Here is a 72089-nt window from a genome sequence, read left to right as displayed (position 1 = left end):
AGTTGAGCTTAAACATAAGCAGATTTATTGTACTAAATGAACGAAATAGACAGAATAAAGGCTAATCGAGTTCAACGTAAAGCTTAATATTGGCAACCTATAATAATAATGATGCAAAGCAATAATTGAAGCACAGAGTTGAATTTTAGCCAATCATTGGTCTGACTTGGTGTACCTTCTCATCCTCACCGAACCAGGTGAAATATTTAATTATGGCTTAATTTAGTCTAGTTATGGCTGCACTCTGCAGGCTCACCAATATATTTTCATGTTTCCCAGTACATGGCATAGTGAACACAGTTCTGGTTCCTTTGTGTAAGGGGGATAAGTCCTTATGAGCTTTAAGCTCTCTTGCCACTAATCAACAACTAAACAATCATAACCTATGAATATCAAGTTTATTGTACTAAATGAACGAAATAGATAGAATAATATGAATTAAGATATTGTTAATATGGATAGATAAGATCACAGTATTGTTAATGAGACATTACCATCATCAGAAGTCAAATTTAAAGATATATTTTTAAATTAATAAATAAACACGTAAACAGGGAGGTCCTTACCATAAATTGCTTAGAATCCTGACATGAAGCACACATGTATAAACTAGGAATGGTATGATGAGTGATAAATTAAATGAACTCCTAAACAGGGAGGTCCTTTCTGTTAATTAAATAGACAATGAAAAGTTTTCCCCGGGCACTAATAAGACTTGGACACAGAATCGGTAAACTAGATCTTATATTATATCGTTCTAGCACCAGAAGATATAGTAACCAGGGATCAATGTATGCAAGGACTGGCGATTCTTTATTACAAGATGGCATGATTTAATTCGGAGGAATTATATGCAGATTGAAAATAATAAATCTGGTACATTAAATAATAATCAGAATATTAATGAGTGCTCCTACAGCCAAGAGTGAAGAGTGTCCTACATGAGTGCTCCTATAGCCAAGAGTTACCTTGCTCGTTACATTATAAGATGACTAAATGTAACTACTATATAAATAATAAATCAGAATATTAATGGTATAATAATAAATCTTGAATATAATCTTAAATTAAACTAGTATAATAAATAATTAAACATAATTAGGAAGGAAAATAAATCTCGACTTGTAATAATAGGAATTGATTTGTATTCGAAGACATATTTTACATTGTCAGAAGAGTAATATATTTGTTATTGTAGTTATGGCCGAGGATGATAATACCTGGTTGAATCTTCCCAAGTATTCCCGAGAATATACTGAAGGAGTCAAATTATTCGTGAAAAATGCAATGGCCAAATTTTCCAACGGAAACGAAATCAAGTGTCCTTGTCGTAAGTGTGAAAATCGATTCTGGCTGTACTCTAATAACGTGTATGATCACCTCATATCCTGGCCCAAGAACACGTGCCCGATCTGCAAATATGGCAGTTGAGTCTCAAAAGAAGGAAGCAGCTGTGGTTTCACATCCTGATATAGTGGTAATATTTTAATATTTTAGCTTGCTTTGTAATTGATGGTTCACATTTCATTCCCGAAAAGTTAAGGTACTGAAACTAATTTCCATTAGTGAAAGCAGCAACAAATCCTAGTATCAGATATCTAGAAGTAGTTTCTTGTTTGCCCCTAAATAAGTCAAGCTGACTTCCTTATATGAATTACCAAATATAAAAATGCATGTCTGGGAAAAGATTTCTGAAGCATCCTAATATTTTTGAACTGTTACAAATGATATTTAAAGACAGGGTAGATATATAACAGAAAAGAACACCACGAAAAGAACAGTAGAACACAAAAAATTAATTGTGATTTTCATCTTATCAAAAAATGAAAGTTAACAGGAGTGGTTATGAAGGATCAGTAGGTCTAAAAGCTCTGGAGATTAGACCTATAAAGTATCCCCAAATTTAAATTGCATAAACCTAAAAAGCAGATGCTCCTTTTCGTATGATTTTAATCTATTAAGTGAATATTAACCTAGAAAGCAGACCTATAAAAATGCATGTTTATTGTCTGAATATTTTTTGTAGGCCAATGATCAACCAGTGCTATCGTTAAAGGAGAAGCTAAAAAATATGAAAGAAGGTCCAGGCTCAATGGCTGCTTACTTGGAGATGAGGGAACTCGAAATTCAAAAAGAGATCCCACAGGCAGAGTCTGAAATGCCAGATTTGCAGTCACAGCCTGGTAAGCATATTTTATTGTGTATGGTACAATTAATTGTATATGTCCACTTCATCATTCTTGCTAATGTAATTAATAATTTTATTTGCTAGATACACCGGATGCTGAAATACCAAAAAAAAAGAGAGGGAAGACTAGAATGGATCATGTGCATAATAGTAATGATAAGAAAATTATCACCCTAAATGAATTGTCGCAACCTGTATCGGATAATAGCAAGTTGCTCTCTGAATTTAGCAACTTTTTAGGGACAACTGTTAGGCAGTTTGTGTCCCTTACTTGTGTTAGTTGGCACGAGGTTCCAGAGAAAGACCTATTGTGGGAGTATGTCAAGGTGAAACAAATTTCCTATTTTTGGTCTATTTGGTCCATTTGTTCTTTGTTATTCAATATAATCTTGTTTATGGACTTTGTTCTTTTCAGGAAAAGTATATCATTCCAGAAGAAGCTAAACCATGGGTTTTGAAAACGATGAATGATCAGTTTAGGAGCTACAAAAGTCGGATTAAGAGAGATTACTACTACCCTTATCCTACGGATGAGGAAAGATTGGAGAACAGGCCAAAGGAGGTCCCCCTTGCAGACTGGAAATTACTTTTGAAGTATTGGGCTGACGGAAAAACTAAGGTAATTATTTTAAATTTAATGGTCCACTGTGCTATGAAATATAGGTCCCCCTTCTATTATAGATGGTTTATTATGATGTTTCCCTTTAATATAGAGAACTGCAGCAAAGAACATAGTAGCACGCCAAAAGATAATAGAGACACACACAACTGGGCCGACAAGTTTTGCCCAAATTACCAACAAGCTGGTAATACATATTTCAAATTATTTTCTGTCAATATTGCATATTTATAGTTCTGATTTTTATAGTACCATGATTAATTAATTGACTTGTATTTTATATTAAACTCAGCGACTTAAGAAACTTGAAGAAGAAAAATTGCATGATGCTGATGTTGGTTGTGAAGGGAAATCAGTACATATCTCTGATGCAGATATATACTTGGAGACTCGAAAGAGAGATTCCAAACGCGAGTACAAATTACCTAAGAAGGTGCTTGAAAAGGTCACCGAAAAAATAGTAAGTATCTAGTTCCATAAAGTTTCCTGTACATTTTCCTATGCTAGTTATATTGTGGTATTTGGTATTTGTATTTAAATCAAATGGTATGTCCTTTCTCAGGATGATGTTAAAAAGGCCTTGGCAACTGAAGGTGAGGAGGCTGCTAATAAATTGGTTTATGGTGAAAAAGAACACAGCCCCTCCTACCTGATTGGGAGGCTGATTCAAAAAAAGGAACCAAAGTCTAAGGCATCAGCAGCTCCAGCTCAACCTCCAGATGAGTATGTGAACCAACTAACTGCTAAAATCAAGGCACAACTGCAGCAAGAGATGGAGGAGAAATTTGACAAGAAACTCCAAGACATGATGAAATTATTGGCTGAGAAGAATCCAAGCTTAAACATAAATGTCAACACTGAAGACCCTCAAAAATCGGATGAAATGCCAAATGGAGATGACAACATCGTCACTCCTTGACTGATCCCTATGGCTATTAGTTTTTAATCTATTTTGAATTGCGAATGTAGCTAGTAATCCCTATGCGTACTTAGCTTTAGTTTGTTGGTTGGTACTTTGTGTTGGTTGTGGATTAGTTTAGACTTTATTTTGGGTATTCTCCTAGTACATTAGGATGGCTTTGCTTTGAACAACATAAGTATGTTATTTTTGGATGGTTTTATGTATTGGGATGCTTGACAGGTTTTAAGGGAAATCATTATTTTCAGTACCCATATTTTGCATTTTTTCCATTTCAAGTGTTGGTAATGTGCCTGCAAATGTAGCCATTGACAATAAAGTGTTAAAGTGTATATGTTGGCAAAAGAATACAAGAGTGTAACCAATAATATATGTATTTCAGAAAAAGTGTAGGCATAGTGTTCAAGATGTAGCTAAAAAAATAGTGTTCCATGTATAACTCAGTGTAGCAATAGTAATAAATAGGTGTTGGCATAGGCTTACAACAACATTGTAACTAGTGTAACTATAAAGAAACTCGTGTTGGCATAGGTCTATAACAACAACAAAAACGGTGTAGCTGAAGACCTCATAGTGTTGGCATAGAGGGTCTTCACCAACACTTTATTGGGTGTAGCTATAAACTAGCAAAAGTGTTACCTCAGACCCCTATGGTAGCGGCGATTTTTGTAACACCGTCAAATTTGACAGAAGTGTAGCCATAGCCTATTTTTTGGCTTTTAGCAACAGTTTTTTGGCTTTTGAGCACATTTTTTCAGGTGTTGCTGAAAGCCATATATGGTGTAGTGCATCTATATCATTTAAAACTTGTCACAAATATAATAAAATGATACTATAACATCTAAAAACTTGTGAAACAAATATATATGATAACTTTTTACATCACGCCTTTATCAGAAATGATGTGGTACCGTTATTTTATTTAAGAAATCGATGTCTTTGTTTTTGTTTCGCATCACTTTTTTATACTCTGATATCTATTATATAGTTTAACATCGGGCATTTTCTTGTTATTAGCTGATATGTGTTCCTTCTTATGGCATGGGTCCATTAGTATCTTTTGAATGAAAATGTCTTATTTGACTAAATTTTATATATGTTATTAAGTGATGTGAATGTTAGTTTTTGTTTTCATGAAATCCCCTATTTCAGTTAAATGCCCAATATCCAAACAATACCAAAGCCATACTGCAGAACAACCAATTATCAATGTCTACACTACCATAACTGAACTAAAAAAAATTAGCTAGCAAAACAAAACTTCTGCAAAAGCAAAATGTATTACCATTTATCATTCACTATACCATAGATTGGCTATTGCAACCACTCAAAAAAAAAAATCTCAAAATCGTTGCCTTTGAAAAAAGAAAATCAATATATTGCAATGCCGAGAAAATCGTTACAATAGATTACCGTTTTCGTTAATAATTTTGAAATGAGTATAACTATTGCAATGTTATTATTTGGCGTTGCAATAGATCTTAATTTTTGGGCCAAAAAATTGGCGGGCCAATGAAAATAGCGGTGGCGGGATAATGAAAATTATTTTGCCGGTTTAATTGAAATATACACACAAAAGAGAACTATACACTAAAAAGAAAGTATACATCCAAACACTACTTCAGACCTCAGTATAACACTAACTCACAAACATATACTCTCATCGAAGAGAAGGCAAGATAGAGAAGGGAGAAGGCGATCCATCGAGAAGAAGGCGAAAGAGAATATAAAGAAGGCGAGAGAGAAGGTACACTACCCTATACTCTCATTTTTCTCAAATAACCTATACTCTGTTTGATTGAGTGCATGTGTATATGTATTTTATCGTGTTTAATTTGTATATTTGCTGTTAATTAAGTTTGTGTGTATCTTCTGGGTTATCTTCTTAATTTATGGGTTAAATAATGTGTGTATGTTAATTTAGGGGTTAATCTGTGTATGTTAATTTAGGGGTTTAATTAGGTTTTTGATTAATTTGGTGTTATTGTTTTTAAGTGGGTTCATATGTAAGAGTTGGGTTTATGTTCATATGCTTTGTTTAAGTTGAAATTGGTTTAATTACTTTTCAAATATTAGAATTTGTGTCCTGTTTAGGCTACTTTACTGCTGTTCACATGCTCTTGTAGTTCCTAAAACATATATTCACCCATATTTGAGTGCAAAATTTATACATGACAGTGAAATGTTAATTTACAGGGGTTTAGTTATTTTTATAGGAGTTTATTAAATTTTTGTTTGTTTCTCTTTGCACCTGTGTAGAAATTCAGTGATGAATTGGGCATTACTTCCAAAGTATAGTGAAGAATATATAAGAGGGGTGAAAGATTTTGTGTCGAATGGTTTTGCAAATTTTGGTGTAGGAACTGAACTTAGGTGCCCTTGTAAGAAATGTATTAATCGGTTCTGGCACTCACGCGATGTCGTTCAAGATCATCTTATATGTCAGGGGCCATATCCAGAGTTTGTCAACTGGATATATGAGATTTCAACTTCTAAGTTCAAGAAAATCAGTGATACTAGTGATGATATGGAGTGTGATCAGGGGGGGTTTGGTTTGGGGGATGATTTTGATGAGATGATCCGTACGTAATTCATATAAAAATGACATTGACACTAGTGGTAAAAATCAGATGAACAAAGATGCAATTAATTTTTATAGGCTAGTGGAGGAGGGCAAACAACCTTTGTATCCGGGGTCGAAAACTTTTACTCGTTAAGTTTTGTAGTTAAACTTTACATGTTGAAGTGCACTTGTGGATTTACCGAGTCAGCCTTTAGTGCAATACTTGAGCTGATAAAAGAGGCCGTCCCCAACTCAAATTTGCCTCCTTCTTTTAGTGCTGCGAAGGGGATGATTAAAGAATTAGGCCTTGATTATGAGAAGATACATGCATGTCCTAACGATTGCATGCTATATTGGGCTAAAAATAAAGATGAAAATATATGCAAAGTGTGTGGAGTTTCAAGATGGAAAGCTGTAGATAATGATAAAAATGATATATTAGAGAAGGATGATAGGAAACAATATAAAGTCCCTGCCAAAGTTGTGAGATACTTTCCGTTGAAACCTAGGTTACAAAGAATGTTCTTGTCTAAAGAATATTCTGAACTCATGACTTGGCACGCAACGGGCCGAATAAATGATGGAAAGTTAAGACATCCTGCCGATGCCAAGGGCTGGAAGTCAATGGATGCAAGTCATCCAAAATTTGCTCAAGAAAATCGAAATGTTAGGTTGGGGTTAGCGGCAGATGGGTTTAATCCTTACCGTACTATGAGTATATCTCACAGTACTTGGCCTGTGATGCTAGTTAATTATAATTTACCACCTTGGTTGATTATGAAACCTGAGAATATAATTCTTTCAACTCTGATCCCTGGTCCTACACAGCCTAGTAATGAAATAGATGTGTATTTGCAGCCACTTATAGCTGAGTTAAAAGAGTTGTGGGAAACTGGTATAGAAACATATGATGCCCACTTTAACAACACTTTTACCTTGCACGCGAGCCTGTTATGGACAATAAGTGATTTTCCGGGGTATGGGGTTTTATCAGGTTGGACCACAAAGGGATACCTTGGTTGTCCCGAATGTCACTATGAAACATCATCAACCTATTTGAAGCACAGCCGTAAAGTTTGTTACATGAGCCACAGAAAATTCCTACCTCCTGATCACAAGTTTAGATTTGACACCAAAAGATTTAACGGGGAAGTTGAAACAAATCTTTGTCCTGAACCTTTATCCGGAAATTTCATTGTTAGACTTCTGGGTAAATTTAGGAATAATTTTGGAAAGCTGAAGGGTAAGAAAAAAGATGCAGATTGTCCTTGGAAAAAAAAGTCGATATTCTTTGAGTTACTGTATTGGAGTGATCATTTAATTAGACATAATCTAGATGTGATGCATATAGAGAAAAACATCGTCGATAAAATCTTAGGAACTTTGTTAAACATTGGGGGCAGAACAAAGGACCATCTAAATGCTCGTCTAGATTTGCAGGAGATGGGGATTCGTAAGATTCTTCATCCTGTGAAATCTGCTGATAACAATCACTTTGAAATTAGGGCAGCTTGTTTTGACATGACCAAAAAAGAAAAAGAAGACTTCTGTTCAGTGCTGATGAATGCTAGACTGCCATATGGATGTGCGTCTAATATCAGCCGGTGTGTGCAATTGAATGAAAGAAAAATTTCTGGTTATAAAAGTCATGATGCACACTTTCTTCTTCAATACCTACTTCAATTTGCTGCCATCAAAACCTTAAAACCTGAGGTCGCGATACCTTTGATTCGACTTGGTTCCTTCTTTCGGGGCATATGTGGAAAAGTAATACAGTTAGATGACGTAGAGAAGTTGCAAAACGAAATCATCGAAATACTTTGCCAGCTTGAAACTATCTTTCCCCCGGCATTCTTTGATATTATGGCTCATCTGCCAATTCATTTATGTAAAGAAATTGAATTTGGAGGACCTGTGCACCTTAGATGGATGTTTGGGATTGAAAGGTATTTGAGTAAATTGAAGTCATATGTTCGTAATAGGAGCAAACCAGAAGGCTGCATAGCTGAAGGGTACATGGTTGAAGAATGCCTAACGTTTTGTTCTAGATTCTTAGCTGATGATAGCAAAAACAAATTGAACTCTATGAAGTCAAATGTTGGAAGTCATATTGGTTCAAGGCGAAACAAGGATGGAAAACCTATAAATTTGGCAGAAAAGATATGGATTAATGCTCATCGATACGTATTGTTCAACTGCGGCAACATGGAAATAGAGCAACTTATAGAGTAATGTCTTTCCCCTGGTTTTTACTCAAGTTTATATAGTAATTTATAATACTACCCTGTTTAAATATTTGAAATTTGACATAACTGCAGGGAACACCGTTCCTTATATGACAATCAAGTGAAGTCAAAGTTGTATAAAAGGGAAAGAGAACACACAAAGGAATTTTATAACTGGTTGAAGGATGAGGTTCAAAAAAAGGAGGAATGCTCACCTGAACTATTAGCTTTGTCAAAGGGGCCTCAACGAGCAGCAAGAAAATTTAGTGGTTATATAATTAATGGATTTAGATCCCATACAAAACAAAGAGACGGGAAGTGTACGACACAAAACAGTGGTGTTTATTTGACCGCGCAGACTACTAGTTTTGCTAGTACTAAAGACAAAAACCCCATTGTTGCAGATGTTAGTTACTATGGAGCCATTGAAGAAATTATCGAGGTTGATTATTGGGGAGCATTGTCAGTAGTTTTGTTTAGATGCATTTGGTACCAAAAGGATAAAGACTGTCATGGATTGACAAGGGTCAACTTTAACAGAATTTATCAAAAAGATGACCCATTTGTTTTAGCTACACAAGTACAACAAGTTTTCTACATTCAAGATTGTTCTGAGAAGAACTTGTATTTTGTTGTTAAAAAACTGCCAAGGGACTACAATGATATGGAAGACGAAAATGCCAAGGGGCATTTTTCTTGCATTTTAATTTTCTTTTTTTTTGTGCATTTTAAGTTCATATTTTCTCCATTTTATGTTCTATTTTTCCCAATTTATTTCATATTTTCTGTAATTTAGGTTAATTTGACAATTTTTTGAGTTTATATACTTTATAAACTTTTTTGCAAGGTTAATGATGAAGTGGCAGTACCACCTCCCCCCCAGCTACCTAGTACTCTTCAAGAATTGAAGCAGATAAAGAGGGCGTACAATAATGATGGAGTTGGAACCATGGAGGCATTTGTAAAGATGAGACAAAGCCTCAAGGAAAAGGAACAAGAAGCAGCTAGCAATGCAGAGGACAATGATGCTGGGGTAAATAAGGAACCAACAGATGGCAAGGTTCCAGCTGAAGGTATGTTTTTGATCCTTAAGTTGTGGTAGAAATTTCAATTATATATATATATATATATATATATATATATATATATATATATGACTAATCCTATATAAAAATGGTGTTTAATTACTTTGAAATATATATATCAAGGTGAAACTAAAGTTGCAAGGCGTAGAGGACCTACGAAAATGAGTTCTGTTTTTACGAGAAAATTGGAAGAAAGACCACATCTGATCCTAAATCATGAGTTGCAACCTGTGCATGAAGATAGTAAAATAAGATCAGAATTTGGCAGTTTTTTGGGGACAATAGGGAGACAATGTGTACCCCTAGATTATGTCATCTGGAGCCGAGTTCCCGAAACAGAGAAGAATGGTTGGTGGGAGTTTGTCAAGGTCAAAACCACACATACTACAAATTATCTTTAAATTACATGTTTAGATTTATGCAGATTATGAAAATAATGTTGGTACATAATCTGTTTTGTTATGTTTCATATGTAGACAAAGTATGTCATTCCGGAGGAGGGAAAAGATTGGGTTTTAAAGACCATTTGTGATGCGTGGAGGATGTACAAAAGCCGTTTTAAGGCCGAATATTATACCAAATATGACAATGATGAGGAGAGGTTGAAGAGAAGGCCGCAGTCAATTCCTCTTGAGAAATTCAAGATTTTGCTACAATATTGGGGTGATGAAAAAATTAAGTCTACTGCTGCAAAAAATGAACCGAAGAAGGGTTATTGATATGCACACTGCTGGCCGTACATCATTTGCACAAATCAGGAACGACATGGTATGCTCCTGGATCTTAATTAATTATATATCATTTTTTATCATTATTAAATATGTTTTGTACTTGTTAATTATTATTTGTTAATTTATGTCAGAAAAAGGTCCAGTCGACCCCTGATACACCCACAAAGGCAGACATTTACCCTAAAACACGCAAAGGTCATGAAAAGAAGGTCAGGAGTAATATTTTTTCTAGTATTGTTAATTAGGAATGTACGTATGATCAATATCTTGAATTTGTACATGTGTGTGTAAACACTTATTTATTGTTCATATTTTGATTATTTGTAGACTACTAAAAATGCCGAGGGAAATGATAATGAGGAGGAAGCAGATGCAGATGCAGAAGATAAGGCCGAAGAAGCAGCAAAGACAATTGTTGAAATAGATTTTGCAGCTCATGGACCAAACTGGCTTGTTGGGAGGAGCGGAAGAACAAGCAAAACACGGAATATCACAACACATGAAAGCAGAAAAGCTGAGGAATTAGCAACTCTGAGAAAGGAAATAGCTGCTGAAATGGAGGATAAGCTTAATAAAAAGTTGAAGACAATCCTCGAACATTTGGCTGAGAAAAACCCATCGCTGCATATAAATGTCGATGAACTATGTGCAAGTGGTCAGAGTGAGGAGTCAGAGGATGAGAGCGATGCAGCTGCTGATTCTTAATCAGCTACTATATTCCAGACTTGGCCTATTTTGATGTCAAAATATTTGATGTAATTAACCTACGTACTTAGACTATTTCTAGTAGTTCTAGACTTGTGATGGCCTTTTAATTTGATGTAGTACTGATATTGCACTTGGTTGGTTGTGGTTGTTTAGGACTTAGTTTGTAGTTATGGAGTTGTGGTAGTTGTGGTTGGTAACAGTCTCAGTACTGTTTTTGGGATTTATTGTGTTGTTGAACCTTTATTGGTGGATTGCTATATTTTGAAAATGGTCATGTCAATTTTTTTTTAACCAGACTGTTGCAATATATGTTTTTAATGTTGCATTAGAGAATAATTTTATAATTGAAAATCATTTAAATATCAATGCATTTGGTACAAAAGATGTTGCCATAGGTTGTATATGGCAATGCTTAATTATAAGAAAGTGTTGCAATCCTTTGTTGCAATAAAATCACAACCAACTGCAATGAGTAAGTACCATTGCTATATAGGACAATTTTGTTGCAATATGTTGTTGTTGCAATGATAATAGCATGTTGCAATACAGGTGTAAATCATTGCATAAAGTACCCTATGCCAACGGGAGCAAAGTTAACGGTGATTTTTTTGAAAACTGTTGCAATAAACTCTACTGCAATGCTTTTTCGTCATATGGCAACTATTTTTAGTGGTTGCGATATCCAATCTATGGTGTAGTGATTACCAATGCAAATACATCTAACAATCAAAAGAAACTACACAAATCCTAAGTATTAACTAAGCAGTTAGACTATACGTCTCCAGCCAAACCATCATTTACATATATATATATATATATATATATATATATATATATATATATATATATATATATATATATAGTTCACTCTATCAACCATAATTTTCAAACTACATTCCCCCCAATTATCAACAAGATCCACTTAGTGTCACTGTCTTACACATATTGAAGTAAAGCGAACCAAGTTCTCAAAATAAACCGAGGGACTTTTTACAATAAGGACTCGATATAGCGAAGAGTCTCAAATTGAACCTCGTCAAGCTCAGCCCGGGAACAAGTCACTTTTCGATTCTTGGGAGCCCACTAAAAAAGTAAAATAATAACATTCAGTTATGCCATAATTTATATGTACACCAATTATATCAACAATCAATCAAGCAAAGGAAAATACCCTTTTAAAAAAATGTCATTTTATTGTCCATGACAATCTCTTTCATATACCGCATAACAACATAGCCACATTCAATTGCGCCGGCCTCTTTAGGGCATCCCTATTTAACCAAAAAAAACTCAAACTAGTTAGTAAAGTAATGCCTCTGGTTCTAAGCATGAGTATCACAAATACATTGGTGCACCGGACTTAAACACTAAATTGTAGAAAATAAATACGAAAACTTATTATAATATATTTGATATTTGGGGCTTTATTTCCCCTTCCGGCCTGAACATTGAAAGTAATCACAGTAATGCAAATACATTGATATCTCCACAAGGAAAATAATCAATTAAAAATAAATGAAATACCTTGATATTGCTTTTTCCAAATTGGGGAAACTAGTTGAACGAGTCATAGGATTGAGTATGAAAACCTCGCCATCCCAGAATAAAACCAATACCCAATGAAAACTATTTTTAATAAATATTTATGAAAAACACAATTACTATCAAATTCATATAATTTTGATTTCCAGTCATGTAAAGAAATAAAAAAAAGCGATTTATAATAAATACAAAAACACTTAAGGTACTTACTTGTTATTATGCGGTATCAAAAAGAGACGATGTGGGTTACCCTCTTTAAATAGATTAACCAAGTTCTCTTCAAAAGAGTGGCTCATCAAGTTCATGGAGGCTCGAGGATCACAAAGAGCAAATTGATCCATAGTGTCATTTTTACGAACAAGTATCGGCATTATAAATGAAATGAAATTATATAAAATTACACGAATATGAATTATAACTAAACAAGAGTTATGATCTACAAGACAGTAATTTAAAAAGTTTACTTACGCCATGTATGCAGAAATTGTTGCTTGGCCAATCATATTAAACTCAAGCAAACCGATTATGTTTTCATACAATATGAAGATTCTTTTCTCAGTACGAAACACCTCAACATCACATGGGATTTGAATTGAGTTTCCGGTGGATTGCATAAATGTTGTTGCATGTTTATACAACAACCCAAAGCGCTTTGGAACAATTTTATTGATCTCCATATTATGAAACAAAGGACTGGACTTTATCTAAATCGCTTTTAGGTTCCTTTCCTTTCCTTTTACCTTTCTGAAAATATTACCGAATTAATTTAAAACAAATATTGGGGTAATATATAATATTGCAATCCAGTACAACAATTATGTAAAAGTGCACACCATAGTAGGAGGGGCATCTGAGAATATGATTAAGTAGCGGGGCCATGAGAAGTACGAGCCAACAGCTTGTTCTACTGTTTTAATTTCACCCACTACCAGAATAGGAATCTTGGCTTGTCCTTGAATTCGGCCATCCAGTGAGACGCGAGCACATCCAGGCTCACAAAGCCTCCAACTCCTTTAACCCTCCCCGAATGTTCAGGAGTGTGCAGGGCCGTAGTCAACACATTTTGACTAGCTCCAAGAAGTAGTGAAATCCCCCCTACTTTGGTGCTCTAGTATATTACCTGTCATTAGAATATGAACATAAAAATCATCATCGATGAGTGAACCTCATCATCATCATCAATTTTAATTTTACAAGCCTTTTAATTTTAAATACTCACAACTCTTTTTCCTATTAGAGCTAGGTCTCAACGGATGAAGAATAAAAGATTCATCAAATGCTATTCAATCCATCAACGACTAATAAAAAATGAGCTATCAACTGATAAATTAAGAAGCCACCAACGGCTAGTCAATAAAGTTGTCAACAGTAGTTTATTGACTCATCAATTGCTCTATTTGGAGATTATCAGTTGACAGCTAGAGTACAAAGAAAGGACATTAGTCATGTGGGCAGAACAGAGAAAGTACAAACTATTTTGGAAGCTAAGTTATATAAGGTTTTGGGGCGTGTTTGTTTTGAGGAAGTAAGAGCAGCTCCTGACTTCTGCTTTTCTTGACCCGTTTGTGTAAATAAGTAGAATCACTTTTAAGAAGCTGAGAATGGTAGCTTCTCTCTCACAGCTTCTACTTCTTTTCCAAATACCTTAATAACTACCTTATTAACTTATTTCCTTCTTACTTCTAATCCACTTCTTTATTTTAAGTAAGAAGTCACTTCTTTTTTTGACAGAAAGAAGTCACTTCTTTTAAGTTTGTCCAAACGGCCCCTCCGTATTATGTTGAACAACTCAAAACCTACCATTTCAAGCTAAAGAACAAATATTTCAACAAGCCTATTATGTGAAAGAGACAAGTATTTCCTTCAATGTGCAAGCAAGAAAAAGATGGGTATGGCAGATGTTTTCTAAAATTGTAATTTTAATTGTCTAGATTAGGAAAAACCATAAATTTGGGATATATAACTAAGTATTGTATATCATTTTCAGTTATCAAAAAAAATATATAAAAAAAATAGAGCAACCTAGTGCAGAAAAGCAATATCATCTAAATGTTAGCTCATCATTTTGTAAGCAGCTGTGTTGAATAAATCCATTAAGTTCTTCAATATAGAAAATTACTTGGCTGGAGAAAAAAAACCCCACATGAAATTTTGAAAGAACTTGTTGTAATATCGAATTTCATTTTTATTGTTTTTACTCACTATTGAATACATATTTCACAATCTAGAAGAAAATTTGAAAATTGAATTCAACTCCCTTTCTACAATCTTTTCATCTATACTATACTTAAAAAGCCAACATGGGTATAATTTGTAGTGGTACAAAATTTTGGTTTGGTACTCTCCTCTAAAACTAAAAGTCTGCAACATGTAGATATCTATTAAACAATTTCATATACTAAAAACACTCCTTATGTATATTAATATCTTTTTTAATATAATTTATAATTAGTTAAAAAAAGGTTAAACTACTGTTAATAACATATATTAATATTAAAAAATACTTATAGATAAATGTATAACTAATTATAAATATACAATTTTGAATATCTTTTGTCTAAAATACATATAAATAATTAGAGACACTACTTTTTAATTATAACGTATTCTACTCGAAATTTAACTCTAACATGTTCTATTTCATTACAAACACAAACCATTACGTAACATATGAAGATATATGAAATATGAAAATTTTGATTTAAAATTAATTGAATAATAAATTGTCACATATTAATATCAGAACAATATTTATAGATAATAAATTGTGAAAGCTAATTTTCGTTAGAAGATATAATCAGTTGGTTAATATAATTTAATTAAAATCCAATTCATTAATACTAAAATACTAATAAAATAGTATTAAGATTTAAATTATAATTAATAAATTACAAATTATATACCCGCCCGTGCTTTGCACGGGTTAAAGGCTAGTATAATTAAATTGTTAAATAGTAAGATTTATCCGTAAAGATTTTGGACATGTGGATAAAGTGTTTAGAAATAAGTCATTGTTTTGGTCAGAGTTTTGTGGACGAATCGTGAGATTGAGGAATGGACGAAACTTGAAAGTGAAATGTTATAAAAGTATCTTCATTTATTCAATAGGTGATGATTCCGAGGACAAAATCCTTAGTAAGGATGTAACCGTATATATTGTTAATAAATATATTTTTTGAAATTATGTGATTTGTCATCAAATATATTTTTACATTATGATCTAGGTTTGTTAATAAATTTATGTTTGATTTTGATTTCGACCCTTAAAGGTGTTAAGATAAAAATTATATATATGTGTGTGGTTATCGTACTTTTCAATAAATATTATAAATAATTATTTTTTGTGACCAGAAAAAGCGATGGAGGAATAAGATTTTATTGAATTAGAAACGTTAATATAAATTATGAGAAAATAAGAGAAATGTTAAAGGGTTAATTATCAAACTCATCACTGAGGTGGTCAAATGCTATCAACTTCATCACTGATCTCCACGGGGTCTCAAGTTGCTCACTAAACTCGCTTAATGGTATTAAACTCATCAGTGCCGTTAAAAAAAGTAACGGAGGTTAGACGGAGTGACAGATTGGCGGTTGACGTGGCACATTTATTAAACTCATCAGTGCCGTTAAAAAAAGTAACGGAGGTTAGACGGAGTGACAGATTGGCGGTTGACGTGGCACATTAATAAAAAAAACTGAAGAAAAACAAAAGAAAGAAAATAAAAAAAGTAGAAAATAGAAATGCCACATAATTTGAAGTTTATATGGAAATAAAGTATGCAAAATTTTTATTAAATTAATTTTAGGATATAATTATCTAAATAAATGTATGAAACTAAATTTTAATATATAATTAACTAAACAATTAAGATTAACTTTTATGTTTTTCATTAGATTATAATTATTTTTGAATAATATTGAAATGTTTTCTCTTTTAATAAATTTTGTTTATGTGAATATTATTGTTGGTAAAAAAATATTTTTAAATTTTTTTTATATCACCAACTTTTTTAAAATTTTAAGAAAAATCTAGAGATAGAACATAAATAAATTCATTTCGATTTTTAACACTTCTATTTCTTTTGGAGTTTCTTATACCAAACAAAAACATGAAAATAAATATATATAAATTCAACATATGAAACAGCACACATTGTCCAAATCTTCAAAAACAACACATGATGTTTAAAAATATTTTTTTGCCAACAATAATATTCACATAAATAAAATTTATTAAAAGAGAAAACATTTCAATATTATTCATAAATAATTATAATCTAATAAAAAAACATTTAAGTTAATCTTAATTGTTTAGTTAATTATATATTAAAATTTAGTTCCATTCATTTATTTAGATAACTATATCCTAAAATTAATTTAATAAAAAGTTTGCATACTTTATTTCCATATAAACTTCAAATTATGTGGCATTTCTATTTTCTACTTTTTTTTTATTTTCTTTCTTTTGTATTTCTTCAGTTTTTTTTATTAATGTGTCACGTCAACCGCCAATCTGTCACTCCGTCTAACCTCCGTTACTTTTTTTAACGGCAGTGATGAGTTTGATACCATTAAGCGAGTTTAGTGAGCAACTTGAGACCCCGTGGAGATCAGTGATGAAGTTAATATCATTTGTCCACTTCAGTGATGAGTTTGATAATTAACCCAATGTTAAAGTATGGAAGTGTGCCCATGAGCACACAATAAGCACAAAATTTGATAAATTTATTTTATTTTTATTTGCTTAAATTTTTAATAATAAACTTTTTTATTTAAAACCACACCAATCACAAATATCTAAATTCATAAATTTGAGTATTTAACATATGCACATAACACACCAGACCGACTCTTCAAATATTTCCATCAGCTTTTGTATCGAAAACATGTGCATCTCCAACAGTAATCCAAAAATCCAAAATTTGAGGCAATTATGCTCGAAACCAAAATTTGAGGCAATTATGCTCGAAACCACGGACTAAAAAGTGATCCAAATTTGAATCCGTGAATAGTACTGGTCCAAATTTGGATCACTACTATTCATCCAAATCTTTTTAACATTAGAATATTATTACTTTTATGATTTTGTTAATGTTTTTAAAGATTGATTAATTAAGATTAGATTATAATTAAAACAACGATTAACTATAAATTAAAATTTCAAAATACATAAAATTTCAACAATTTATCAATCGATACAAAAAAATCAAAGATAAATATTGCCTATCTTGAATTTCGAAATGCACTAATATTTGAGCATTGTGGGAAAAATATACTAATTCTGAGAGAATTAGTAATTTTAATGAAATTTTTTAATACTTTTAATTTATTTTTATGTACTGTTTCAACTTTTTTGAATTATTTTGTAATATTTTATCTTTGTCTAGTCGTTAATTTTATTATTATACTTAATGATGATTCATCAGTTTTTTATTTTTTAAAATATTTAAAATCAAATATATCAATATTATAAGGATAGATGAATTTGGATCTCTATCCGTATCACATGATTGAATAAGATTTGGATCCTGTCTTAAATTTGGATAATTCAGTGATCTTGGATTTATGATTGGAGTTAGCAAGCAGAATAATCGAGAAGATAGGCCACCTGGCTACTTAATTAGTTTATTCATTTTTGGTTTTCGGTGCTCTGGGATGATAGTAACTCAAACATAAGAGCGACTGAGCCAGATATTTTATATTGTAACTTCAAATGAAAGTATCTAAATAATAAATAAATTATTAATATATATTAAGTTCATTTGATATCTTATACTCGTTTCATTTTTATTATTTAAATAATATTTTAATATTTAAATTAATAAATATGATATTAAAGAGAGTAAAAAATAAAACAAAAGCATAAGGAAATTCATTACTTTAATAACAATAAAATTAAACTAGCATAATTGTCAAATAAGGCACATAAATCTTTAATTTGGGTCTTTAATTTGGGTCATTTTTGTTCAGAGAATTGTAATTATCATTATTAATTTATCATAATTATAAAGTATTATAATATTATAAATTTATATCTTAATCATTATTTTAGCCTATTTTTCTATGATAATTTTATTAAAAAATATGATCATAGTCAAATAAGTGAATGGAATATAATTGGATAACTCTTATCCAATTATCTTGAAATCATTTTTTAAACAAATATGTTGTTTTGTGTTTTTCAATATACATTTTCTTGGATTCAAAACCAAAGATTACTAAAAATTGTTTGAATTTAGTTGGTTGTGTAAAAGTGCTGAAACAAAATAAAAGACTGTTTTGCCACGTTTTTATAAGTGTTCTAAATATTTTTTAAAATTTCAAGTTGCTTTTTGTTTATCTAGTGTTTGTTAAAATAATCAGAAGTGATATGTTTGGCTTTTTAAGTGAGAAATTGAAAGTCTTTTAGCTTTTTTTAGTGATTTGCATTTAATTATGAAGTTTTGAAATTTTTAAGATATAAAAATTTTATTTATTTAGAAAATTTCTTGTATTTTAATGATTTGAATTTTTTTAATTAATAAATTTAAATTACCGAATATTCAATTGACTTATATGTAATATTATCCTTTATCTTTAAAAAAAAGTAATATTATCCAAACACTTTTTAAAATTCATAAGTCAAGTTCACTTGTCACTTTTAATTCTCTTCTTTATTTTAAATAATAACCCATTTATTTTAAAATAATAGATATGTAGTACAAAGGGATTAATTTTTAAGGTTGATTTTATTTCTATTATTGTTTAAACTTTTTATATAAAATTTTATTATATTAAACTTTGTATGACCATATATATATGGATTATATAACAGATTTTCAAACTCATCAATATATTTATAGATTTACACACACATTAGTTATGATTCTTTTTAGATAAATTGTTATTAACTATATTAACTAAAATTAAAATGGTTAAAAATTATTTATATTAAATATTTTAAAATATTATATTAATCCAACAAAATTGATCAAATTATCTAAATTTTCCAGATCACTTATGTAAATTCATTAACTAGCTAAACTTTTTAATATTAAATTTTCGTATTAGAGTTAATAATATATTTGATAGTATGGAAATTACAGTTGTAGACTTGTAGCTTACTCAAACACTACATAAGTAATTATTTTGTGAAACATTTCATGACACATTTCTAATTTCCCTGTACAAAAGCCTCTTCTAGTCAACAGTTCCTATCCATCCATTTATCTTCTTATAAAGGGATCCAACCAGCCAGCAAACACGACCAAAATACTTTTATTACATATCAAAACAAATGGCAGCCATTTCTCAGTTCTTCCATAACCTCTACACTATCTCCATAGTTTTCTTAACCCTTCTTTTCCTTGAACTCCTCATCCTTCTCCGTTCCATCTCCGGCGTCCTGGACTTCTCCGGCAACTCTCCGGTGACAGCGGCCCAATTCTTCAAACTCATCGAAAGAAAGAACCCAGCTAGCCGGTACAAGGCAGGACTCAAAGATGAGGTAAAAGAATGTGCTGTTTGTTTGTCTGTGTTTGAAGAAAGACAGGAGATTAGGAAAGTCAAGCAATGTAATCACACTTTTCACAAACAGTGTCTTGACACGTGGCTACAACAGGATTGTCCGACATGTCCGCTTTGCCGGATTAGTGTGCTGCCGGAGGAGGTTGTGGCTAGGTACAGACGACAGCGGAATAATCAAGAATATTATTACGGGAGTGACGAGGAGATGATGGTGTTGTTGTCGGCATTACATGGTAATTATTTGCGGAGATTAGCTCATTAATTAGTGGTTTAGTAGGTTTGTTAGCATTAGTTTGGGAGAAATGACGTGTATGGTTGTCTTTTTCCCTGCGTATATGCAAAAATCGTGTGCAAGTGTAAGCTGCTAATTAGTTAGCTGTTACATTGTCATAAAAACTTTGTATAATATTAATATTAATATATATAATAATTAAGCAGCTCGACCAACATTAAAATTATACTTTTCTTCGAGAATATCGAAATTATAATTATTTTGTTATAGGATAATACAAAATTATAGAATTGAGTATGTTTATAAAATAATTAATTTATTCTCTCCGTTTCTCAATAGCGAATTACTTCTCTTTATATTCATATCACGGCCGTTTGAGTGAATTTAAAATAAGTACTTATTGTTGAAATAAAAAATTTAGGTAGAAGTCACAAACAAGTTAAAACTTTACAAGTGTGATTAAAGTGTTTGGTAAAGCCGTGAAACAAAATCTAGTATTCTCAATTTCTTTTGATTACTTCTCGACGATACGAATAAGTGTTTGTGACTTATAAATCCAGAAACCGGACTTCCCCGGCCAAACACCCTCTCAATATATTTGGGAAGACTTATTTGTAAATGATATTCTTAAATTTTTTTATTAAATATAAAAATGCATGAATCATATATTCAAAATAAAATTTTAAAAAATTAATAATTATAAATGCCTCTTTATAATATAACAAAATTCGTGAAAGAGGTAAAATGTTCATTTTTTATTGATGGAGTAATAATTAAATTTTTTAAAGAAGATATTACATATTTATAGTAGATCGCTGCTACTTTTTGGATTGACAGTTATATATTAAATAATGATTTAAGAAGTTTTATATATAATAGCTATTGTCATGGCACAAAAAGTCCCTATTCCATCCATTAATCTCGTATAAGAAGTCTCTCTCACTCAATTTTTAAAAGCCAACTAAAATATATATATATATATATATATATATATATATATATATATATATATATATATATATATATATATATATATATATATATATGAATCCTTCAACATTTTTAATTTTATTTATTTTAAAAATGTGTTTCGAATCTAATAGTTGTAATAAGTTGATTATTTTTTCCTTTTATATTCTAAGAAATTTATGTAGTTATAGTTATTGTTTAAGCCAAGCTTGAAAAAATCTATATTTCAGAAAATTATTAACTCAAAAAAATTATATGTTATAATTATGAACTTATTTAATCTATATTTTAGACCACTAAACACACACTTTAATGCTCTTATGAAGTATGATTATGTAACTTATTTCTAAATTTTATTGAATAAAAATTTAAATATTAATTTTGTTTTAAAAAATTATTATTATTATAAAATTATACTTTAAAGAAGTATGACAATTCGTCACGTGCCGGTGATCGGCCAGACAAAGAAAGTATTTATATGTGTAAATCATGGTATAGAAAACTTTGATGCTAGTGATAATTGTGTTTGGGCGGCCCAGGCGCTAGGGGTGTACGCGGGGCGGGTTGGCCCGGTTTAGATTTTTTATCGACCCAACCCATTAAATTCGGTTTGCTAATTTTCGAACCCAACCCATTAAATTTAATTTATAACCCAACCCAATTTGCCATACTTCGGTTTGGGTTGGGTTGGGTCGGTTTGACGGGTTACTAACTACTAAATCGCATATTTTGCAGTTTTAAAATTGTTACGCAACCTACAAATTATAGAGCACTAAAACAAGTTCGGACCTTTAAAGGATAGTAGCTTCACTATCGAACTCTCAAAAGGCAAGCAGACGAATGACAAATGTGCAGGAAAGATATTTTAAAGGAAATTCGAGAAAAGATACCAATGTTATAATTCAGTTTTATCACACTAATGTTATAATTTCAATTGGGTAGCTATATTTTACATATATACAGTTTTGTTAGGTATATATATTATATATATAATGTATTTTTATTAAAATACCCTCGGGTTGGGTTGGGTTGGCCAAATAAAATCTAAAACCATGCCCAACCCATTAAAGTCGGGTTGGAGCTGATTCAACCCAATTAAAGAACGGTTTAAAATTTTCGGTTTGGTTCGGCCGAAAATAGGGCCGGTTTGGGTTGGTTTAAACGGTTTGGGCAACCCGTGTACACCCCTACCAGGCGCCCAGCAATCTTAACACTTAAAATAAATTGTCTCCTTTCTCTTTGTCAGGAAGAAAATGAAGGGAACGTCTGACTGATTGAAGAAAGAGATTTTTATAAATTATTTGAGTAATTTTATTTATAAACCAATTAAGTGTATGATAATTTAAATTTATAAATGTTAACAAAAATTAAATTATTTAAACATAAAAGATAAATAAAATTTATTATAGATTAAAAACTTCATAATAAATCCCTAAAAAGGAAGCAAAATGGTGCTTTTCCCGATACTCTCTCGATTTTCATTTACATTTGATATGTTGGATTATTCATAACATCAGACAAATTACTAATTTATTATTTTACTTATAAGACTAAATGTAACGATTTTGTTGTATTGGTATCCATGAGTAATTTAATAAGGCCAAGATTTTATATTAATATTAATACAAAATTGGCAAACCTGATAAAAGACGAAAAGAAACAGCAACAAGTAGGGCTGTTCACGAACCGAGCCGAGTTTTGACCGAACCGAGCCGAGCTTTAATTTTTTTTCTGACGAGCCGAGCCGGGCCGAGCTTTTTTATCGAACAAAAATTGTGTTCAAGCTCGGCTCGTTAACTAACGAGCCGAACACGAGCTTGTTCGCGAACAAATACAAGCCGAACCGAGTCGAATCGAGTCGAGCCGAGCCAGAAAAAAAATAAGGACAAACCGCTAGTTGACTCTTAAAATAGCTAACCAAATAATTTTAATTTTTTTTAAACTTTGTTTATATCACTAAAATGTATATATGTTAACATCCATACGGTTGAATCGGTAAGAAATATTTTTTAAAATATTGAAACACTAAATTAGGATTAAACACTAGTTAGCGGTACTAGTTAACCTTCTACTTGACTGTTAAAATAGCAAACCATATAAAATTATTATTTTCCGAAATTTTGGTTACATCACTAATATATATATATATATTATATATATATATTAATTATATGTTGAATTCTGAGTTCAATAACATATATAAATTATAAAAAAAACCCCGAAAATATTACATTTTTTCGAGCTTTAACGAGCCGAGCTCGAGCCGAGCGAGCTCGAGCCGAGCTCGAGCCGAGCTCGAGCCGTACTAAAAGCTCGGCTCGAGCTCATTTACTTAACGAACAATTTTTTGTGTTCGAGCTCGAGCTCGTTAACTTAACGAGCCGAGCCGAACGAGCTCTTAACGAGCCGAGCTCGAGCTTGTTCGCGAACAGCTCGGTTCGTTAAACAGCCCTAGCAACAAGAGACCGAGGGAGTACCCAGAAAAGAAGCGGGTAGCTGGTTAGCCAAGCACGCCCCAAGTTGGGGAATGAATGAAAACCAAAAAGTAAGGCACATAAAATTCAACCTTGTGCAGTTTAAATCAAATGTACTGCCGCCGGGGGCGGCCGCCTTAATTCCATTTCTCGCACGACTGTCAAATGAGACATTTCCTCCTTTACATACTCAAACTTCCAACATATTCTCCAAGCCATGGCCAAAATTATTCGTTTCTTTCAGAACCTCTTCACTATCACAATCATTATCGTAACTGTTCTCTTTCTCGCACTATACCTTTTTATTCGCTCCATCCCTCGAATCTTATATTTCTATCATCCGCTAACCTCCACGCAGTTTCTTAATCTTATTGATACGAAAAATCCAATTAGCCATTACAAATCCGCGGTGAATGATGAGTCAGAGGAATGCTCTGTTTGCTTGTCAACATTCGAAAATGGACAAGTTATTAGGAAAGTGAAGCAATGCAATCATAGTTTCCACAAACACTGCCTCGACACATGGTTTCGACAGGATCGTCCATCATGTCCGCTTTGTCGGACAAGCGCGCTGCCGGAGAGAATTGTAGCTAGGTATCGCCGACAACATGATAGTCAGGTTCATTTTGGGAGCAAGGAGGAGATGTTGATGTTACTGTCAACTGTACATCGACTTTTCTTCACCAGATCAGCGGTAGTAGTACCTCTTTAAAATTTATTAAGGCTTTAAACTTGCAAGCCTGGCCGTAGAACCGGACTCCTTATGATCTAGATATACATTTTTTGTAGTAGCGGTAGTTAACTAATTATTACTACAACATCTTTTTTAATGGAATGCTTCTAGTTGAATTTTAATTGTGAAATTCTATACTACTAGTGAATCATACTCTCAGCTGTCCGCCGGTGTTTTTTTTCCAAGAGCAAGAGAATTAAGTCCAAAACACTTTTGTACAGAGTTAACTCTTCTCTTCGTTTTGAGAGTCGATTATCGTAGTTAGGATTTCAGCTATCATTTCTCCGCCTTCCATCTTCCTTACCAGTTAACCTCTTTCGCTCTCTTATCCACTCTTCTATTTTACCAGTCTTTGAGTAAAATCCAAATCTATTTTTTTCTGGATAAGATCTTATTGAATACCTTAATATCAACGTTGTTGTTGGAAGTTTGTCATTTTGAGCACAAATTTGAGTGAGGCTCGGCTACGTGCTCGTGGCGGGTTATGCTTGGATTATGTTCTCCTCCGAAAGAGCTTTCCAATGCATGTTTATTCACTCAAAACGACTAAGGAATGGATGAGTTGTGATGATCCAAAGTTGCTTCCTTGGTAGTGGAAAATTGGAAAAGAGAGCTAGTATCCCACATAGAAAGGAATATGGGCCTTCAATGGCCTTATATAGTAGAACACTCTTGTAGTGTTTAACTTGTGTTAGTGTGTTATGCTCCACCACCTATGTGCGCGCAGGGGGGTGCAAATTGTGGGATTTCGAGGCAAATCTCGTGGCTTCGCAAGCCTCGGGTTTTTCCGCGTGTGCGACCTGCGGACACGAATGCAGCAAAAGTCTTGCATTGCCTATATATATTCATTATAGTTCTCAGCCTTGTTCTGGTTCGTCGAAGGTGCTTCTCGCATCGTCAATCCGTTTTATCCTGGGAGGCGATCATTCATCACATACGGTAAGGGCGAAATACGCTTTAAGGAGACAGTTACGCACTGGACTCGGATTCCGTTCTTATATCCTTCGTTCTGCTTTGTCTCCTTGCTTTTATTGTTTTGTCACGCACACACAAACGCACGTATTGTATTGTTGGTTTTTGCAAAGATTGTATAACAAGTTCTGTCTATGGGATATCACTGTGTTATGTTTTATTATCTTTGTGTGTCTTGATACGTGTTTCATTTATCATTCTGAAAAGAATTTATATGATATTTGGAAGATCTATAAAGACTTGCGTGGATTTTGGAACAATGGAGGATACCACAGGAGCTCACCTTTGACAACAAAAATGTGTTCATATTATGGAGGCATTTGATGCTCTAGCATTAGTTGATTAGCATCGATGGCCGAACAGAGTTTAATATGATTATCAATAAATTGAAGTATACAATGCTCGGAGGCATACAATACAGAAGTAGACTCAAGCATGATTTTGAACCAACTCCAACTGCTTGTGAGTTGGAAGGAAGGACTTGGCCATAAAATCCCGTCTTCAATTATATAAACTCCAAATATTCCACTCAAATTTTAGTTCCTAATTTTATATCCTCTTACAAAATACCTGATTAGCATCAAACGCCACTCGAATTCTCGTCCTACAAAAAATTGGCTCTGCTCTTAATACACGCCAAACTTTAGCATGAATCGGATCTCCGAGCCCTGCTAACTAAGTATATAACCTGAAAACTTGCTCAACTCAAACTCATTTTTTATTATAATAAATATAATCTATACATTTTTTTATTATTTGTATATATTCAATTTATTAACTTCTGAGATTACAGAAAAAAAAATAGAAACTCAGTCCGACTACTTTTATTCCCAAATGTGTGAAATTATTGAACTCAAACGAGGTGCTCGAACTTTGAATATGAATATAGGAATTTACTCTTTTTTGTTAGAAAGTGTAGAATACATTTCCATTATTATGTATGATAAACCAACAAAACAACGTCAGTTGCAACTACTTAATTTCACTGCATTGTCCTGAAGATAGAGCAGAAATGAGAAATAAGTATATCAACATATATTAGCAATATACACACACATGAACATATACATCAAAGGGGAAAAAAAAAAAAACTGGAATCTCAAGCAGAGAAGAAGCCAGAAACAGCAGCCACAGCAATTTGAGACTTAGGATTCAGACCCAACACCTTGTTATCACTTTGATAATCTCCTTGGAATCTAACTTTAATCCAAGAATACCCATCTTCAATCTTGCGGAACACCTCAATCTCTTGGCTTTTCTTCTTCATCATCTTCTCGTACTCCTCAGCTAGTAACATAGCTATATCTGCCATTGAATAAAATCTTCTTATATTTGTTGATTGTTGTGATATACTAGAGCACAAGTGATGTGGAGAGATATATATACACAATCATTGACGAGGATAAGATGTGATTTATCATTTAATTTTTTAAGTGATGAATTGGATAAGGTCGGCGTTACTTTGTGCGCAACAAGTAATTGGAATGTGGACTCCTTTAATACATTATTTTAGTGTAGCCGGTTTTGGACCTAACATGTTTCTGACGTTCCTGCATGTACTAGTGATTCCGCTGTCAGACTCACATGGACTTGTCCCGCTCAATTTCGTTCAGTGTACCCGTACGAGACTTTTAAGGAACTGCTCCGGTTTATGGGGTTATTTGGCCTGTTTAAAGGAAAAAGTGATTTTTTTATTTAAATTAAAAAAAAAAAGATTATAAATAAGAAACAAACAAGTTCATGAAGTATTAGACAAAGAAGTGAAAGCTCTAAAAAAATACTAGCACTCTCAACTTCTTAAAAAGTGTTTTTAGTTATTTACACGGGTCAAGAAAAGCGGAAGCAGAAGGTGCTTTTGGTAAACAAACGTCCATTATATTTCGGATTCAATATTTGGTTAACTAGAGGTCGAATTTATTGGGCCTCTTAATATAGTTTAAATAAAATATTTATTATTTATTAATAAGAAGTTATTTATAAATGAAAAGTAATTTTTAATTAATATATTTGGATTTTTTTTTGTATTTTATGATTTATCGGGTATAAAAATTATTAATATATAATAATATATTAAAAAAAATTGAAAATCATCTTTTAAACTTTTATAAAACCACATTTTAAAAATAAAATTAGTAACTAAAAAAAGTTGGCATCTTTTCGAAAAAAGAAAAAATTGGCATATTCAACTTTTCAGATTCAGTCTTAAAAGTCTGAAGTTAACTTATAACTTTTTTACACAAATAATATGAATAAATTGTTTCTCATTTATAAACCGTGGAATCGATTTTAAACTCAAATAAACAGCACATATATTTCAAATTATATAACATTGGGTTGACATTGACAAGTATGATATGTTGGAATGGTTGCTGCAGCAATAATAGCTTTTACTGAAAATCTGGTGAAAAATTGTATCGTAAATTTAAAAACAGTTTTTATGAATGACAACTTTTAACTCAAAATTTCTCAAAGCATGTCCTTCTATGTTTGTAAAATTGCATTTCAACTTTTACGGAAAGTTATCATAAATTTCACTAAATTTCACTATCAAAGCTATCATAAACATCATTTATTCTATTATAATAACTCAAAATATTTAAATACTAAAAAAAATTACCAAACATCTATGTGATTCTTACAACACTTTTTTTACCGGCATTTCTTTAGACAACATAATAATTTTTAACATCACTCCTAAACAAACCGAGTTAAACTAAATGCTACTTGTTTCGTCCTACTCATTTTAATATAATTGTTTATTAATTGGTGCGTATTTTAGTTTTCTATAAAAAAATAATTTTATGATTAATTTTTAAAAAACTTATTTCTAAATAAAAGTTTAATCTAAAAATTTATATTAAAAATATATATAAAATAATTTATGAAATTATATTTGAACTTCATGTGAGTTTTATGTCACAACTGTATGTTTGCATGATGAGATATTATTAAACTTTCGTAACTTTGTCTGGATTAGATTTCAAAGGCCCGAACTGAATAAATATCTAGCTTGAAAGGCCGAGTTTATAATTTATTAGCTAATATTTAATTTCATAGTTAATTAATTAAAGATAGAAAAAGCCCACTATACATTCACATTAGACACGATTCCAAATAAAATATAAAAACTTCTCCCCATCTCCATCTATGTCCGTGACTGGATTCCTAATCTAACTAGAGATCAACTAGGGAAGTCCAGAATTTCAAAATTCTAATCAGATTCTATTCTTCAGAAATGAATATCTACCTAGATAATCATCAATGACTCGTGAAAATGATCAAAACTAAGGTCTATCATATTTCAAACGCAAGTTCTAACTTATTTGTAATATCCGAGATCTTTATATAAAGGGCATTTTCAAATTATATTTTTTGACTTGATTTTTTACAATCCGATAAAAGTACGTAGACATTTCATAAGACTGGTTTGATATCCGACATATTAGAGTAATTACAAATCACGAAGCTCATCATTCATTTTTCAATCCTTAAAATTTTCCCACTTATTCTTATTTGCCAATTTGTATATATACTTTTCATAATAAGAAATATGAATAAAAAGTTTGTTACAATTGATATGTGGTAAAATTTTAAAATTATTATATTAAGAAAAACCAAAAAAATGTTGGAATTGCACCCTTCCTTTTAATTACGTGAATTTCTTTTAGATGATTATACTTTTGAAACCTTAATTGCACAAATTATATACTAAAAGAGGTTTTATTTGGTAAAATGAATTTTATAATATAAGAGTTTATTTCCACAAATAATTATATTTTGTTTTACTTATTTACAAATAAGATCGGAGGAGTTCCAAAGTAGTATTTCTAATTTTATAATAATAAATATTTTGTTTTTAAGTAATATATATAATAGAAATAAGATATTTATTTCTGAGACAATACTATGGGCAAAAAGAAAAGATATGGAAGTATAGAGAAACATGGTTCGATTAGCAAAAGTTAGTAGTTTGGCTATGCCTTTGGTTGATTGACTAGCCAATAGCTTCATATGTAACGTTCTGGTTTCATCTTTAACGGCAGCACTCAAATCCCTAGTATATGCTGAGCTCAGGGACCACTGATTGACCGAGTTTTTAAAACTTACCCGGACTGAAAATAAATTAACATATTTGGTTACAAAAAATGTAGCAAGAAAGATAAGATATACTTATTGACAAAGACTTTAATTAATAGTCAACTTTTCACATTATAAAAATTCTAAAAGAAAATTCTAAAATTAATATAATGTGATTTTAATTTAAATTTATGATGTAAGTGGGATTAAATATTTGTCAATGACATAATTAACGCTTTATGATATTGTTATCTACAATTGCACTTAAGGACTCCGGTATTTATACTCAGCTCCTCTTTGTCCTTGTACAGAAATGAGTTTTAGGAAAATTCTATTCTCTTTTTTTTCTCCACTAATTATTTAATATAATTATATATTCAAATACTTATTATTATTTAAATTATTATCACATCTCTCCTTTCATACATATCATTATTTTAATTACTATTCAGCAAAGTTCACTCTAATGTATTCTCGACATTTACCTGTTATTTCTCATTATTCCGCTGCCGCTTGAAATTGATTATAAAAAAATTCTAGTTGTTATTGAAGTATTTGTTAAGTTTGTACACCATTTTTGCATTTTTGCAACACAATCATTTCTTGTTCTTAAATCTAAATTTCTTGCTAGCCATTATTATTTTTTTGCCTAAATTAATATTTTATACTAAATGATCTTTTAGATTACTTCAGCGAATATTTCATAATTATTTTATTTACTTATATCCTGTGCAATGAGCGGAATCTTTTTAATTGTTTTATAAAATTTTATTCTTAATATATTCAAAATGATGAAAAAATTTATTTACTAATAATAAATCATAATTTCAAATTAATTAAAAATAAAATATGAAATTATATTAATCTTTAATGCAAAATTATTTGTGCAGTACTAACCTCTAGTCTCGTCCTTTTGGTCAAGTCGTAATTTTGCCGTTTGTCTTCGTGTTTGTTGAACAGTATTGTTATATTGTTGGCAACATCATTTATTATTATTATGATGAGCATTTTGTTATTCTTTTATATATCTTTTGCAATTTTTTTTATGAAATCGTATGCTCATTTTTTATTCCTCTGATATGTTCATATTTTGATGTTAACAAAATTTTACAAAATGATTTTTCTAAAGATGAGAGGAGAAATTAGTGAGGCTGATGTAGAGTGGTGAGGCTGATGTAGAGTGATTTACTACACACCTGCGGTAGTTATTACACATATACTGTAATATAAAATCACAAACTCCAAATTAACTTTTAAACTAATTATACACATTTTTATGAACTCAGATAAATATACACCATACAAGTCAGAAATTAACTTCAATAATTAGATGATTACGAATGAGGCTGGGCCTACAAAAGCACTGCAACTATGTTTACTACAGGCTGGGACAAACTCTCGCCTGAGAAGCTGAGTTGAAATTAGATAACTTGGCCTTGACAATTTATTAAAACAGTTTTCTAAAATATCATATAAATATACAACCTGGAGAAAGTTCATACATGATGGTTGTGCCACACTGCTGATCACAGAATTAATCTACCTTTTAATAAAGTGATCAAAAGGAAAGGTTACAAAATAAGAAATACAACAAAAATAGCTAAAACTATCTAAGTCACCACGCTTTCCATAATCTCCGGGATAGATACAACTTAGGCCGATTGTATACAACCAACACAAACCAGACACAAATTTTACTTCCTCTCTTTACACCATTTAGACATATACACGAGGTAAAACAAATAAATGAATTCAGCCCAGTGGATGCTTCTCCTAGATCATTCCATTCGGAGGAATTCTATCATTCTGTCGACGAACCCTTTCCAGTGGTGATATAACCTGTGGCATTGACATTCCCACCGAAACTATGATCTCTGAAAAAAGGACAAATGAGTACAAATTAGCACTAATAAGGCAGTTCTAAATAAGCATAATCAAGTAGAGAGAATCCTCCACATGGAGTAGAAATTTTCGAACTGTAATAGTGTAACGTATAAATCTAAGTCGGTACATATATGTCTGGGTGTACAAAATAACTACACCCCGTACCTACTACCAAAAACAATTTCTTGTCAACCACATACACCCTCAAATTCAAATACTATTTCTCATCAATATTTAGAAGAAAAAAAATCCTTCATGCAACTAGCAACATTACCATGTTGAAAAATCTAAGATGGCCTGTATTTGTGAGCATGCACAATCACTCGAAGAGAATCTAGAGGGTGGAATAGGCAATGCCAAAAACTTATACCAGTCTACCCATATACATCATCCAATTAGGTATTATATCTTTTGAATGCAGATAGCTACAAAGAAGTTCTCAATTACAGTAGGTGTTATATCTCTTAAATGCACACACTTCTCCTTCATGCAACTACCAACCCTACTGCACTCAATAGCTCTCATTCTAAATCTCTTAAATGCACACACAATTCTCCTTCGTGCAACTAGCAGCCAACCATACTACACTCGCTGGCTCTCAATCCAATCCCCCCCCCCCCCCCCCTCTTTTCTCTCTTTCCAAAAAACAACTCACTGTCAATATACTAAATCTATGAGACATTCAGCAGGCTATATATGCTGCACTGTACTTCTCTGACAAAAAGGAAAGTAAAACAAGTGCCCTAAACTAAATTAAGTCTGTGGTTAGTTATGTAAAGAAAACAAGTAAAATTAAAGGAAGGGGAAATAGAAGACAAACGTCGGAACAACAGAAAACCAACCTATGCCTTCTCTAATAGATAAATTTGGTCTTATGATCTCCGCAGAATTGACCAAAAATACATCTCCAATGTACAAATGATTTGTTGGGACAAAAACACTGCATAGCTCTTCATCTCCATTTTCTTTCTGCACAAGGATAGATAGATTTTCAAATGAATCTGGATGGAAGTATATAATCTTTTACCAGGATTATTCGGAGCACTATTTAACCATTTGATAAGAAACGGGAAATACAGTGCTGAGATCAAGTCGCCCTTGATGTGTCATGTGCATTTAGATGGGTTTTAGTAGTCTGTTAGTCTTAGTAAATCTGATGGGTACAATAGCCTTTCAAATTGTTTTAGCACTTTAAACAATGACGATTACCTTTCCAGCTGTTTTATCACTTTAAACAAAGTATAATTATGCCAATAATATATGCATACACATTCGTCTGGTGGCCTGTTTCTTTTGAGGACTTATTCATTATAACTTAAGAAACTAGTTTATTATGTAATCATCAAATGCTAAAAATACTCGTACACAACAAATTAATTCAACCGCCTATAACGCAAGATAATTATTTGATTCTTCAACAAACAACCATTTGTAAACAATGAAAGTGTCTAGACCTCAATGGATGCTCAAAGAAGGATTCAAAAAACGGACAGAATACAACAAGTTTCAACTTTAAACAGTAGCAGCACATTTCATAGCTTGTGCACAGCCAAATCAGCATACCTGAAGAACCACTGTTGACGTTATGAAGCCAAAAGCATATTCACCAAGACGAGGATGGCGGATGATGGCAACCTCCTTAAAAGCAGTAGTATTTTGGTCTGTAATGTAGTAAAGATGTATGAGCATCATTTATACAAAACGGAAGAGAAGCTGTGTCCTTAATCAGATCGTGCAGAATAAAATGCCCTAATTTAGAAAATATTACAGGGGAAAAATACATCTTTACAGCAAATACAAGCTTTTGAAGTTGGAAAGAATTGATTATGTAACTGCAACCGTAAGTAGTGTTCTGTTTGAATATCTAGCAAATTAGTTCACAAAAGTGCGTTCAAGTTGACATCTAGACCAGGCAACTTTTTAAACAACACGACAAACTGATGAGAATTATATGTTTGGGTTTGCATTCGAGTGTACGACACGGAAATAAACGAACACGAAAGTCAACAGCCCCAATATAGTATTGTGTTTGGGTTTGCCCCTTGGGTACACGACACGACATATATAAATATTTCAAATAAATATAGCATATTTTGTGTTATATATTATTTTATATGTAAATTCTATAAATCACCTATTCTGTAAACAAAATAGCAATCTGGAATGAATATTGGACTTATTATCTTTTGAATTTCGTGTCTTTTTCATGCTTTTTCGTGTTTGTTTTTGTCCCGTTTTGTGTCATGTACATGATAGGTACATGAAACACTTGTCCTGTTGTGTCAAGTTTAACCCATCTTGTGTTTGTTTGAGGACTTTGGGTACACGAATTGATGTCGTGTCATTTTCGTATCAGGCCCCTGAGTACACCAAACACAAAATACATGGCACGAACAAATTCCCAGGTCCATTAGCAAACAGCTTTTAAATAAGAAATAATATAACTTTGAAATACTTGCCTGGAGATATGGCAGCACTAATTTGTTTTGATGCTGAGTATATGTTATTTATGAAGGGCATTCTTTTTATAAACCATTCCCCTAACCAGAAAACCGTGGAACCCATCCACGAAGAAGCAAATATACCAATAAAGAATATAAATACCAAAGATGTGATGAATCCAAGGCCTGCAGCAAACATGAAAAGAATAATGTTGTATGAGCATATAACAATCATATGGGAAGATGGTGACAGTATAAGCATATAACCATCAATATGGGAAGATAACGACGAGACCAAGCAAAAACATAATGGTCATGTGACCAGGGAATCTATAAAGCTAGAATGTATATTGCAGTCATGTGCTTCCGTAAAATGCTATCATATGGCCATGCATAACCAATATTTTGTTATATATGATAATAAATTTATAGCCATGGCCATTTTTCAGATTTTCAAAGAATAAAAGTAGATTGCTAACTTCAAGCAAAATAAATCAATCCCGTTATGTGAGATACTGTGTAAACCTCAAAAATAGAACTTGCATCCTGCAAGCTTTGCTAAAACTTGAGTTTGAAGACACACCAAATATTTCTACCCCGAGTCTCTCATATATGGGACTGAAGAAACCATCAAAGAACTGAATAAACCACCATGTGACAAAAAATGTAACTGCTACAGGAAAGAGAACGACACTGCAAACAACAAAATAAAAGTCTGTTACAATAGTAGAAGAAGCGAATCAGTTTCCAACAACTTGTTCTGAAGAATATATACCATCCAGTCATGAACTTTGTGGAAACCCAGCTTTGGAGAACAGCATAACAAGCCTGAAACAAGTTTAATTGTAAACCATATATATTTCTTCAAAATCAGAAAATTATTACATACTGAAATCTTTCTAGTAATGATGTAGAAAAGATATAATGAATTGATTAATAAATCAATTTAGCGAAAGAAAAGAAATTTTAATCAGACCCAATAGGCAACTTGAGTTTGACAGAAAGTTAGTTGAGTCAGTTAGTTACAATTGTAGTTCTATATAAACAATTTGTTTCCAATACATTAGGTTATGTAATAATTAAAACAAATTCTCTCTCTCTCTCTCTCTCACCATTTCTGGTCACTGTTCTTGATTGTGTTCTTATTACCGCTCTGGTTCTCATTCTGTGAACCTGGTATCAATCTATAGATCTTACTTGAGTTTGCATAAGTATCCTGCAACAAGTAACTACGCTGCTTATGAACTTTTCAGTATGAAAGTACAACAGAAATATTTTTTTTTGATAACAAAAATCCAACACAAATTTCAGGCAGGGAGAAATTGATGACTTGGGACAGGAGGAAAACAGGGGAGATGCGAAGAGGGGCAGGAAGAATCAATTTTCCTGCTAAAAAAGAGCTACAAACAACATCAACAAACAGAAGTGGCTCTGTTGCAAAAATTTTATTCAAGTGATACCACATGTACATGACTAAACCTATATGCACTATGAAAAACAGTTGCACATACTTAATAAAACCATTTCCAATTGCGCAGGAGACTACACTTAAAAGGTAACTTGAAGTATTAACCTACCAATGATACGCTGGATAAAAAAATCACTATGTGCTCTCTATTAGTAAAAGATGAAGACGACTACCAATATAACCATACAAAAATAAAAACCAATCTGTAAACTGCAACACAAAAGGCATTACATAAGTGGATGAAAAATTTAATAAACAAGAAAAAAAGAGGTAGTGGTCTAACCTAGTTGAAGAAGACAATGAGAATTAAAATTGATCAAAACTATCAGATAAGTAGAAAACAAGGCAACATCGACAGTATTTACTTGTATTGAATTTGAACACCTTCAATCCTACACTATTTTGATAGTACTTCCAACCTACTTTGTTAACTACAACTAATTATAAAATTAGCAGGACTGTGAGAGGAATCACCCATCATTGCCTAATAATACTAATCCAAAGTTTATAAAACCAGTATTAACATAATCAACCAGAATTTCAGACTCATTCACAACAATGGCCACTGTTAATCTAGTTTTTCTTTATTAACAATACTCCTAGATTACTGTCAGAAATAACTAATGATCATTAAGAAGGCCCTTTACATTAATTGAGTCGAGCATATACATTGTTCTTGATTAAAGATTTAAAATGAAGAACACACTGACGTTATATATCTGGAAGATTCTTAGAAATTAGTGGTGCATTGTGTCGGTTACAAATCTGAAAGAGAGGATTTGTCGGGACGAATAACATCTTAGTACCAGTATAAATAGAAAAAGGTTTAGAGGTTTTGAGAGGCATGAATTAGATATTAATGTGTGTGGAGAGTGGGTGATCTCTAGAAAACACTGAAAAAGCTAGTTTTGTGTGCAGAGAGTAGGTGGTCTGGTCTCGAATATCACCTAGTCATGTGTGCAAGGTTCATCAAAAATATTATAATATTATTCTGATTACATAATCTCCTACAGCCTACATATATATAAGTTTACATTACAGACATAAAAGAGGAGGCATAACGGATTCCTAACATTGGCATCAGAGCAACTAAGTTCTTGGGCAATGGCAGGTGCGAAACAAATTAAACTCAAGTCGACGGCATAGAGGAAAAGGTGGAAGCAAGGCAAGCAAAATTTCAAAAGCTGCATATTCAGAAACTTCAGTCAGGTCTAAACAACATCTCTTTCCTCAAAGAAAGTGTGGTTGCCGTACTTAAAATATTGGATAACCTTAATCATGAAACTACTACAGCTCCTCAACAACTGTTTCTGGGATTTTGCAACGGCCAGCACACTTTGGTAGTGGCAAACAGGCAAAGACAAGAAAACAACAAGGGAGTCAAATGTCTGATGGCTTGCCAACAGGGGAGGAGCTAGGATTATTTTGAGGGTGGACTAACATAACAACACAGATCCCTTTTGAGGAAGTATTTGTTAAACCATCTTTTCCACACTAAATTCTGTTTTTTTGTTTTAATATACAGCAGAATGAGTTCAAGAGTCGTCCATTCATATGTGTGCTTTCGTAAAACCACAGTGATACAGTCCATAGGCAACACAAGCAAAACTGAAATCTTAAACCTTCTGATAAATTCAAGCCTCGCCAGAAGCAACAATAACTAGGTTTTTATACAAGAAGAATGGGAACTCATATATGGTCCACAAGAATATATTTGCATAATTAGATGTTTTCCTTAAATTTTCAGGGTGGGCCGCCATCATGAACATCCATGACTTCAATGGCACAATGCCATGACTACTTGAATTGCCTGTGTTTAAAGATGACAATCCTGAAGGTGAGGACTTAATTGCAGAAAGCTATTTTAAACTCAATATCCCATGCAACCAGACAAGGTTTGGTCTTTCGTAGGAAAAAAGATGCTTTCTTTTGGTACTTTAGGATATTATTGGGGAAGATGCAAGGGTACTTGATCAAAAAGAAAAGAAAAAGAAGGATTGAGGCAACAATTTCTTTTTGAACCTCGAGGACAAGGTTTGAGTTTAGGTGGCCGGTAATCTTAGGCCCTTTCCATTATTTGGAGCGAACATAATTACTGCTCTTGATTAAAAATTTAAAATAAATAATATGCTGACATTGAATATCATGAATATCTGCAGGATTTTCTGGATTTAATGGTACATCGGGTGAAGAGAGGATTTGTTGGGACGAATAATATCTTAGTATGAGTAAAACTGGGTATGTTTGAAGGCTTTGAGAGGCATGAATTAGATATCAATGTATGTGTACAGAGAGGGCGATCTCTAGAATATCACCTAGTTAAGTGTGTGTCGAGAGTAGGTGATTGATATCAATACATATATCAAATTAATTCCGATTACATAATCTTGTGGCAGCCTACGTAAATATAATTTTGCACATATATTACATACATAAAGCGGCATAAAAGGTTCCAACATAAGAACACTAGGTGCTTCTCGTGAATCAGAAGAAGTGGGATACTATAAGTCTATAAGACTAACACTAGATCCCATTTTATAAGGAGGATGATTAAAGTGGTGTCGATAACACAGAGAGTATGAAGACCTATTAATATTAGTGGTCATATCTGAACAGTAACATAGGTCTCCATACATCACACATGGTCAAAAATAGTTCTTGATAGTACATGAACTGACTTGATCAAGTCCAAACAAAATTAGTGCACTCAACTTGAGTAATCATGAGCCTGATGTGCAAAGAAAGAAAAAGTGTAGCTTCAGTTTACAAGCTGAAGGATATTAATAGAACAGCTAAATCTGCTTTGTGGAATCGAACATGCTCCATAAGAATGTAGATCACTTTCTCCTAACCACTTCCGAAAGGAACAGTGCAACAGTCCCACCTCTATTTATTACTTTAATAAACCAGCATTTATTAGTACGAATCTTCTGTAGATTCATGTTGATGTTAAGTTTAACTGGATAGTTACCCAAACATGCCAGGCCACTATATAGTAATCTATCAAAGCTTCTGTTCCCAGAAAATAAGTGCAACATATATTCAAGACATAGAAGCTATACTGAAATGTTAAAACAAATATGAGAGATTAACTCAAATATAATTTACATGTTCCAACATTCTTAATACTCTTCATCAATGTACTAACTGGCCAACTACGATCTGTTGTTGACAGTTTTGTCCCAAAATCTCAATAAAACGTTGTCTCAGTCAGTCAGTATAGTCAGTTATTCACTACATTGGTCAGCAATTGGTATATTACTCGTATACGTTCTTTTTTTATCAATCACTATACTAGTTGGCAATTGTCATATCACACAGTTACTTTCTTTTTTACTAAATTACAAAACATTCTCTATTTTACCAAAAACACTACTCTACACCAAACCAGTCAATTATTTACAAATATAAAACCATTCGAAATCATCACCACAAACAATAAGTTTGCAATCATAACAATCTTCTGCATCTATACTCCTATTAAACTAAAAAAAGAAAACCAGACTCACTCAACTTCGAATCCTACGAGTAAATATGAGGTACATGTACTATGCCCATACCGCATTTTAACAATAAACAAAACCAGATTGTTAAAAATATTACACATTCTTCCCCTAATAACTTAGACTATTAAAAGAGTTAGCAACTCAAATTCATTTAGTGTTGAAGCTCTCCTAACCCCGAATACTCTCGCACTAATAATTCCGACACTAAGGTAAAAATGGGGGTTTTCTAGTAACATAACAAGAAGTGTTAAAAATATACATTAGGATCCAATTAAGTCCCAAACACTGTAATACTACCATCTTAAAATTACAACAAGATATCTTAAATTTTTGTGAAATATCAAGGAGTGTACTAAACAAGCATAAACCCAGATTGAATTTGAAGTTAAAGCTGAAAAAAAAATATAGAACAAGAAAAAAAGGGTACCTTGCGAGTAGAAGAATTAGGAGGAACGGGTGATTTAGATAAGTGGTGGGGATCTTCAACTTGGAGTTGAGTGGGTGAAGTTGAAGTTGACGGAGATTGCAAGGGGGTGAGTTCCTTGTTGTCAGCCATGCTTTGATACAGATCTCAAACTCTGAATCTAAGAAGACGAGACAAGACAAGATATATTGTGTTATTTATACAACTTTCTCCACTATTTCTTGGACTCCCTCGGACTCCCGGATATGATGCACAAAGTTAATTATTATTTATTTTTCCAATTAATTTAACCTTTTTTTAAATAATATGTTATTCATATTTTTATTTTTTTAACATTAACACCGTAAAAATTAGAGTTCAATAAAATATTGATGTGAATCTTAATTTAAACATCATATAAATTTCTTTTAGCGTTATATTTACAGATTCATGTAATTCATTTTAATGAATATGAGATGGAAGCATGACTAAAAATGAATTATTATATTACAAACTATATGTATATTCAGTTATTATATTTTGATATATATAAGAACTTTCAATATTAAATAAATCCGATTTTTCGGATTATCTTAGATTCGGATTATTTTTTCAAAAATATTTTTTGAAAAACAAAATATATTCAAAATTATTGCTTTTTAAAAATTATTTTAAAAAAATGGTGTGCAACTATAGTAACCATTTTGCAACTCATCAACCAAAATAAACCACAAATAAAAAAATATTAAGCAGAAATGCTGGGCGATCACATCTGGCTCTTCGTAATAAAGAACATCTCTGTGACTAACAAAACAGGAGTGAAAAATAACTAGACACTAAACTAGTTTTCTCTCCATATTCATGTGAGAGTTTTGTTTTCTCTCCATATTCATATTCAAGAGGAAGGCATTGAGGAGCGTATGGCAGGATTGGAAATTGATGACGAAGAAAATGAGGCTTTCGTGTTGGAAGGGGATATAGATGAGAATGTAAACAGATATGAACTCTGTCTAGTAGGGAGGCTACTTACAGAGAAGAATGTCAATACAAAAATTATGAAATCAAAAATAGCAGACGTTTGGAGGTCAGCAATGGGACTAAATATCAAAGATCTTGAATATGGGCTATTCATGTTTCAGTTTTACAGGAAAGAAGATATGCAATGGGTTTTGAAGGGAGGTCCATGGTCATTTGATAACTCGATGTTGGCTTTGGAGACGGTGACAGCAGGGGAGAATCCTGCAAACGTGAAACCCTGTTTTCTGAATATCTAGATTCAACTGCATAATCTTCCAATAGGATACATGGTGGAAACGGTAGGAAAGCAGCTTGAAAATTTTTTTGGAGAATTTTTAGAGTACAATGCGAAGAATAATGATTCTATTTGGAGAAACTGCATGAGGGTGAGAATCAGAATTGATACAAGAAAACCACTTAGGAGGAAGAAGAAAATAGTAAAAAAGGATGGACAAGAAATCATAGTCGACTGCATATATGAACGCTTAGAAGAATTCTGCTTCTCATGTGGCATGGTCACCCATACAGATAGGTTTTGCAGGAACGTTCTGGCTAGAGGAGAAAAGGAGGTGGTGAAGGATTGGGGGAGCTGGCTGAGAGCACCGCCACACACGGCGGGGCAAATGCAAAGCAGATGGCTGAGGAAGGAGAACGATGACACGTGGGAGTCCAGGATTGGAGGGGACAATAACTGCCAAAATTTTTCGGGGGGGGGGGGGGGGGGGGGGTTTCAAAAAAAGGAAAGGAGATAAAGTTGAAGAGTGATTACAGGGGGAGAGTTGAAACAGATTTCCGTGATATGAGTAACAGCGCACTGGCAATAACTGGCACTATATTTAAGGGATATTATAACACGTCAAATATCTTATATGATATAAATACGGAGTAAAGTGATAGCATTCAGTTAGACAACCACAAAAGAAGGAGGGCTACAGTTGATGGGGTGGGCCACATGGAGGTTGACTTGGACCAGGAAAAAAATATTTCCTCTTCAAACCTGAATAATCGAGAGATGGTGCAACTTAACGAACATAACCTTAAGGGCAGTTCACAGGAGAGGGAATCAAAAAATGATCAAATGGCGGGTGTTGCAGTGCAGTCCCGCCAGACATTATGAATACCTTAAGTTGGAACGGCCAGGGGATGAGGCTACCTCAGAAAGTTTAGTTCCTTGAAGACGTTATACGTCAAGAACAACCTATGGTGTTATTTCCGTGCGAAACAATGGCAAAGAGGTCAAGGATGGAGTGGGTGAAACAAAAGCTGGGTTTTGAAGGTCTAATTACGGTTGATCTTATAGGTAAAAGTGGAGGGTTAACTCTTATGTGGAAGGAGAAAGATCAGGTGGAGATTCGTAGTTACTCAAAGTACCATATTGATGTTAAAATTACGACAGAAGACTTGTACGTATGGAGGTTGACAGGCTTTTATGGAGAACCAGTTAGGGCTCAAAGGAGGACTACTTGGAATTTACTTCGAACATTAGCGAGGGATGCAAACTTGTTGTGGTGTGTCATAGGAGATCTAAATAATGTTATGTCTCCTAATGACAAAAAAGGAGGTGATGTTTATCCTGATTGGTTTATTGATGGTTTTAATGCAGTTGTGCAGGAAGCTGGTTTGATTGACATGGGTCTCACGGGGAACCAATTTACCTGGGAACGCAATAGAGGTACACAGGACTGGACAGAAGTAAGGCTGGACAGAGCTCTCACAACGGAGGATTGGCTCAATAAGTTTCCAATGGCGAAACCGTATAATCTGGAAGGAGCTCCGTCTGATCATAGTGCTCTTCTGCTAGTGCCATTGGTGTATAATAAAAGTGTTCGAAAACATAGATTCAAATTTGAAAATGCTTGGCTTACTGAGCCTATGTGCACCTAGATTATCAAAGATGGTTGGTAGGGGAATCAAGAGACCTCGATTCAAGAAAAAATCAAGAGATGTAGTGAGAAGCTGGCAGTTTGGGGGAAGGAAATTACAGGTAATTTTAGTGGGAGGATAAAGCGTGTAAAGAAGAGCTTGCAAGATATAAGGCAGGGAGGGATGTTTTGTCTGTTGAGAGATATGAAATTGCAAAGAAACAGTTGGAAGTGATCTATAATTAGAGAGAGACATTCTGGAGGCAAATGTCAACACAGCTCTGGTTTAAAAGCTGGTGATAAGAACTCTAAATACTTTCATAAGACAGCAAGTCAGAGAAAAAGAACAAATAGAATTCATAAGCTGAAAAACTCAGAAGGCAATTGGGTTGATTGGGAAAGCGGATTGTCTAGGTTAATCTCCCAGTATTTCACAGAGTTGTTTAAAACTGTCTTCTATCCTAACAAGACGTATCACGTTTAAAATGTAATATATCTGGCATAATACATACAAATTGTAAACACATATTACAGATGTTTGTCATATTACAGATGACAAACTTAGACTCTCATTTGCTTTAACAAGCATACTAGCTTGCTAACAGTAAACTTATTTTGCCCAAGAAGGAGGAAATTGTAGTGTACCTAAGTTAGTTTTAGTTTCATGTACTAGCTCTTATATTGGTGTGTTTGCTGGTTGGTATAAACTTGTACCTTTGTTTTTGGTATTTGTATTTGGATTGTGTTTGTTGCTGAATATTGTTTGGTAAACTTTGTAATGGGAAGCGCTATTTTCAAATGCTATATTGTCTTCTTTTTTTCCCCTATAATGTGTTGGTAAAGAGTCTTGTAAAGTGTAATTATTATTGTAAATGGTTCATATTTCTCAGTTGCTAAATATCTAAAACATGTGGCTAAAGATTTAAAAAATATAGCTAAAGGTAGAAAAGGTTTATATACAAGTGTAACTATAACTAACAGGATGTTGCCATTGATAATTTAGTTTTTCAAGTTTAGTGTGGCAGTAGCACGCACAAACGGTGTTATTATAGGTCTTATGGTTACACCATAGGTGATGTTTTATCATAGGTCTATAGTTACAGTTCTTTTAGTGTTACCAAAACAAAACAAAGTGTAAGCATAGAGGTATATGGTTACACTTTTTCAGGTGTAACCGAAAATTGAAAAGGTGTTACCCTAGACCCCTATGATAGCACCGATTTTAGTTACGATCCTGTTTCTAGAAAAAGTGTTACCATAGCCCTTTTTTTCACTTTCAGCAACACCATTTGGCCTTTATTCACACTTTTTTGGCTTGCAACTATTGAATGTCAAATAATTTATTATAGTTATTGATCAAAACATCTATTTACTATTAAATTCAAAATTTTTAAACCTGCAATATCTGATCATCTGAATTCTTTTTGCAGGTCCCAGCTTCCGATCTCGACGGTCATGTTGTTGATAATACGAAGGAGATAAAACCACCATCGAATAAACGCGTATACAAGAAAGATGATGGGCCTAACAAGAAAAATAACTCTTAAACACTATTGGATATCATCCTTTTTGCACATGCATGTCCCATTTACAATTTATTATTTTTGGATTATATTCTTTATAGGGCTGTAATTCGAGCCGAGCCGGGCGAGTTTCGAGCCGAGCCTAATTCGAGCCAAGTTTAATCGAGTCGAGCCAAGCCGGCTCGATTAACTAATCGAGCCTAAATCTTTACCCGAACTCGACTCGGTTAATTTCACGAGTCGAGTCAAGCCGGCTCGTTTAGCTAAACGAGCCGGTTTTAACGAGTCGAGTGAGCCAACTCGTATAATGTTACACTTAATCGAGCCCAAACCTCTACCCGAACTCGGCTCGTTTAATTTCACGAGTCGAGTCGAGCCGGCTCGTTTAATTAAACGAGCCGAAACCTTTGCCCGAACTCGGCTCGTTTAACCAGTCGAGTCGAGCCGAGCTCACTTAAACGAGTTCGAGCCGGGCGAGCTCGCGAGCCGCCCGACTCGAATTACAGCTCTAATTGTATATATCATGGTGAACGTTAAATACTTATTGCAATTATAGATATTGGATTATTTATACTCAAATTTTTATACACTACTCTTGATACATGTGACTCCTTTTAAATTAGGAAATTTATCAATTATACCTTTTTTTAACAAACTAATTGCATTTATACGGTGTCCTTACAATTATTGCAGATGTACTTATTCATCAAATAGAATATCAAAAGTTTGCAGATATACGATTTCCTTAGTCTCTCTTGTCTCCTCTTGCTCTCTCTTCTTGTTCTCTCCTTTTCTCTCTCAATAATTTTACAACTCGTGCACCAGATCAACGTTCTAATCTCACACCTTTGTTAATTCTCGCTCGTTCCCTCCGCCGCCGGAGAATTGAGAATTTTCCCGTCGGCGGCCATGGTAAGATGAACTTTGCTTTACAGATCGCGGTGCCGATCAAATCGCTGGTGGTACAATTTATAAAGTATGTGCTGGAGTATAGATAAGGATCGATCGAAAACCTAGTTTGTCATCACAGTGGATTTAGGTCCATTGCTGTTTGCAGATGTTTGATGGCTGTAATTTTTTAATTTGCTTTTAGTTGATTTCATGATTACTTTTGTGATATTAGTGTTGGCCCCGCATGGGCACTCAATTTTTGTCGTCTGCAACCATTTGCAACTTGTTATGTAACTAAATTTTCAAAAGATTTTTTAAAAGTTGCATTTGTGGTTGCATATGTGATTGTTAACAGTTGCAGATATGGTTGCATATGCAAACATCGTAGTTTTGCAATTATTTTTTGAAATACAGTATTTTTACAATTTGTTCCAAATAATAACAGTATTTTTGCAAAAATTCTTTTAGACCTGGTTATTTATGAGAAAAGCCTTATAAATTATTACGGATAGTGTGACTAACAATTCGTGCATCAATAACAAGATAAAAAACAAAAAAAGTCAAAGTTTTGAGATTCATATATCTAATAATTAATTAAAAAATGCATATTAATATTCCGGTGCGTAGCACGGGTAAAATAGTTTTTTATAAAAATAAATGACTTATTTCTTAAATAGAAAATACTTAACATCCATTAAGAATTTATTTAAAATTATTATACAAATATAAAATATTTATTAAACTAAGTCCTTATTCTAATTAAAAATTCACAAACATGTTTGGGGTAAGCTGTGAATGAGTGAATGGCAGGTGACCCCTATCTTTTCTGGTGGTCGCAATGATTCATCTCTTACTTTGAAACCAGCACATCTCCGTAATTAAAAACAAGAAAGAAAAATAAATATTTTAGTCTATTGAATTTCAAATACATTTCAATTGAATTTCAAATAATATTCTCAAACCCCCGTGCCACTCCGTGTCTATACACACACTCATATATAAACAGCTATCTAACCTCTCCACTCTCATATCCGCTTCATCGTTACAACTCAGAGAGAGAGAGAGAGAGAGAGAGAGAGAGAGGTGAGGGAGGGAGAGAATCGAGAGAGATCAAACACTATCTAACTCTTTTTCTGGTACGTCTCGATCTCTTTATCTATGTAGCTGCCTTTTCATTTATTCTTTGTAACTTAAATTTGAATATTTTGGATCTGAATCTGATTACTGAATCAGTGTAGTTTGATCTGTGTGTATAGCTTTATAATAATGTTTGTGTGGTTGATTTGTATGTCTATGTGTTAATAGAGGTGATAATAATTATGTGTATTGTATTTTGATGTTTGCTTTTGTAAATGTGGTTATAGAGGTGATAATAATTATGTGTATTGTATTTTGATGTTTGCTTTTGTAAATGTGGTTATGTTTATGTATGTATAATTTATTTATCTGTTTGGTGGTTAGATAAAAACCAAGGATATGGGGCTTAGTTATTTCATCACTTGAGTCACAAAGTGAAACGAAATTTAGGAACATAGTATTGCAATTGCTGATTAAAATGTCGATTTTCATTCTTGATTGAGTTTTTTCTTTCGTTATTTGACAGTAACGTAAAATGGCCGATGCTGAGGATATCCAGCCCCTTGTCTGTGACAATGGAACTGGAATGGTGAAGGTTAGTCCGATTAACTCAATTGCATAATGCTTACTTATGTGTAATCATCGGTAGTTCGATTAACTCAATTGCATAATGCTTACTTATGTGTAATCATTGGTCCTTTAATGCTTACTTGTAGGCTGGTTTTGCGGGTGATGATGCTCCGAGAGCAGTGTTCCCCAGTATTGTTGGGAGACCGAGACATACTGGTGTGATGGTTGGGATGGGACAGAAGGATGCTTATGTTGGTGATGAGGCCCAGTCCAAGAGAGGTATACTTACCTTGAAATATCCGATTGAGCATGGTATTGTAAGTAATTGGGATGATATGGAGAAAATATGGCATCATACTTTTTACAATGAGCTGCGAGTTGCTCCTGAGGAACACCCTGTTCTTCTAACTGAGGCACCACTTAACCCTAAGGCCAATAGGGAGAAGATGACTCAAATCATGTTTGAGACTTTTAATGTTCCTGCTATGTATGTTGCCATCCAGGCCGTTCTTTCTCTCTATGCAAGCGGTCGTACTACTGGTTAGTGTTTGTCCTTGGCTACAAGTAATATTCCCTCTATTTAATTTGTTTTTCACCCTTAATTGTAAAAAACCATAATATGCACAGGTATTGTACTGGATTCTGGTGATGGTGTGAGCCATACGGTACCAATCTATGAAGGGTATGCCCTTCCTCATGCCATTCTTCGTCTTGACCTTGCTGGTCGTGATCTCACTGATTCTCTCATGAAGATTTTAACTGAGAGAGGTTACATGTTCACCACCACTGCTGAGCGGGAAATTGTGCGTGACATGAAGGAGAAGCTTGCCTATGTTGCTCTCGACTACGAGCAAGAGCTTGAAACTTCTAAAAGTAGCTCTTCTGTGGAAAAAAATTATGAATTGCCTGATGGACAAGTTATTACAATTGGAGCTGAGAGATTCCGTTGCCCAGAGGTTCTGTTCCAGCCTTCTTTGATCGGGATGGAAGCTGCTGGAATCCACGAAACTACTTACAACTCCATCATGAAGTGTGATGTTGATATCAGGAAGGATCTGTATGGAAACATAGTGCTCAGTGGTGGTTCAACAATGTTCCCTGGTATTGCAGATCGTATGAGCAAGGAAATCACTGCTCTCGCTCCCAGCAGCATGAAGATCAAGGTTGTTGCACCACCTGAGAGAAAATACAGTGTCTGGATTGGAGGATCCATTCTTGCATCCCTCAGCACCTTCCAACAGGTAAAATCACTTAAAAGATGTCATTTTGTTATTATATTCACGATTGCTCGTTTTGTCATATATATTTAACCTAATTATTGCCTTTTTTATTGTCAGATGTGGATCTCCAAGGGTGAATATGATGAGTCTGGTCCATCAATTGTGCACAGGAAGTGCTTCTAAGTTGTGTTGGATATCCATCGAAGCTTGTTTTCTATTCTAATTTATTTGGCTTTTCATGTACTGTGAACTGGATTACCTGTGGGGGGTTGATAATTGGGAGGATAAATGATTTTGATGTATTTACTCTTTCTCTACTATGGTTCGTAATCAATCTGCCTGGGAAGTATGTTAAAGATCATCGTGATTATTAGTAGGATGCCTAGAGTTGAGTTGTGATTTGCTATGTTTCTTGTCTATCATATCATTAAATACTTTAATTTTATTTCGCTTCTTTTCTTTCTCCTGCAACACTTATTTATATTTTTGCACAAGAAATCTTATTCAAGGCCTTCGATTTACGGCCAGACATTTTGCAGAAGCTATATTCCATGATGGATTGAACTATACTGTGTTCAATTATAGTTTCAGTTTCAAATGTTTGAAGTGTCTTGGATGTATGCTGCCCTCATTTTTGGTGTCTTATCAAGTGCTTGCGGTCTTTTAGCAAATTGTTTGAAGTATTTTAAGCATTGATTTCTTGTAAAATTTCGGTGTTATCTAACTGCTTGTATTTTATTGAAATCAAGTGCTACTGTCTTGTGTGTGCGCGCTTGGATTTTCTGGAACTCCGATGATATGGTTCCTACGGCTAGTATGTCTTCTTTATATTAAATGTCTTCAGCACATAGAACAATTCTACACCACAAATCCACAATATATCAGTAGGCTTGTCCAGAAAATGTAAGCCTCAGTTCACAGAAATATAAGATCTCTCTCGTGGCTTGTGAGAGAATGATAGAACTGTCCATTTAATTGAAGTTTCCGGAACTTGTAGATTTAGACATTGCAATTTCAGTGGTAAAACTTCACTATTTAATTAGCATGGGTCACCTAAGTCTTCTTTAGTTTCTTTTCTTCAAACTAGACTACCGAATATATAGGTCTGCTGTAAAAATAATTATATATATGTCTGGTGTAAAAAATCGTGTTTAGGTAGCGTTTGATTTATAAATAATAGAATTCAATAGTCAGACCAATATATTTATATAAAAAATTAAGTTAAATACTTATATAAAGTAAAGAAATAAATTTAGAATTCAAATTAAAAATTAATAGACTTTTAAATAACATGAATATTACAATGAGTTAAATATTACTCCCTCCGTCCCACCAGGTTCTTTACGTTACTTTTTGGCACGCATTTTAATGCTCCTATAAAGTATACTTACATTATATATTTATTTTTGAAAAAAATTCCGAAAAAAAGTTTGACGTTTAAACTTTTATTAAAAAATGAAAAAATTAAAAATACATTATAGAACTATACTTTACGAGAGCCTCAAAATGCGTGCAAACAGTGTACGTAAGCTTCCTGCTGGGACGGAGGGAGTAATATAATGCTACTAGAATTTGAATTTTAAATAATAAATCGGCATTAGTGCCCGTGCAAGGCCCGAGCCCCTGTTAAAATTCATATTATATTATTATTTTATGATAAGACTTTTTTAATTATTTATTAATAATTAAATATAATTTTATATTTGTCTAATCAAGATTATTAAGCAATAAATTTTAGAAGTTAAATATATATACACATATATATATATATATAATTTATTTTTCTTTTTGTTTTCTTCATTCTTTTAATAAATCTTATTTTAAAATTTTAATTTCCCTAAAGATCTTTCTTGTTTGGTAAGATTGGTTCAATTTTTCTTAAGTTTTGACATTAGTTTATTTTTCGGATCTAAGGATTTAAAACTTTTTCCGATTTAACCTTTTTTTTCTCAGATCTCAATTCTACGGAGCTACAGATTTCTCGTTCTTCCCGGTGATTTTATTCACGAAAGTGGTCCGAGTTATCTTGTTTTTGTGGTTTTGTTCCCCAGATCTAGGGATTGTCATGGTATAGCTGGTATTTCATTTACGCATTCGCAAATCTAAAGTTGCTAGTCTGTCACGTTTTGTTCGCATTTGATTTTGTTTTTTATGTTGTCTCACCGTTTGTGTGAGTTTTATTATTTTCTCACCGTTTGTGTGGGTATGACACTTGATTTAGTAATAAAAGTTGCTAGGAGATTGCATTCTCAGTCGATAGCTCAAACTGGTTATGGCGGAAGTAAAAGTGGCCAAGTATGTGTAAATATCATCTTCAACAAATCACGTGATTTTATCTCCAAAAAGAATGCATTGTTCAGTGATTGTTTTTGTGTTTTGTTTGTTCGACGCGACTGTTTATGTAGATGCCGTATGACTTTTTATTATTGAATTAACTCATTTATCGAAAAAAAAGATATAATATATTTTATGATATAGTTATTATAAAAGAAATTATTTTTTGGAGGAATACACTATGGAGCAAACTTACAAAATTATTATGATTAAGTTAAACGGATTTTCCAGTTTCCACACTTACAACTACTTTTTGAGTAGGTGTAGGACTTTTATTGGCTAAATCTCATTAATAATCATGACCCCTGAATATGCACAAATTAAAATCATGACCAGTAAACACCCTCCACCTAAAAAAAAAGTAGTTGTTAGCGTGTGTCCATAGACACATCCTAGAAAGACCCTAAGTTAAATATGACCAAATAACAGTGTTCTAAATGTTGGCGGTTAATCGGGATTAATCGCCGATTAATCGCTGTTTGGTCGGCCACCGTCTCGATTAAGCGTTAATCGGTGAAAAAATCGTTTTTTTTCTGAATATCAGGATTAATCGGTCAAAAGTCGGGATTAATCGGAAAAAATCGGTCAAAAATCAGTGAATTTAAAAAATTTAAAAATAAAAAGTAAAAATTTTTTAAAATTTTAAATTTAATTTTAAATAAAATAAAAGGCACGGAAATGACAAAACACTGAAATTAAAATTATTTTTATTACCTTTCATTCTTTCAATATTAGCTCCTAAACTCTAATTACATAAATTTACAATATCTTCCTTCGCACAGATTCAATCAAATTCAAGTTTATATATGAGATGAGTGGACTTGTATATGTATATAAAAACATGTTTTGTATTATAAAAAATCATTAATCTTTTGATTTTATATGACTATCATGAACTTATCATGAACAACATTATTTTCAGCCACGTATATTAAACTACAAATTAATGGTCCTGATAATATGATTAGAATAGTCTATACTATATATAAAATAAAAAATTAATGATGTGAAAAATAGTGGGCACTTCCAAATATGACGATAAACAAAGTCTAACGCTCAAGACTCTCATTTACAACATAAGGCTTTTAATTAAAAAACTCACATATAGCATAATAGATACTAAGATTTTCAGATAACTGAATCAAAATATAAAATTATAACATGCACGAAGGCACGGGTTATAGAGCTAATTTTGATAAAAGGAAAAAAGAACCAAAAAAATATATTTGATCAATAAATTGAGAAAACTGTATATTCTATTAATATATTGTGTAACCAATGTAACCAATGGGCTTCGAATTTGATATTTGATTTTGCATGTAATTTCATCGTGCTAAAAGTTTAATTTTCAGTGATCTCCTAGTAACTTTGCGCAAAAAGTTTGAAATGTCTGGATAGTATAGATTGGATCTTTATAATGTGCACTTAAAAATACATACTAACAATTTATTTTTATTTTGATGGAAGATTTTGATTAGTATATATTTTTGTGCATATAAAAGAGTCATCATTATTAATGCGATGAGAGCCAATACACTAGAAAATCTGATATAAATATAATAAAATATTGTGTTATAATATGTTTAACGAAAATTTATTTGTTCATGAGAAAATTGGTCTCAAGGTGATATTAGATACGTCTCGTAAAATTAAAACAATTTATAATGTAAAATAATAATTACAGTTTTATGAATATAAATTTCATCTCTGACATCTTCAAAATTTGTCTGATTTAATGAGTGTACTTTTAATTTTAAAATGAAAAGAATTTATAAATACATATACAATTTTATCAATAACTAACGTAACTAGTACATCTATTTAATTAACATGGTATACTCCTTATTTTTCTAACACTTTGATTTCTAACACTTTGATTTCTAACCCACAATTTTAAATATATTGACTGTATAACAAAAATAATAATTTATGATTAAATTTTGGGGTTTTCTCATAAATAACCGAGTCCTAAATTTCTTTTCGCGAAAATATTATATTTCTTTTGAAAATATTTTGCCAAAATACCAAACTTTGAAAATATTTGCAAATATACTGTATACAACCCGTTGCAATCACATGTAACCTTACTTGCATCCATATTTGCAACCCCAACGGAGCCAATTAGTTTAAGTTGTATCTGGTTGCACCCTTGCGGGGCCAATTAGCTTAAGTCCAACGGAGCCAATTAGCTTAAGTTGTATCTGGTTGCACCCTTGCGGGGCCAATTAGCTTAAGTTGTATCTAGTTGCAACCCCTGCTGGGCTAATTAGCTTAAGTTGTATATGGTTGGATCTAGTTGCAGACCGTATTTTTTCAAATATTTTAAAAAGTTAGTCTTTTTGCAATTTTTTTAAAAATACAGTAAAATTGCAAAATAAAAACTTAGAAAAAAATGGTATTTTTGATAAATTCCCTTAATTTTTTTAAGAATTGAAATTTTGATAGCATATTTTTATTTTGAAAAAAATCTAAAAATAATTCTGATTATCCGATCAAACCACCTAAAAAATGTGTCAAAAGTCAAACGTCAAATAAAAAAAATAAAAATAAAAATGTGATGTTAAGAGACTCAAAAGGAACTTTAAGTTTACTCATTTTCACAGTAGTGCTTAGCTAACAACTTGAACATCAATGGAAATTCATATGCTATCCTAAAAAATTGTAAAACCATCCAGATAATGTCAGAAATCTTAGGCTGTGTTCACTTCATGGAATGGAATGAGGGGAGAATGGAATGAAAAATTATATAGGAGTTTTAAGAAGAAAGAAGAAAATATGAGATAATGATGACAAAATATGAATGTAGTTAATTTGTTTGTGAGAAAGATTGTGAAGAAACATGATGTTCAAATGGAATGAGCATTCCTTCTAAAACATGTGGGTTAAAGTTATAGTTAAAATAGTAAGGTTGGAATGATTGAAGGAATGAAAATTATATACATTTTGTTTGATGAACACCATTTTAGAGTACAAAATTCATTCCATTCTCCCTCCATTCCAAGTGAACACAACCTTAAGGTATCTTTCATAGATCAAGGTATCTTTCATAGATCATCTGGCTCCTTCAGTGCCCGTGCCATTATTTTTTTTATACACAGCCAATGAGCATGTAAAAAGTGTTGAGAGTGGAGAAATCATTGTCCGAGGTCTTAACAATTTTCTACCCCTTTGCAGGTGGATTCCCTGAAGATGATCTCCTAGACCCTAGTTAGTTGCAACGACCACGGATATACACAGAAGCCACATTTGATCAATGTTTGAAGGACATTATCAAAGGAAGATTTGAGTTGGAACTTGTTAATTGCCTTGCTGGGGGTAAAGGACCTTAACATCAAGCTTGTCACTCAGAGATATGTGTTTGCTAGAAATGCAATAGCAGCGCTCAAAGTGAAAGCTAAAACCCTGTTGTTAATAAATATCCAGGTGTTAACACAAACCAAGTTAGGCTAAGTGAGGTAGAAGTTGTGTCCGCAATTATATAAAAAGCTTAATTAATATTGCTAGCAAACAACACGGACAGATTCCATCCAGGTGTTAACATAGCAGCGCTCAAAGTGAAAGCTAAAACCCTGTTGTTAATAAATATCAAGGTGTTAACGCAAACCAAGTTAGGCTAAGTGAGTTAGAAGTTGTGTCCACGATTATATAAAAAGCTTAATTAATTTTGCTGGCAAACAACACGGACAGATTCCATCCATTGTAGTTCATAATTTGAACATTTAGCTTTTACGTCTTAGTCCAGAAAGATGACATGGGATCAATTTCTGAATAACTTTCCCAAGGCCGGCAATGATTGTTTCATTTGCTTAACCATCGGAAAACTAGAAAGGTACATTGTTATTTGCAGGGCAAATCATTAGAAAACAATAAAGAACATAATTTCGTAACCATCATATTTATGTTGCCATGATTGGTAAAATAAAAACCCCAGAATGATTGGAATATAAGGAAGAGAAATCAATATATGTATCTAAAGCATGATTTACAAAGGATAAGCCTAAATTTGATCTCCTAACACAAAAAATACATGACATGACACTCATAGTCAAAGCCGCATGTAATGACACAAAAAGCAAACATGGTAACATACATATATATTAATTTGTACCACATCCTCGTAGTCTTCTTTATTATGTCCTCATGTCAATTTTTTGTCCTTCTCTTTCTGACGCGATACTACTTCCCTGAACAAAATTAAAAAAATCTAATTAATGATGAAGCTTAGGATTGCAAAATGCAGATGTAAAACAAATATCGCAGAAAACTGGAGTCACACCATTTCACCTTCTTTACAAATCCCTAGTCAATTATTTGAACTGTCAACAAACAAGTAGAAAAATGAACTAACTGCCTATTATATAAATTTCGCACAACTACGCGGATCCAAAACATGACTAAGTGCAGAAGCCTCAGAATCAGAACACTGCATAGAAGTGAACAATACATTTCTTTATTAAATACTAAAATTACTCTGAACATTACACATAAGTAATACATTCAATGAAATTAATGACTAAGTTATTAAATTATATTATTAGAACCATGCTCAATTAGTAGGTCAGATAATGGGAAAATGCTCAAATATATAACACCACATGTAACCTTTTCTCTACCGGTTCATGGAAAAGAAATTTGTTGGCTCTTGCTTTTTCCATGGTCAATTAAAAAGCGATTCCTAGTGTTCCATATGCATAATATAAAAACATGAACAAATTGTAAATAGAATTTATGTATATCATATACTTTGATGCATACTTGGAAAAAGTTCACATTTTGACCATATACTTTATATTAACAGCACATATGCCACATTTGGAAGCTAATGCAGACTGCAGAGTAGTTGAATCAAATAGTGAGCAACTCCAAATTTTACACACAAAATCTAAATGATTGGAACTCACATTTTCCACAGAAAATCCAAATGATTCAAATCATTGAAATAATAAAATATGAAAATATACATGACTTATCGCTGTTCCAGATTATCTTCGTGTGTTTCAGACTATATACAGAAACTTAATAACAAACAAATGATTGTTTGTCCTTAACACTGCTTGTGATATATAATCACTATATTAACACATTGAAACTGATAATATAAGGAAAACATTTATGGCTTAACAGCTGCAATTAAGACAATTTATGAAAGAGTTCGGAACTCTATAATGATCGATCATACCTTTTAGGCACACCTCTATATTCTCTTTCAATGTTTTGGTTATCTAATCCCGGATTTAGTTTACTCGGTTATTCCATTTACATAAATCACAATTATCTGCAAAGACAAGCTATTGATGTATTTTACACCAAATTATAGTTCTCAGTTTTAAAGAGACAGACTGCATAACTTGAGCTTTGAAAAATATCTTTTCATCCCTACAAAAATTCCAGTTTGGGATTTGAAAAAAGATTCAATATATATAGCCACATACGTAACATCGTTGAGTAAAAAAACACATAAAAATAGAACTGCTGAGAAACATAATGTTACTGCAAGATAAATATCAGCACAAAGTCTTTTGATATCATGTGAAGTCATAAATATATCATTGTTTCAAAACTGTGAAATCATAACTGTATCAGAACCAAGAATTAGTGAATGATGGAATAAAGAATGAAACAGTGTGTTCAGCTGAGCCGATAATTATTCTTTTTCCTATGATTCAACTATGTCTAGATCACAGATTTTGGATTAAATAAGCTATCAGGAAAATTACCGCCTTGGATTGGGGAAGACTTACCGCAGTTGTATGCTCTAATCCTAGAATCTAATAGGTAATATGAAAGCTTACCTTATGAAATATGTCATCTGTCGAAGCTTTATTTCTTAGATCTGTCCATAAATCATATTTTGGGGACTATCCCTACATGCTTCTACAATTTTACTACCATGATCCGAAAGGAATATGAAAACACTGAGCATGCCTACTCTCCTAATGATTCATTAATCATCAGTCCTTAAGCACGAGGTCTCTGGTTATAGAAGGAGCTGGCAGACCATCCTATAATTATGTTGATGTATTGGCAAGATGGGAAGGACAGGATTTTGAGTACGAAAGCAATTTTACGTATCTGAAGATAATCAATTTGTCGTCCAATGGAATAATGGATTGACCGGAGAAATTCCTATAGGTATAACCAGACTTGTAGAACTCAACGGGATTAATTTGTCAGGAAATAGATTTAGTGGGAATGTTCCGCTCCAGATTGACCAATTAAAAAAATCTAGAATGCTTAGGCTTGTCCAAGAACAAATTTTCAGATGAAACACCTCCAGGCATGTCGGGATTTAATTTTCTAGCATATCTGGACCTCTCTAACAATTTTGGGGAAGAATACCATCAGGCACTCAACTACAAGGATTCGATATTTCCATATATGAGGGGAACACAGGACTCTGTGGTAAACAACGAGATTGATTTTGATAGAGAAGACAGTGATAAGAGATGGCTTTACGTAAGTGCATCACTTGGTTTCAGAATACATTTTGGGGCTTCATTGGTTATTTAGTTCTAAACCGTTGTTGGAGACATGCATAATTCACATCTCCGCACAAGTTGAAAGCTGTGCGCTTCGTAAAACTGCAGAGGAATGCTTGAGGCTTTGTGCTGATGATCTACTTGGTTAAGTTTACAAGTAGATGATGATAAATTCCCACTAGATGTGGAAGATCTGCCACAGAGCAATAGCTCAGATGTAAGCTTGTGAGTGAAAACAAACTTCAAACTGAGGCAGTTATGAACACAAATTTATATCAACTACTCCCGCCTCAAACGGATAGACCAATATTTCTAGGTCCGTTAAATAGTTTACTTTTTGTCAGGTTTTATCATCTCCTAGAAGGCATTATCGTAAGAAAAGCCGGTTTAGATTACTTAAATGTAGTGTTGTACGGCTGATAAGCTAGGCTTCTACACTGTGGGGATGTATGCAACTCACTGGCATTCAGGATCGACTCAAGATCTAGAGAACAATGAATATGGGTAATATCAATCATAAGGTTGCAAACTGTTTGGCATACAAACCAAGATACATTTTTTAGCACTATAAAGTAGCACCCAAATTAATCCACAACTTTGATCAAATCTAATTATATTAGTACACAACAAGTAGGCGCAAGTTATCTGCTCTACAACCAAAGAGCCAAAACAAACATGTATTTTTGACTTAAATTTTGACCATTCACATAGTATTTCGTATTTGTAATTATAACCAATCACAAAATCAGTCACCAGTAGGAAGCAAATTATCATTACTTCACGATTTATTATTTTTTCCCTCATGTGACTGTCTGACCGAAGATCTCCTTCTTCCCCTTCACCAATCATAAAGACACTTTTTACTTTGTTTACAAAGAAAAATTAAAATTCTTAGTCCTTAATTAGTCATTCAAATACTTTATTTAGTTGCTAATATTGAATCAATAACCGGGTGCATATTTGACGAGAAAATCTTTGTCCTTCTATTAAGGGCGTAAGGCAATACCATTAGATTAAGCGCTCTTTGATATGGTATCCTATATATAAAAAGGAATCGTCTTTATGATCCCGTACAACCCTTAAATAGATATAATGTGTAGTGAAGTCTGAAGCGAAACACGTTGAGTGAAGGGTATAATCAAAAAATCATTCAAGAACTTTTTAAACATATTAGATTCAAGGAGACCCCTGCAGAAACATACTTAAGGGTCCTAAAACTGTTTGACGTCCACAGAGAAAAAACAAATTGATTATTCCATACTTGTATATCCTACAATAGATTTCAACAATGTACAAATTCTATTAGAACTAAAATCAAACAGTTTGTGTGCTACCAATGGGATAACCAGCTATATTAAATCTTGGTTGCCAAACAATTTTTGGGGGGTAATCTACATAAAATGCAGTTCAGTGACAAAAAGAATGATTGAACAATTGAAGTAGCTGAAGTTCACATGTTTTGAGCAGTGAGCACATGCAACCAAATTCTAATGACATAAAAGCAACCCATCCAGTCCTTACAAAATATTAAATTGTTTAAATTTTAGGCTTTAAGAACTTAAAGTAATTGGTTACCAAGGTTGTCGGTTTATATTAGTATAGAAACAGAATCTTATAACTGATTGCTTATAAATGACATTGGGGAAGATGCTTGATGAACACTTGGTATTTTCTATTTCACTTTTAGCAGACATCGCAGAGAAAAGCCAACTGGACTAGACAGAAAATTTCTAGTACCAACAGAACACAGGAATTGTATAGAAAAACATTAGACTAGCAGCTAAATAAGTAGTAAAATATGTCAACCGAAAATAAAGGGAAAAAAAATGAAAACAAAGTTCAACAATACTAAGATCAAAACCTCAATGCTTTTTTAACTTATGGATAACTAATCTAACTCCATTATAGTGACTGCCCAAAGTCCTAAACTATCTAACGAATGCAGTAATGCGCCCATGTAACAGTCTTTATCAGATAACTTCAAAACAATTATACTAATATTTGAAAGTAGAATACAATATAAAAGCATCAAATGGGGAATTAGATAATGAGTTTGTTCATGGTTCCCATCCAGTTTAAAAACCACGTTAAACTGAAGACAATTACGAAGAACAATATAAGAATGATGCACCGACATACATATTCAACTCGCAAACCAAGAAGCACACGTACCATGATCTAACGATGAATATTAAGCATAGCCTTAGCCTCACTCTGCTCCTCCAACAAATTGTCACTAGCATACTTGCTCAAAAGCTCCAACTTCTTCTTCTCCACAATCATCTTCTCAATCTCACTCTCATCCGGCAATGGCACGTGCACCATGAACTCCTTCTCCCCACTCTCCCTCTCCTTGATCTCTCTCTCCCTCCTCTCCTCTTCAACCACATCCTCCTCTTCCTCCCTCAAAAACTCCTTGACAGCATCCCCTCCACTCTTAACCCCTCGTCTCGCCTCCCTCTTAATGGCTTCCATCTCCTCCCACTCCCTAACCTTGTCAGCCCTCATCCTCTTCTCGGCGCCCACCTCCAGCTTCTCCAAAACCCCATCCTCATCATCCCTATAGCCATAATAACTGGCATCAATCCTCTTATATATATCATACCGAGTACGCCTCTTGCGCAACTCGGGAGGCTTGTCAAACAACTCCTTAACACCGGGTAACTTCTTGGCAGCACCAAAATACCTATACCCCGGGCCACGGCCACTGGGATTCGGAACATCAACAATATTCCCATCCAAATCAGTCATTTTTGCAGAATGCCTAGTGTAATTAGGCCCACCAAGCTCAATTATTCTGCGTTCCCAATGTAATTTCTCGCGCAAAAGCTTGTTAATTTCATCATTAAGATCACGAAGACGGTGCTCACCTAAACCCTCGTTCTGGATTTCGGTGACTTTCCGACCGATTTCACGCATGATTTGCTGCCTCCACTTGTCGGCTTCGGACAAATCGCGGCACTCGGAAGCTAAGAATGGGCGGCGCTCTTTGGGCTTCTTCTTCTCCTCGTTTTTCATGGTGATGAATCGATTGAGCATCGATTGGGCTTTTTCTTCGTTACGCGCCATTGGAATGAATTTGATTGATGTGTGTTAGTGCGTGTAATTGCCTAATTGCAGAGCAAAACCCTAGACAGAGCTTCTGCGAGTTCAAGGTTTAGTTGTAGCTTCAAATTTCAATCCAATCCTCGGTGGATTCAGTTATAATATTATTAGTACTAGCCTAAAACCCGTGCAAAGCACTAGGGGTGAACATAAACCCGTTCAACCCGCTAACCCAACCCAAACCAACTTTTTTTAGGCCGATTAACCCGACCCATTTAAAACCGAAAAATAAATGGGTTAGTTTTTAAAAAACCCGATAAAATTGGGTTGGGTTAGGTTTTTACAGATTTTAACCCTAACTAACCCAACCCAACCCGATTATATATGTGTATGTATATAATATTTACATACCTATCTTACATTTTTGAGTTTATCCTCATGAATCTTTAATCTGAATTTGATTTATCTAGGGTGTGTCTATACATTTACAATAATAATATGAATAATTTTAAGTATCTCGATAACTATAAATGTAAATGATGACTTTTGGAATTTGAACATGGTTAATGATCTAAACTGATATACAACTTATAAATAAGAGTCCATAACTGAGGGTGTATACAACAATTTTCTATTATTTCACCATTGTTCAAATGTTTCACTAATGTAATATGCTTCCCTCTTTAATGAAAAACTTACGCATCGACTAATATTAGTGAATGATTCATAGAAACTGAATAACTATAAATATGTATGCTAATTGTTACTAGCTATCGACGTGCGAGTGAGTATATTTTTTTTTCCTATCCCGATGAATGACTAAATTTTTATTAATTATTATTTTCGCATGTTTAACCCAAACCAATCCGAACCAACCCGAATTAATTGGGTTGGGTAGGGTTGGGTTACATAATTTTTTTTCAGTTAATGGGTTAAATTTTTATTAACCCGCACTAATTGGGTTGGGTCGTTTTTTTCTAAAAACCCGCCCAACCCAACCCATGTTCACCCCTACAAAGCACGGATGTTTTTATTTTTCACAATTTTTTAATATTATTAAATTGTTTAGAAAAATTTTGTATTTTTTATAAATTAATTAGTCACATAAAATAATGAGGTTCTTTGATTATTTATGTTTTAGATATTATTGATGAAAGTGTATGTTTAAATTTAAAGATAAGAAGCATGGGAAAATTGGAATAAAATAAGTCAAAAGGAAAAAATATCAGATATTTGTTAAAAATTTCTTGTGATATTAATATAATTGAAATTTATACTAATGACACAAGAATTTTCTGTAAATAAAGGTAGGTCGATCTAATCCTTGATTAGGAGCAGAGTTCAAAATCATTAACAAACATCTCGATCGAGATCTCACCATAAATTATATTCTAAAGCTTTTTAAGCAATTAAAATACAAAGTGTCCTAGTTGCAGAAACCAAATATAGAAACCAAACTGTCAAGATCAGAGCTGCAAATTTCTCAAGTTGGTTGCTGAATCTTGTACCAGCGACCAAAAAGCCTTGTCGCTCTGTTCTCAGATGCAAGAACTACTATTGGACCCTAAACCAGAGAATGGATGCCAATTGTTGCTACATCAGATGTCAAGTTTGTGTTTCCAACTCCAGAAAAATACAGCAAACTCGGAAGGAGATTAGATGGAGGCGCCAAAGTTGTGAATGAGCTTCAGGCTTAGGAATATTTCTGTGCTGGCTGAGATGCTAAGCTGCCTTTTCCATTCCATCTCCATGTAGATTTTTGTAACTCTAGTAGATGTGTTATATAATATGGGAAGAACAACATTCATTTTTACTACTGTAAAATGCTAATCCATTGTCATGGATTTCATGCCATTACATTAAGTAAACACTATGTTACTAAAGGATGCAGGATATGGGTACCCAGACTAGTTCCTTATTCGTGCCGATCATACCACAAACCACATTCATGTCCTGTACTATTCTGAACTGAAGTGCAACGGCAAAATTGAAGAGTCCAGTAACAGATAGTATTATCAAGATTTAGCAAATTAGTTCTTCTCAGTAATTTGGCAAATTAGTTCTTCTCAGCAAAATTGAATAGTATATATGATTTTCATGTTTTTTGCAGTTATTGTGTAACAATATTCTTACATGACATCACCTTAGGATTCTGCATTGCAAGCCTAGTCTTCTCTCTGATCTTCCGTAGTGTTTCTATAAATGCAACAGAGGTTATTTATAAAAATGACAAATGGCATAACAATTCTAATATACTCTAATTTTGATTTCAAGTTTATTAATGTTGTTATCTACCTGGAGTATGTTTCATGCCTTTATTCCATGGTATATTTCCTTTATTTGCTTCAAACGACTTCCGGATACAGAAGTCATGGCCAGTGGATATATCTAGACTATACACAATCCAGGAGGTTGCGAGTCTAAGGAACTATATATAAACATATATTAGATACAAACAAATACTAAATTACAATGTGATTTCTTCTGTGGTAAGTAGTCGTATGAAGTCTACAAAAAAAATAAAACAGACAAGAAGACAACTTAATATGAGCAACCATACCTGGCCTGCTGAAATCAGATAGGCCAAAATCTATGATCTTCAATGGGGCATCCTCGTCTCTTGCCGCGAAAAGAAAGTTTTGCCAATTGATTAAGTTAGTAGCTTGGTTGGGAGTGACTGACGGTACAAACAGAGAGGATAAAGTGAATTCCTGTGTGCTTTTCACCTTGAGTGAATTACAAGATGAATCCAAGTCATATAAGCAACTAATACTTTAAAAACACTACAATGTATTAAACTAATACCTCCGGTTTCAGATCACGGTGCACAACACCTTGTAGATGACAGAAGGCAACCACTCTTAGTATCTGCACAATAATGGTTTTAGCGTCGTCCTCTGCATATCCTCCACCCCTGTTGAAAAACAATGGCAAGGTTTAGTTCGACTGGAAAGCATCAAATTCGATACTAAGAAATACCAGCACCGCTGGTACAAATATATTTACAATTCTTGAAATAATCACCTTGACAAAATCCGATCTAGTAACTCTCCACCTTCACATAGTCTGTTAAGGGAAAAATAAACAAATGCATCAGTTTCCGGTACTATAAAATATTGACAGAGGAAATCCAATATCAATTAGAAAATGCACCCCTAATATAAAAAAAAGGGAAGAATATGGTTGTACTTCTAATGAAAAGAAGGCTCTAACTAAACCATGTAAGCTCCAGCTTGAGCTCTTGCTAATACTGCCTAGCGTCAAATATCCCGATTACCAAGCATGAAATGATGTGTCTATTTATTCGGCTACAATTAAATTTCTTGTTTCTTGAATAGAGATCTTGATATTTATCAAAAAGGGACAATAAGAAATAAAGTGAATAGAATATGACAGAGCATCATTAGAGAGGCAAACGATGGACTTCATAGGTTGTAAAGCTGATCAAGTATATTACTGTAAAGATCATTTGATAACATTTGGTTGTAAAGATCATCTTAGACACAAACCAGTGGATGGGGAAACAAATTTGAAGCACTCAGGATGTTAAAGATTCATCACTTTTTACATAAATATCTATTCTATAAATGGTTCGTGTAAAAAGCTTAGTCTTTTAGCCTGTGGCAAAAATAAAAGGGAAAAGTGATAGCACAAGGGTGGTTTTAAATCCCAGGGAAATGAGCTATACTTGTTTATTTTTTATTTTAATATCTATCAATTTAGATTAGTACTTTCGATCATATGATGTATCAAAAATTCAGAAGCCAGTTACAAGTACAGTTGGAGCTATTTAGCACTGTACATTAGGGGGTAACTACACCTTAGCCTCATATTACATATGCAATTTGACCCCATCGACAATTATGTTAGCTACGCCACTGCTTGAAAGGGGGGAATATATTTGAGTAACCCACAACACTGGCATAGATTATTATTATGGTTCAGTTTCAGCCTAATATGCATTGCAAAATGTATAATATAAAATTTTACAAGAATTATAAAATTCAAAGGATAAGTAGCTTCAGTGAATGAAAGTGATTCATATCAGCAATATAGGGTCTACATTCCTTACATATAACCATGTAGGAAAAAAATTCATAATCTGTGCCTGCAATGAATATTCAGGTAAACAGAGAACATAAAAACGTACCATTTGATGACCTGAGCGAGGACTAGGACATCCCTTATAATTTAGTTGTTCCCATTGATTGGTTTTCAAGTCCAACATCCAGAAGTCCTGGAAGAAACGAAGTCCAAAAGCAAAATTCCAAACACAAAAACAATGTATAAGTGCAGATCTGCAGAAAGAAAGCAATTTATGTAATAGGTAATACAGTTTCTACCTTGTAGTGGTGGAAACGCTCTTGATTAGGAGAGGTAAATTCACCACCTATGAACCAACAAACCAGAATCCCATATCAATCCACAGGAAAGTGCGAGAACGTTTATTTATAGACTTGTGCATGCCCATTAGCCAAAGAGAGATAAATACATTATTGTATGCATGCATTGTACATATGACTGTAAATAGCTATTTTACCATATATATAAAGATAGTTCTTCCAAGCAACAGCCTGATGAGCACTACGAGGAGGTGGGCTGTTAGGGCTAGATATTAATTTCCACTCATTCTTGTCTACATCGTAGCGATAAAGATCACCATATACATATGTCTGCAGTAACCCAATGTCATGTATTCAGTTCCAAACAAGACAAATTCATCAACACTCCAACTAACCTGTATATTGGCATATCACACTCGAAACATTTTTTATTTATTCTTACCTTGTTGCCATTGTAAAATTCGCCACCGTATAATATCAATTCCGTCTCTTTTAAAGGATTAATACATAACTACACGAAAACACCAAAATTAGTTTGAGCCGCAAACAAAAGACGTTATCAAACACATCAAATCAATGAAAAACAGACTCCATTTCATGCTTAAAACTACTAATTACCGAGCAGTTGAATCGAGGAGACTGCGCCGGCACACATTATCTTCAACATGAACTTCTTTCTTCTTCGATTCCTCTTTTTGTATATTCAACTGCTCAGGCATAACCAAAGACACACATAAACACATCAAATTCAAGCAAAAACATAACGCACACATAATTGTATATTGAAAGAGTAACAAGATGCTAGAAACTTGATACTTCATAACTGACTAAACACATTTGACTACGAACTGAAATGTAATCTCCCTCTCCCTCTCTCAACTGAACCTTACTCATAAAAACACAATTTCAGCAAATAAGGAAAGCTCAGAAACATAGCAAACACTTACAATACGAAAGGATGAAGCTCGTGTAAAGCAAAACCAGCTAGAACTCCATGATCGGCAAAATTGTTCCTGGTTCCTATTTATCAATTAGCAATTACTCTTATAGGCAGAAGGTGGAGCATTATTTTTTTGCTAATATACTATATCTTCTTATTTGCTGGTATATATAGACATTGAAGGATCTAAGTGATCTGAAGGCTAAGGTTTCTAGTGCTTAAGCTGCTGTCATACTGTTAGGAAGGAGTATAATGGTGAAAGTAAAAAGCTAAAAGAATTGCAGGCTCAGTTCATGTTTCCGAAGATGGAATCCTATATTATACTACTAAATACTAATATAGAGGCAGTTTTATGAGCTACTGTATGTGTTAGTGTTGGACTGATACAGTGTAGTAGTAATCTTTGTATGATTCAGTTTTATGAGCCAGTTCTATACATTGAGTATATGTTACTAATACCATGCATTCACAGCGAGTAATATTACAGAAGCATGCCCGCAAAGTGAGACTCATGGCAATTGCCCAATATTACACATGAATCTGGCTATGTGTTACAGTAGCCCCCTTGGATGTTCCCGGTTCTAAGCCTGAAAAAACCTAGTACTACTTGGTAGTTGAGGATTAAATTTAGAGTTCAGATGTGCATTACTATTGAGTGAGTAATTTTATGTTATTATGTGAGTCTGTCACGGTGAGTTGACGTCTCAAACAACTTTCAGATCAAACAGTTTAGTTGCATCATTCATTCTCAGCTTTTTTTCATGATTTTGAGGCAGTTGACACTACCAAGAACCAAGAAAGAGCACAACAGTGATGTGCATATAAAAAGTGAATTACTTGAACACAAAGATCAAATTAATCAATCCTCATGAGCAACTAAATTAGTGAATTAAGATAAACAAACAATGAATAACAAAGAAAGCTAGTCATTCAGAACAAATAAATACATACATAACTCATATACATATACATGTATACAGAACATACCTGAAATTAAGCAGTGTTCTTGAGAGATGGAGAGAGACACAGAGCGCGAAGGTGAGTGTGTTACGAATGTTGTAGTATTTGTTTTTGTTTGCAAAACCAATATCTACGAGGAGAATGAATTTTAATAGGAAACAATTTCCAGTGTTAGTCTAGCGCGCGACGATAAAAAAAATGACCAAACCAAAAAACTAGAAGAAAAAATAGGATTCCACCCGGACTCGTGGCACTTGGCAGTACTAAAAAATTGTGGTCGTCGTGACCGAATGTTTAAGCAACACAGTAAAAAGAAGTCAACAAACGGATAATTCAAATAGAAGCATTCTCAAAGTTAAATAGCCTAGACTTTATAAAATAGTAAGGTGCATTGCAAAACGCAAGTGGTAGTGCTTGATTCAGGTAGCACCTGCAAAGCACATATGTTGAATTCCCCTATGTTTTTAAGCATAAAGCTGCTGAGTTATGGAGAATTGTTTGTCAAAAACAACTCCGAATGCAATCACATTGACTTAATTTTTCAAACAACTCTCACATCAAACACTTTACGTGCAAAGAAAGACAACAACCAGGAACCAAAGAAAGAGCACAACAAAGGCAGCTAAAAACAAAGATCAAATTAATCAATTCTTATAGGCAACTAAATTACTGAAATTTAAGATAAATAACCAATGGATAACAAACCCATATCCATATATTTTCAGAAGAGAAACTTGAAATATAATTGATTATATGTGTACGAAGAACAAACCTTCACCGAAGATGAAGTTCTTAAGAGATGGAATGATAAGTAGAATAAATGTCCAGCTACGGAGTTCGCCGAGACGGAGAGGAAGACAGAGGGCGGTGGTTCAGAGATGGAGAGGAGGTGGCTGTGGTAGAGACGGAGAGGAGGTGTATGTGGTGTGTCCTATTTGCTTTAGTCTGTACAATTAATGTACAGGAGAAAGTAGAAGTCTGAGAAGAGCAGTTGTTTATTACTAATAGGATACGAAGTAACATAAAAAAAGACCAAAAACAATTGTGAAGGAAAAGTAGGACTACAAAATATACCCATGGTGGTTTTTTATAGTATAGTATAGATTGGTACTAGTATTATTTTTACTGTTATCCAACTTCTAAATCTAACTTTTCGATGTTCTAAATTTTCCAAGAATCAAGGATATACGATGGTTTAAATATGTTGGTGTATAATTCTTAATAATTTATAGGATATACGGATATTTAAGAAAATATGTTTGTTAATATATATATATACATTAATATTCTTTCTAACCCTCTCATTTTGATATACATTTTAAAGTGTATATAATATATAAATTCATATTTTTTTAAAAAAATTTTTGTTTTGTATAAAAATATATTCATTAAATTTGTATTCAGATATAAAAAATATAAAATAATTTAACAAGCTATAAAAAAAATTAAATAAGTTAACAAACTATCTTTTGTTAGAGTTTTAAAATTTGTGTCGAGCCCACGTCCCCGATGAAAATTATTGATGAGGACATAGAGGAGTAATATTCTAAAGTAATTTAATTTATAAATTATCTTACTGATTTTTTATACACTGATATATACATGATTGAATTTAAGATTTTTTTAACGAAAATAAAAAGTTTTAGTGAAGACTTAACAACTAGCCTTCTTGTATTTTGTTTTAAATTTTAAAAAAGAATAGTCGTATTCTAATTATAAAAGCCACTTATATTTGATTATTATAAAACTCTACTTATATTTTTCTCGAACATAAAATGAATAGTAAATACATAATATTTAACTACAAAACCTAATTCTAATTAAAATAGAACATTAAAGGTATAAATTATATTTATATGTTTATATTTAAATATTATACATTAATATATTTTATCATTATGTAATTATAATCATTTATCAAATAATAAGATCTCACTGTTCGTGTAATATTCTACGATATTTAGAACGTGCAAAGAATAAAAGTCATTTCAATTACAGATTTCTTTTAGTTTTGTCAAGAAATCCAAGTTTTGGTGTCATGCATACCAAACTTGTTGTTTGCGGAGTGTCCACCGATGTTGCTATCATATATAAATTATCTGTCTTCACCTGCAACTAGCTGTATTATGTAGTTCTACTGTCAATCAATTTACAGTAACTTTTCCTTATTTTGCTGTCATTCCAATGGGCGACTTGAGGCATGAACCAATCAATGAACTTTTTTCAAGAATATTCTTATTACATGATATTTATTGTAAAACTACAAAGACATACTCTGGTTGTGACAGTATGTTATACTTAGAATAAACTAAGTAAATAAAATGTTAGGTTGACTGTATCTATCACCCATAGATCCTAACACCCGGGTTATAAGCTAGTATTATATATACACGCACACACTTAATATAATAATCTTAGCCGTTTATCAAATAATAAATTCTAACAATTTATTTTGCGCTAACAGGGTTGCGCATAATCTAGCTCGCATACCTTGTACGCTAAATATCTTCATTGATTTATTGTCTCCTCCATCATGTGTGTTGGAGACACTCTTGTCGGATGTTTGATTTTAATAGAAATCTCCTTTGTTTCAAAAAAGGGTTGCGCATAATCTAGCTCGCATACCTTGTATGCTAAACAGCTTCATTGATTTATTGTCTCCTCCATCATGTATGTTGGAGACACTCTTGTCGGATGTTTGATTTTAATAGAAATCTCCTTGTTAATCAAATATTATTATTTAAAAGTTCATATGCATTCGAAGGTAATATTCCAAACAATCAAATTATCTTTCTTATGTGTACTATTTATAAAGTTATAATTATATAAAAAATTATATTTGATTTAGACATAGAAAGTATATGTTCGCCCACAAATAATATCCTTTTTGTAAAATCCGTTTTTGCTTGTGTAATTGTGTTAGTCTTTCCGGGCTGTCAGAGTACCATCTTTCTCCAAGAGAAAAGAAGATGCCCTGTTATGTTTAAATTATTTTCAGGGTGGCCAAAGATATGATGGAGCCACTTAAGTCATCTTTGCATGAGTTTCTATGCTTTTGTCAATTCACTGTGGCACATTTTATAGACAGCTAATTGCTAAACATCAAAGCTTCATCAGTTCAGCTAGGTATCATGCATGCCCAGGCAAGTGGCAATACACTTATATAGTGTCAAAAATAAGTAAAACACAAGATGCAATAGTCATGAAACTCCACTTAGAAAACTTGGTGTTCAAAATTACCAAACCATAACTAGGAAACTACCAACATAGTACATGAAACTGAAAAGAAAACAAAATGACAGCAATCAACCAACACTAAAAAGTTCCATCATAGCAACACCCTGCAATCAGTTCAACTGCCACAAGGTGGCAACTTCAGCAGGCTCAGTGTTCAACAGAAGTATATAACATACATATTTTAAAATAAAAAATAAATTCATCATTTTGACATTATATTCATGGCCTTATCCATCATGGTTTGACATTCTCAGCACATGCTTCACTCTCTGTGTTCTTCTCTTCGGTGATCGCTTTCTCTTCTTCTATCTTGGTCTCCTCAGCTGCCTTTGTTATTAGGATCTCACTTGCTGATGTTTCAAGAGGAACAAATGCTTTTTCTTCCACAAGTTCAGTTTTTTCTCCTGCAGACTCAACTTCAATTGATTCGGATATTGGAGTTTTGACAGCTTTGTCATGCTCTTCAATCTTCTTCTCCTCAACTGCCTCTGTTTCCTGGAGCTCGGTAGCTGATGCTGCCTCAATTTCTTTGTCTGCTCCATTCTCAGAGACAGCACATACGATAGGTGTCGATTCTTCAGTCTCCACCTTAGAAGGAACATTGACTACAGGTATTGCTTTCTCTACCAAAATTTCAGTTTTCTCAGGAGCTGCTTCAACCTCAATTGCTTTTTCTGCTTCGAGTTCAGCTGGAGCATCAACAGTTGGTGTTGAAGTTGTTTCTAGTGATATTTCAGATATTTTGGTATCTTTTTCAGCTTCACATGCCTCCTCTTTCACCAGCTCTGGCTGAATTTTATCATTTTCAGAGGAGACTTTCACGTCTTCACTCTAACACAAGCAAAAGAGATTGACACATTTAAAGACTAAAAGAGCATAATATTTATCTGGAATGCCGGACACAAGATTTTGGATTAAAGACTATCTGAGATGGGAAAGAATTATGAACAAAGTCCTCAACCTGGTATTCAGTTCAGTCCCATTTCAAAAAAAAAAATCCAAGGTATCTCTATAAAGGATCTTCTAAATTTCTTCTAAAATTGTAAAATTATAACCACTCCTTGCATAAAAAAGATATAATGTCATATAGAGGCCCGAGTGAAATATAAATTTTTTTAACTTCACATCTGTAATGATCGCAGTGATGATTGCATAGATATCTATATCATGCACAACCTAATTGTTTTAAGAAAACACTTGCTAAATAGCATACTCTGCTAGAGCAAGACAAATATCCAACATGGTTTTTGACATATGTACAAAATTAATCCATTTGCAAAACACAGAACCCTATAATACTATACAATCATTTAGATCTTGCTAAAAAACAAGATTACTAGGTGATGAGAAAATATAACGGAGGAATAAGAATCTTTAGACTGGTGTGTGATGCCAACAGGACAGTGGAGACAACATATAAGACTAAGCAACTTGGACAAGTATCCTAAAATATGCAAGTATACAGGGCAACCATAAAATTAACTAAATTGACAACTAATTTAAAATAAAATAAATAGGTGTCACTGGTCCCTGGCATCATCAGACAGGTCAACTTGTCTCATTGCTTTAAACACATTACAGCAAAGCCGTTAGGACTTAGGTGCCGCTCTGCCGGCACGACATATTCAATACTAAAGGGGCCATGACTTCACAACATACTTTGACTATTTAAGCTACAGGGATGTTAAAAACAAGAAAATTCAGACACCAACATAGCCAAAAAAATCACAATGCATATAACCTAAGCCACATTGAAACCGACAGTAACTGGTACACAAATTTATCGAAGGATGTCTTGTTTACATCGAAACAAATGTGTGGAATATGATTCAGAAATTTAGCGCAAAGCAAAACCACCTCCCATTCAGCATGTTTCAATAGGAAAGAAAGAAAGAAAAATGTTTTTTTCGGTAAAAATATTGCTCCCACCATAACTCTTTCTTACAAGAGTGCTGTAAAGCTAATAAAATTGGTAAGTAAACACAAACTAAAGTGAGTAGTGATTACTGATTACTCTGGGGTCACACGTTCAACTTTATATTTTCTTTTACCCAAGACCATTGGATTCCCTAATCCTACTGTCTATCTAGAACGCCTTGATTGGTCGAGTAAATTTGTACTAATCAGTAAGGTATCTGTAGGCATCTTACCATTTGTTTTCACATCACTGTTCCCTCCCAGCACGAAGTATACACCGTGCTCCCAGCGCGAAGTATACACCGGGGGACGGGGACCAGGTACAAAATTGCTCATTAAATTATTGTTTCATAAATTTTATTAATTTTTTTTCTAAATAAAAAGTTTATATCTAAACTTTTATATAAAAAAAAGCAAAAAACTGAAAATAAACTATGATAATAGACTTTATATTCATATTAAAAATGAGGATTAAATCTTAAACAAAACATGTATACAATTGAACGAGACAAAAATATAGTAACAAATAATACTTACATGTAACATCAACACCAAAGCTCGCAGTTAATCAAAAACTATTAAAAAAATAACCAATATAATTATAATTTACATTTAGTAACATATTATTCATCATTGAAGAAAAAAGTTCCTTCTCGAGTAAGTAACTTATTCTTGAAAAATAAGATAATCTCGGGTCATTGTTATTGATTAATGAAATTACCTCATTGAGGAGATTACTGAGAGAGCGTGAGTTGTCAGCAGCATAAACAACTTCCTTGGTCTCAACGACGGTGGCAGCGACAGTAAGCTCCTTACTAACAACCTCATCTTTCTCCGGCAACGGCGCCGGAGCATCAGTAGCGTCAGCCTTTGGCTTGGTTGCGCAGGCGCCCATTGTAAGTTAATATAGCTAGACTGTTTCTTTTGGGGTATTTTATTGGGAAGGTGAAAAGCGATGAGCGGAAACAAAGGAAGAGTGGTGTAATGATTTTATAGTAATGTACCTCCTATGTTAAGGTAGTATTTATAGGGCCGCTAGCTTTATTTTTGTTTTCTTCCTTTCTTGTCTGGTACCCGCTGGTATACCCCGACATTCCTATTATATTTTATATCCTGCCATTTATATAAATAATAATGCGGAGGCGGTGTGAAATTGTGAATAGTAAATTTTTAATATATTACTAAAAATTTAGAAATTATGTCTGAGCTTTGCGAACTCTCATTAAAATTGTTTAATAATTAATAAAATCAAGAGTTTTGATTTTGATTAAAAATAACTCAAAGGTATGTGTCTTTATAATATTATTAATAAATTAGTATTTGTACTAATTATAACAATTTGCTCAGGGTTTTATATTAAACTGACCACCCGTTACGATAAAATATCTCACTTAGACTCACACATCTCATCACTTAAACTTTCAAGTTG

At 33.1% G+C, this 72089-nt stretch overlaps 6 protein-coding genes and 2 long non-coding RNA genes across 10 annotated transcripts in view; 4 read left to right on the top strand and 4 right to left on the bottom strand.

Annotated features, from left to right (window-relative positions):
- The window catches only part of LOC108212644 (uncharacterized), a 4849-nt gene extending 875 nt beyond the window's left edge, over nucleotides 1–3974 (top strand). Inside the window, exons 2-8 of the mRNA XM_017384365.2 lie at nucleotides 1199–1477; nucleotides 2027–2183; nucleotides 2273–2514; nucleotides 2604–2807; nucleotides 2902–2994; nucleotides 3100–3267; nucleotides 3370–3974. Of these exons, the coding sequence (XP_017239854.2) occupies nucleotides 1283–1477; nucleotides 2027–2183; nucleotides 2273–2514; nucleotides 2604–2807; nucleotides 2902–2994; nucleotides 3100–3267; nucleotides 3370–3726 (1416 nt within the window). The 5' untranslated portion in view covers nucleotides 1199–1282 and the 3' untranslated portion in view covers nucleotides 3727–3974. The remainder of the gene's footprint in view (nucleotides 1–1198; nucleotides 1478–2026; nucleotides 2184–2272; nucleotides 2515–2603; nucleotides 2808–2901; nucleotides 2995–3099; nucleotides 3268–3369) is intronic.
- Nucleotides 3975–19856: 15882 nt separating this feature from the next.
- Nucleotides 19857–20348, top strand: LOC108211375 (brassinosteroid-responsive RING protein 1). Its single transcript, XM_017382957.2, has one exon. The coding sequence runs from the start codon at nucleotides 19857–19859 to the stop codon at nucleotides 20346–20348; it is 492 nt and encodes a 163-aa protein (XP_017238446.1).
- A 4120-nt stretch (nucleotides 20349–24468) lies between these two features.
- LOC135151302 (uncharacterized) lies at nucleotides 24469–26788 on the top strand. Its single transcript, XR_010290002.1, has 2 exons — nucleotides 24469–25433; nucleotides 25695–26788. It is a non-coding gene; the product is annotated as an uncharacterized LOC135151302 (long non-coding RNA).
- Nucleotides 26789–30986: 4198 nt separating this feature from the next.
- LOC108215191 (protein LIKE COV 2) lies at nucleotides 30987–39499 on the bottom strand. Its single transcript, XM_017387579.2, has 7 exons — nucleotides 39270–39499; nucleotides 34644–34696; nucleotides 34452–34561; nucleotides 33887–34054; nucleotides 32991–33088; nucleotides 32270–32396; nucleotides 30987–31417 (listed from the first exon to the last, which is right to left on the bottom strand). The coding sequence occupies exons 1-7, from the start codon at nucleotides 39396–39398 to the stop codon at nucleotides 31317–31319; spliced, it is 786 nt and encodes a 261-aa protein (XP_017243068.1). The 5' UTR covers nucleotides 39399–39499; the 3' UTR covers nucleotides 30987–31316.
- A 5952-nt stretch (nucleotides 39500–45451) lies between these two features.
- Nucleotides 45452–47864, top strand: LOC108214750 (actin-7). The gene is made up of 5 exons (XM_017386919.2): nucleotides 45452–45674; nucleotides 46142–46210; nucleotides 46332–46725; nucleotides 46813–47426; nucleotides 47523–47864. The coding sequence occupies exons 2-5, from the start codon at nucleotides 46151–46153 to the stop codon at nucleotides 47586–47588; spliced, it is 1134 nt and encodes a 377-aa protein (XP_017242408.1). The 5' UTR covers nucleotides 45452–45674; nucleotides 46142–46150; the 3' UTR covers nucleotides 47589–47864.
- Nucleotides 47865–53653: 5789 nt separating this feature from the next.
- Nucleotides 53654–59426, bottom strand: LOC108210614 (uncharacterized). The gene is made up of 2 exons (XM_017381977.2): nucleotides 58391–59426; nucleotides 53654–53923 (listed from the first exon to the last, which is right to left on the bottom strand). Exon 1 carries the CDS (start codon nucleotides 59285–59287, stop codon nucleotides 58397–58399), a length of 891 nt encoding a protein of 296 aa, XP_017237466.1. The 5' UTR covers nucleotides 59288–59426; the 3' UTR covers nucleotides 53654–53923; nucleotides 58391–58396.
- Nucleotides 59427–60572: 1146 nt separating this feature from the next.
- LOC108212643 (uncharacterized) lies at nucleotides 60573–66474 on the bottom strand. 3 transcript variants are annotated; one of them, XR_010290000.1, is made up of 12 exons: nucleotides 66279–66474; nucleotides 65534–65636; nucleotides 64225–64313; nucleotides 64049–64117; nucleotides 63804–63936; nucleotides 63607–63653; nucleotides 63414–63500; nucleotides 62288–62329; nucleotides 62069–62177; nucleotides 61824–61989; nucleotides 61559–61691; nucleotides 60573–61459 (listed from the first exon to the last, which is right to left on the bottom strand). It is a non-coding gene; the product is annotated as an uncharacterized LOC108212643 (long non-coding RNA). The 3 variants fall into 3 exon arrangements; XR_010289999.1 differs by having other exon boundaries at nucleotides 61824–61940; XR_010290001.1 differs by lacking the exons at nucleotides 65534–65636; nucleotides 66279–66474 and adding an exon at nucleotides 64554–64609 and having other exon boundaries at nucleotides 61824–61940.
- Nucleotides 66475–68802: 2328 nt separating this feature from the next.
- LOC108210981 (uncharacterized) lies at nucleotides 68803–71745 on the bottom strand. Its single transcript, XM_017382447.2, has 2 exons — nucleotides 71382–71745; nucleotides 68803–69574 (listed from the first exon to the last, which is right to left on the bottom strand). Exons 1-2 carry the CDS (start codon nucleotides 71553–71555, stop codon nucleotides 68978–68980), a joined length of 771 nt encoding a protein of 256 aa, XP_017237936.1. The 5' UTR covers nucleotides 71556–71745; the 3' UTR covers nucleotides 68803–68977.
- Between the last annotated feature and the right edge of the window lie 344 nt (nucleotides 71746–72089).

Source organism: Daucus carota, chromosome 3 (genome assembly GCF_001625215.2).
Source record: "Daucus carota subsp. sativus chromosome 3, DH1 v3.0, whole genome shotgun sequence".
Taxonomy (NCBI): Eukaryota; Viridiplantae; Streptophyta; class Magnoliopsida; order Apiales; family Apiaceae; genus Daucus; species Daucus carota.
This window is presented reverse-complemented; position numbering and strand designations above follow the sequence as displayed.

Coding starts and splice junctions, on each gene's coding strand:
- LOC108211375 (XM_017382957.2), top strand. CDS start 19,857: ATGGCAGCCATTTCTCAGTTCTTCCATAACCTCTACACTATCTCCATA.
- LOC108215191 (XM_017387579.2), bottom strand. CDS start 39,398: ATGGCTGACAACAAGGAACTCACCCCCTTGCAATCTCCGTCAACTTCA. Junction 34,697..39,269: donor CTAATTCTTCTACTCGCAAG/GTACCCTTTTTT, acceptor AACTTGTTTCAG/GCTTGTTATGCTGTTCTCCA. Junction 34,055..34,451: donor ACTCGGGGTAGAAATATTTG/GTGTGTCTTCAA, acceptor TGTTTGCTGCAG/GCCTTGGATTCATCACATCT.
- LOC108214750 (XM_017386919.2), top strand. CDS start 46,151: ATGGCCGATGCTGAGGATATCCAGCCCCTTGTCTGTGACAATGGAACT. Junction 46,726..46,812: donor TGCAAGCGGTCGTACTACTG/GTTAGTGTTTGT, acceptor TAATATGCACAG/GTATTGTACTGGATTCTGGT. Junction 47,427..47,522: donor CCCTCAGCACCTTCCAACAG/GTAAAATCACTT, acceptor TTTTATTGTCAG/ATGTGGATCTCCAAGGGTGA.
- LOC108210614 (XM_017381977.2), bottom strand. CDS start 59,287: ATGGCGCGTAACGAAGAAAAAGCCCAATCGATGCTCAATCGATTCATC.
- LOC108210981 (XM_017382447.2), bottom strand. CDS start 71,555: ATGGGCGCCTGCGCAACCAAGCCAAAGGCTGACGCTACTGATGCTCCG. Junction 69,575..71,381: donor TCAGTAATCTCCTCAATGAG/GTAATTTCATTA, acceptor TGCTTGTGTTAG/AGTGAAGACGTGAAAGTCTC.